This window comes from Eleutherodactylus coqui, chromosome 13 (genome assembly GCF_035609145.1).
Source record: "Eleutherodactylus coqui strain aEleCoq1 chromosome 13, aEleCoq1.hap1, whole genome shotgun sequence".
In the NCBI taxonomy this organism is placed as follows: Eukaryota; Metazoa; Chordata; class Amphibia; order Anura; family Eleutherodactylidae; genus Eleutherodactylus; species Eleutherodactylus coqui.
Window position 1 is genome coordinate 67,923,086 of NC_089849.1, and position 64,647 is coordinate 67,987,732.

At 45.8% G+C, this 64,647-nt stretch overlaps 1 protein-coding gene across 7 annotated transcripts; it reads left to right on the forward strand.

Annotated features, from left to right (window-relative positions):
* Positions 1-20,503: 20,503 nt before the first annotated feature.
* EXOC7 (exocyst complex component 7) lies at positions 20,504-53,061 on the forward strand. 7 transcript variants are annotated; one of them, XM_066586071.1, is made up of 21 exons: positions 20,504-20,646; positions 22,410-22,475; positions 23,353-23,537; positions 24,082-24,187; positions 25,726-25,948; positions 28,559-28,726; positions 29,673-29,684; positions 32,174-32,266; positions 32,970-33,038; positions 33,615-33,760; positions 33,843-33,995; positions 34,099-34,197; positions 35,045-35,107; positions 38,902-38,968; positions 46,592-46,657; positions 47,309-47,429; positions 48,321-48,416; positions 50,733-50,793; positions 50,876-50,917; positions 52,617-52,750; positions 52,865-53,061. In XM_066586071.1, exons 1-21 carry the CDS (start codon positions 20,587-20,589, stop codon positions 52,968-52,970), a joined length of 2,136 nt encoding a protein of 711 aa, XP_066442168.1. In that variant the 5' UTR covers positions 20,504-20,586; the 3' UTR covers positions 52,971-53,061. The 7 variants fall into 7 exon arrangements, with proteins under 7 accessions (XP_066442168.1, XP_066442161.1, XP_066442164.1 ...); XM_066586064.1 differs by lacking the exon at positions 32,970-33,038 and having other exon boundaries at positions 29,670-29,684; XM_066586067.1 differs by lacking the exon at positions 32,174-32,266 and having other exon boundaries at positions 29,670-29,684.
* The last annotated feature ends 11,586 nt before the right edge of the window (positions 53,062-64,647 follow it).

Sequence of the window (64,647 nt, forward strand, 5' to 3'; positions counted from 1 at the left end):
GAGTGTAGACCAGAACCTGGAGGCCATCCCATATTGTGAATAGTAATTTGACTACTTTTCTAACTAAGGAGACAATACCTAGTTCTAAGTATAGAGAACAAGCCCATGCCGATCAATGGTGACGTTGACGTAAGTGTCACTGTATGTGGGTGGTCTTTGAGCCCAATATATAGACTGAGTTCCCACCACTTTCGGAGGTTGTTGACAAAGTGAGTCATCAGCAAGCCATAGTGAGTACGAGAGTCTGAACCAAGCAGACCCCCCGTTGCTGCCTGACAGAAAAGGGTTAGTGATCTCATGGTCGTGTATTGTTAATGGGCCGATGTGATTTCCCCTACTGCTGAGGTTCAAACGAGACTGAGAAACGGTCCATGAGATGAGAAGAAGCCTGTGGCGATGCAGAGGTGGGACTTGGTAGCCAGAGAGCCGGGAGATAAAGAAGAGCAGAGACCTCTGGGCAGAATTGGTTAGGTAAGATGTATACTGTTCAGTGCTGTAACAGTAAGTTGGCTGCAAGTATCCACCATTTGTGTGACTGCCAAGTTTAACACCAGTCACTATTTTGTTGTGTCGCAACCACCAAGTAAGTGAACAGAATGTAACCAAACACTTAAAGAACATTTGTAACCAATAGCCTATTTCCTCTTGAAGTAAAAAGAAGTTGTGTTGAAATTGCCGAACTTCCCGTGTCTCATTCTGCATTATCTTAACTTTCGGGTTGTGTACCACTCCGGCATATTAGGACATCTGGCCCACATCACATGTAAAATGCACACACAACTAGTGGACCTTCCTTTATGACGTCCATAAGTCCTAACAGGCTATGATCTCTCCAACGACTGATTACATGTATCAACGAAACACTTGACCTGCAATAAGGAGTTTAGCGCTCTGAAGTATACTCCATATATGTTTGGCATTCTGGGCATTCTGTGTGGTACATGCATATTAATCCAATTCATTATTTGCAACGCGTTGTCTTCAAAGAAAGGGTTAAGGTGGAAGTGTGACCAGTTGTCAGTGAAGTGATTAGCAACATCTAATGACATGAAACTCACATAATCCAGGTATTATCTGCTAACTCAAGGTAGATCTGCATTGCTAAACAGGTGAATAGCTTGCAAACATTCCACACATTGTCCAAACAACTTGTGAAGCTTGTGCCACGCTACCCCCTGCCAGCAGGTGAATAAAAAACGTGCAAACAGCTTGTTTACCCAGCCACTTACTCTGATAATGGATGTGACATATCTCTACCGGGCAGCAGGGGTATTACTGTAAACTACTGTAGCTATCCAGCTGTAGAACTACAACCCTCAGTATTCCTTGATGCTCACTCGAATACACTCTTTGTCAAAAAAATTCAAGAACCTAGAAGTTCAGGCAGATATGTAAATGATGAGAGATGTGGTGATTAGATGAACGGTCTTGTCACCTGAGGTCCTAAAGTGGTTCCCCCCTTGGCCTATAAGAGGCTCTCGGAGGCTCCTTGTGTGTAGTGACCTCTTCTTCCGCTTGTGTAGAACTTGTTGGCCACTAGGCGCCTCTACGACACAGAGAAGACATTTCGCCTAGTTAGAGAGGAGCGCATTATTGGGATGTGAGAAGCTGGATGGTCCTACCGACGAATTGCCGCCACCTGGGCCGCTCTGACCAGGTTAGGAGGGGTTGTGATCAGTGGATGCGTGAGGGCACACAAGGTGACCGGGCTCAAGTCTGATCATTTGTCAAGCACCAGCAACTCCAACTGTTTCATTGTCTGCCATCCAGAGACTGGTGGCGCGATCGTTACAGGCCCCTGTGTCTGTTGGAACCATGTCTAGGCACTTGGCTGAAGGACATTTGGTTTCATGGCCCCCATCATTACATGTACTGCCTTTGACACCCACTGTTGCCTCTGTTTTCATTAGTGTCGTGAACAACGAATCTCGACACTACGGAATGGAACCGGGTTGTCTTTAGCAAAAAATCCAGGTTTAGTTTAGGCACTGATAAAATGTTCATGTCTGGAGTCCTCGGGGTGAGCCATCCTGCCTTTGCTGTGGAGTGGCACACTGCCCCCTGCTGGTGTGATGGTCTGGGGGGCCATTGCATATGACAGTTAGGCCACCTGCAGATGGGCGGGTCGGATCCGGCTGCGAGGATTCTCGCCACGGGACCTGACCCGAGCGCCTGCAGAGAGTGGCGCGTACTCACCCGCGCATGCAGCTCCGGCTGTTTGATGTGCCGGCTTGCCGGGTAGTCGGCGCATGCGCAGACCGGAGCCGGCACCAGGCGGTGACGTTTCTGTGCGGGGCTAGCAGAGCCCCGCACAGAAATAGAGCATGCCGCAGTTTGTTTGCCGTGCGAGATTTCGCGCGGACAAACCGCGGCTGTCTGCCTAGGATTGCGTTTGCTAACGCAATCCTATGGCAACTTCCAAGGGCGGAAATTCCGCGGGAAATCTCGCCGTGGAATTTCTGCCCGTCTGCAGGCGGCCTTAGTCACCCCTAGTAGTGGTATAAGGGACAATGACAGCTCAGTGATATGTTCAGGACATCCTGCAGCCACATGTGTTCCTCTCATGGCGGCTTCCAAGAGGCAGCAGGATAATGCTCAGCCGCACACAAGGGGGTCACAGGAATGTCCCCACAACATTGTCACACTTCTATGGCCTGTCAGTCACCAGATTTATCACCAATAGAACATGTATGGGACCATCTAGGACACCAATTTCAACAGCCTACGAGTTTGCATGATTTAGAGGTTCACTTACAGTGAATGTGGACTGATATGTCACAGGATACCATACAGAACCTGCATGCCTCCATGCCCGCATGTATCACATCTTGTATCCAGGCCAATACAAAATACAGTCCTGTCAGCGGCACAAAAATACCATTCAAGCCAAAAGGGTGAGGCTTGTGAAGCTTCATATGCCATGCCACCCAGGAATCTGAGCCCGGACTCCAGTGCAAATCCAATAATAAATAAAGAATGTGGCAGCATAAGTGGTGCAAAAAATGTTTTTCTTTTTATTCCTCCATTTCCAATATAGGTGACATCTCGACCTCTTTTGATCTTTGTCAAGCTCAATGTGGTGCAACAGGGTACTAAACCTCCATGCCCACCCTTATCACATCTTGCATTCAAGCTTAAAGGGGTTGTCTCGCGGCAAACCTCAAAATTTTACCTTACCCCATTCCCCGTCATCCTCCTGGCATAAAATAGCAAACTAAAGCGTTTTTTAAACCGCTTGCTACTCACCGATCCGATGAAATAAGGACTTTAAAAAATCTTCTCCCAAAGATGGCCGCCGGTCCTTTCCCAGGGATGCACTGCGGTTTTCTCCCATGGTGCACCGCGGGTCTTCTCCCATGGTGCACCATGGGCTCTGTGCATTCCATTGCCGATTCCAGCCTCCTGATTGGTTGGAATCGGCACACCAGACGGGGCGGAGCTACGATGACGACGCGGTGACCAGCTCTCCGGCACGAGCGGCCCCATTCACCAGGCAGAAGACCGCACAGCGCAAGCGCGTCTAAAAAAAGCAAGAAGACATCAGAATTAGACGGATCCATGGTGACGGGGACGCTAGCAACGGAGCAGGTAAGTGAATAACTTCTGTATGGCTCATATTTAATGCACGATGTACATTACAAAGTGCATTAATATGGCCATACAGAAGTGCTGAAACCCACTTGCTGCCGCGAGACAACCCCTTTAAGGCAGCCAAACAGGGCAATAGAACCTCCATGCCTGCCCGTATCACATCCCTTATCCAAGCTAGAGGTGGTACAACAGGATACTAGAGCCTCCATGCCCGCCCATATCACATCTTGTATCCAAGCTAGAGGTGGTACAACAGGGTACTAGAGCCTCCATGCCCGCCCATATCACATCTTGTATCCAAGCTAGAGGTGGTACAACAGGGTACTAGAGCCTCCATGCCTGCCCATATCACATCTTGTATCCAAGCTAGAGGTGGTACAACAGGGTACTAGAGCCTCCATGCCCGCCTGTATCACATCTTGTATCCAAGCTAGAGGCGGTACAACAGCGTACTAGAGCCTCCCTACAAGGGTTCAGTTTTCCACAATAAGTTATCCTTTTGCTCTGATATTACAATCACTTATATCAATGTTATAATCACACGTAGAAAGTTTCATAGGTTTTTTTTTGACAATGAGTGTATTAGGTGTGTCTCTAGTGAATACTTATTGCAGTGTTTCTTCACACACAGGAGCGGACTGCCAATAAAACACACCAGGTAAATTCCCGGTGGTCCGGTAGAGTCCTGTGGCTGGTGATGAGAAGGAATTTTTTGTAGGCTTTTCATGCAATGTTAAAGAAAAAATAGTTATACTCACCCATGTTGCTCCTCCCACTGTCGGCCTCTGCAGTCGATGCCAGTACAACTCATCCGATGTGTTCCAGTTAAAGTGATCAAACTCACATGATCGCTCTACCCAGAACTCAGCGGGTGAACTGCACAGGTGCCGTATGCAGAGACCGGCAGTGGGAGGAGGAATATAGGTGAGTATAACTATATTTTTCTTTATGAGGCATAATCACTGAGTGGGGGATTATTACTGAGTTGGAGCCTTTGAGGGGCGTTATTACCAAGTGGGGGCCCGTTGGGGCGTTATTACCGAGTGGGGGCCCATGAGGGGCGTTATTACCGAAGTTGGGGCCCGTGAGGGGCGTTATTACTGAGTGGGGGCCTGTGAAGGGCATTATTACTGATGGCTATATGGGGCATAAGTGGTGCATTATTGAGTGGTTGCACTTTTACTGTGTGTGGGGCAGGAAAAGTGGCACTTACTATGTGGGGTCTACAGGGTGCACAAAAAGGGTGATACTATTACTGTGTGCATCCCTCAGGTGACATTACTACTATCTGGGGCACTGTGTATGGGGAGATTATGTAGAAGTTTGGAAAATGAAGCCAGGTCCCTGGAAAATTAAGGTATCAAAAGGTGTCTGTCTAGCTGTGACCGGAAGACGTCATGACGGTCTGGGCCAGATAAAGAAAAAGGAAAAGTGAACAACTCCAGTCAGAGGGGACATCAACTGTGATCACTGGATATAACAGTAATAATAATAATAATAATCTTTATTTGTATAGCACCAACATATTCCGCAGCGCTTACAAATACGGGGAATACAGAAAGACAAAAGTACAATTACAGAACCACGGTTATATGTAGTAATCAGTTGATGGAAACAATAAGAACGAAGGTCCTGCTCCAACGAGCTTACATACTACAAATAATGGGGTGATACAGAAGGTAAAGGAGCTGGAGATGTGCACAGTATAGCACATAGACAATGGTCAGACATTTAGCCGTGTGACGGCAGAATCGGTATGACTGCAGGAGCGGTTTATGATGGCTAGCAGGGATTGCAGTCAGTAGGTCAGGGAGCATGTTATCAGGCGGAGTACAGAGGGGTTTGTTTAGGAAATGTGGTATGCCTCCCTGAAGAGGTGTGTTTTTAGAGCACGCCTGAAGTTCTGTGAGTCATGGATTGCCCGGGTATCCTTTGGTAGTGTGTTCCAGAGGACTGGTGCTGCTCTGGAGAAGTCTTGGAGGCGGGAAAGAGAAGTTTGAATTAGAGGGGCACACAGTCTAGTTTCGTTAGCAGAGCAGTGAGACCAGGCTGGGTGGTGGATTGAGATGAGGGAGGCAATGTTGGGTGGTGCTGCGCTGTGGAGGGCTTTATGGATAAAGGTAGTAAGTTTAAATTGAATTCTGTATTTGACAGTCAGCCAGTGCAGTGACTGGCACAGGGCAGAGGCGTCCGAGTAGCGGCTGGACAGGAAGAGGTGCCTGGCTGCCGCATTCAGGATGGATTGGAGAGGGTAGAGCCTGGTGCAGGGGAGGCCGATCAGCAACGAATTACAATAATCGATGCGGGATTGGATGAGGGCAACAATAAGTGTTTTTAGCGTGTCCACAGTGAGAAAAGAGCAGATTCTTGCGATGTTCTTGAGGTGCAGCTGACATGTTCGGGTCAGATATTGGATGTAGGGGGTAAAGGAGAGATCAGAGTCAAATATGACCCCAAGGCAGTGGGCCTGCTGTCTGGGAGTTATGGTGGTGCCACACACTGAGATAGAGATGTCAGGAGGAGGTCGGTTAGTGGAGGGCAGAAACACCAGTAGGTCAGTTTTAGAGAGGTTTAGTTTTAGGTAGAGAGAGGATATAGTGTTAGAGACAGCAGACAGGCAGTCGGTGATGTTTTGGAGGAAAGATGCAGAGATGTCACAGGAAGAGGTGTATAGTTGGGTGTCGTCAGCGTAGAGGTGGTATTGGAGGCGAAATCTCCTGATGGTTTGTCCAATAGGGGCTGTGTAGATGGAGAAAAGGAGGGGGCTGAGGACTGAGCCCTGGGGGACCCCAACAGCAAGAAGAAGAGGAGGGGAGCCAGCAAAGAAGACACTGAATGACCAGTCAGATAGGTAGGAGGAGAACCAGGAGAGAGCAGAGTCCTTTAGGCAGATGGAGCGAAGCATACTGAGGAGGAGTTTGTGGTCAACAGTGTTGAAAGCTGCAGAGAGGTCGAGGAGGATCAGTAGGGAGTAATCGTCCCTCGATTTTGCTGTTAGGAGGTCATTTGATACCCTTGGAAGGGCAGTTTCTGTAGAGTGTAGGGGTCGGAAGCCAGACTGTAGGGGGTCAAGGAGAGAGTTCTCTGATTGATAGCTTACAAGGCGGGAGTAAACCAGGCGTTCCAATAGTTTAGAGATGAAGGGGAGATTGAAGACGGGTCGGGAGTTGGCAGCATCAGTCACATCAAGAGTCGGCTTCTTTAGCATTGGGGATACGATGGCGTGTCTGAAAGAAGAGGGAAAGATGCCAGAGGTAAGAGAGAGGTTGAATAAAGGTGGTGAGATGGGAGATGACCACTGGGGAGAGGGATCAGAGGTGGTGTGAGGGGAGAGGGTCGCTAGCGCAGTTGGTGGGGTGAGAAGAGGAAAGCAATTTGGAGACTTCTTCTGTTGTTGGTCTGAGTGCAGGCAGTGAGCAGGAGTTAGATGCAGTGCTGACAAGACTAGGGTCAGGGCTAGTCTGGGTTTGGAAAGTTATTTCCTGACGGATGTCATCAATTTTTTTTTTAAGTAGGCAGCCAGCTCTCCAGCACTGAGATCCGTCACCGGGGGCTGCGGTTTAGGGCTAAGAAGGGAGTGAAAAGTATCAAAGAGCAGTTGAGGGTTGTGCGATAGTGAGGAAATGAGAAATATGAAGTAGACTTGTTTGGCATGGTGGAGGGCGAGGTTGTAGGTTCTGAGGATGAATTTGTAGTGGAATAAGTCTGCGGTCGTTTGTGACTTCCTTCACAGTTGTTCAACACTTCTAGAGCACCGCCAGATGAAGTATGTTTGAGGCGTGAGCCAGGGTTGCTGCGTTCTACATCAGATGGCTTGGGTCATAGGGGGTGCAGCTTCATCCAGGGCATGTTTGAGAACAGTGTTGTAGTGAGCGGCAGCCAGGTTGGTGCAGCAGAGGAGAGAGATAGGGGACAGAGAAGACTGTAGGGACTCAGCAAAGTCCTGGGTGTGAATGGCCTTAAGGTTCCTGTAGGTAGGTGGGTCTGGAGAGATGTTAGGGAGCGTGACTGAGAAAGAGAAGAGGTTATGGTCTGAGAGTGAAAGAGGGGAGTTAGTGAAGTGGGAAGCAGAGCAGAGCCGGAGGAAGACAAGATCCAGAGTATTGCCATCCATGTGAGTGGGAGAGGCTGCGAGTTGTGAGAGACCAAGGTAGGAGGTGAGCGAAAGAAGCTGAGAGGCAGATGGAGAGATGGGGTCATTAGTGGGGATGTTAAAATTACCTTGGATGAGGGTTGGAATTTCGCCGGATAGGAAGTGGGGGAGCCAGGCAGCAAAAGTGGTCCAAAAACAGGCGAGTAGCACCTGGGGGGCGGTAGATAATTGCTACCCGCATGGACAGCGGGCGGAAAAGCCATAGCGTATGTACCTAAAACGATGGGAAGGTGAGTGAGGGTACGGGGGGAATGACCTGGTAGGTACAATTCGGGGAGAGAAGAGAACTTACTCCTCCACCACGCCTGTCATCTGGTCTCGGGGTATGCGGGAACTGCAGGCCATTGTAAAACAGTGCAGCAGGGGAGGCCATCTTAGACTGTTATGGGGGGCCAATGAGGACAGAGGTTGCGCCCCCGCCCTCCGTCTAATCATCTAGATTGCTATGGTCGCTATTGACCTTGGAATCTAAGGAGCTGAATGACAGGGATCAGAGTCTTTCTGATCCTGGCCATTACAGAGAGAGCTTGGCTGTCAGTCAGCACAGGGTTCATGCGGGCACAGGACACATGACTTAAAGGTCTGTCATAGAAGCTAAAGACAAGTCAGTCTATGATGTTCATTTACATCATGGAGGCTTTATGGGTTAGAAATAGGCGACACCTTAATATGCACCTACAGTACTAATATGTTCATAGTAAATTTATGCACACCATTTAGGCTTCTCCCCTCTTATTCCCATTGTGGTTGCAGCAGGCGATTTGATGACCCCTATCTTCCCAATTTTGGTTTGGAACCAACTAAAACAAGGCACCACTTTGTAATTTTATTTCCAAGGCCACTTTGATTTCCCCAACCTCCCCAACCCCCCCACCCTGTTCACACCAGGCAGTCTCATCCTAAGGAGTGGAAAAGTATAAAGAAAAGTTTTGGTATCCTCTTCTCTCTTTAGCTCAAAGGGGTTTAACACTAAAGACATTCATTCCATACCCAACCAATGTCTGATCATTGAGGATCCGACTACTGGGACCCTCACCGATCCTAGGAACGATGCACCCAAAAAGCCCCATGTGAATGGAGCGGCTGTGCATATGCTTGACCACCATTCTATCACTTATTTTGGATGGAGTGCAATAGGGCATCAATGTTGCATGAGAAGGGCATCACGTCACGTGTGCTGCTGACAATACTGATCAATGGTCTACAGGATAGGTGATAGGAATCTTAATCAGGCAACTGGGACCCTCACTGATTATGCTACCCTCTTCTCCAAACTGCAACCGCAAAGTGAGCGGGAACATGAATGGATAAGGGTCCAATCACGTGGGCTGGTTCTGCAATAACCTCTTTAAGTTCACCACTGTTAGTTGGCAGTAAGTCCAAATTCGGATGCAGTGGGAGTTTTCCCCCGTCGAAATATCTTGAAATTGGCAGCAAAGTCCATGTTTTCCACATGCAACGCACTGTTTACATGTAGTGCCGCGCAACAAATGTCAACGTCTCAGCGGATTATTACATGTAGACTACTAGTGAGGACAATCATCTGCCATCCGCAGAAGACTTAAAGTCCAGAACATCAAGCATTTATTGCACATAGAAGACAGCTGTAGGCAACACAAGCCCCTGGCGTTACATAATAAGCATCCGCTGACAACTCCATGTATTACATGTCCCTCGGCCCGGCTCTACATGTCACATTCTCCATATACATTCCTTCACACAAAGGGATTTCCTACTGGCCTGATGCAGCCTTATTCAAGTCTGTAATTAGCGGCACTTGTGAGTGACAGATAACAGCCTGGGCCGGCTAATTATCAGCCCAACCCCTACACTGAGCTAATTCTTAGAACTATGGCTTTAATTATACATTACTGGTCATGTAACCTACTGCAGTCACGTCACATCCATGTAATATAGCAGATGAGGCAAAGAAGTGCAGAAGGTGACTTAGGGTAACCAGAGATGACTTGAGTCCAAAACGACCCATGTTATGCCCATTCAACTATGCCAATACTGCCAAATCCCTTCCTCTACCGATATGCAGAATACAGGCTGCCATGTAAAACACATTGATAATAATCTGGGTGCTTTACAGCAGCACCCAGCAGGGTATTATTGTATTTAGGCCATGGCTACATAGAGCATTTCCCATTTTCTCTGTTGGATCCTGCCGGGTCAAAGAAGATGCCAGAGCAACTAGTTATGTTGGAGGTCATGTGGGATCGGAGCAGAGCTGAAATCTCATCAATGAAGAATAAGAATTAAAAGCAGACAGTGCTCTAAGCCTGGATAAAAGCATATAAGCCAAGGTAAATATTCAGAAGCAACTCACCTAGTGTCACAGACAGTGTCACCTACCAAGATTAGCCAACCCCGTCTGTCATGGACATCCACTCCGGAGCATGCCGATTTTCTCCTCAATGTGCCAATGGCCTTGCTATGTAACAATGGGCATAAAAAGAACCCATACAGTGATGGGCTCTAAGGGGGGTATAGGACTGTATTCATGACCCCATATACTAAGTCCACCATTGTTGTGCAACCACTAATTTCTTATTGATTCCACATCAACTCAGAGCACTCAAATTCATGTGCTTTTTATGCTTATCTCATCAATGTAGCAATTGGTAAGTATGTCAACTACCCCAATATGTTCTGCATGGTACTTGCACCTATAAAAAATGATAAAAATTTCCGCTAAGTGGTCATTTAATAGAAGGGGGTTCCTCTTATGCATTAGCCAAAGGTACTGTAACACAGGCTACAAAGTGTATCCTCACAGTGCTCGGCAAGACCCGACGGGTGACGAATCTTTTCACCCAAGTAGCCAGGTACTCGAAAATAGCGATGCTCGATTGCGAAATCGCCCTTAACGAGTACGTTCAATTATCATGGAAAAAAATTGTTCAAATGAATGAAAGTGAATGATATCGTCAGTCGAAACTTAAGCCAGTGGCGAAAAATAATCGTTTGCTTTTCGCTTGTTGTTCAGTTCATGCAAGCCTAAAAATTATCGTTGGCTCGCTCACTTATCGTTCGGTTTAAACTTCGCTCATATAGTCATTCTCTGTCACTTTTACAGCGAATGTGACGACTGATCAATTTCTCGTTGGAGCGAGCAACGATGTATCTGTCTGTCTAAACAGGCTGCACGAGAGAATGCGCCAACGATGACGTCATTCGTTCGATGATGTCAAACGATAAATTGGCTTGTCTAGAAGGGCCCTTACTATTGGGTTCCCCTGGAGATTATATCTTACCGCTGGGGTCACGGAAGTGGAACACCCTGTGATTAGTGCAGACACCGTTCTAACAAAAAGGTATTGTCTAACGAAGCCAACTCGTTTAAGAAAGATTATTGGAATATTTGGGGGATGATTAAATACATCCAATGGCGAAAATGAAGTAAAGACACAGAGTCCTACCCAAATGATGAAAAGGATTGGGACTCTACGGAGGGGAGTAAGTGCTACTTAAAGGTGTTCATAAACCGAGCTTTGTAATTAAGATCTGTTCCACTGATGGATGAATGACAAGTGTTATAGTAGATCAACTACTGACTTCCAGTATTGCTTCTGTGTCAGTGATTTCCCTTTGAAAAGCCTCAGTAGGGGCGCAGAGTGCAAATGGGTTACAATGGGAAGGAAGAGGGGCTCATTCATTACAGGTGACAAGTCTCCAGCCTAATATCACTGAGTGTTCACACTAAGCCCAGCAGGTAATGGATTGCATTGATGATTGAAGTTTCATGTCACAGGGCATTGTTAATCACAAAGTAGCCCAAAACACATCATCTGGCCCTTAACATAGGAGCGAAACTGATCCTGTGTATCAGCTAATGAGCAATACACACAGCTCAGACACCTATGGCGTATAGGCAATGACTAGAGGTTTAGGGACCCACACTGTGGCTGGAGGGCACTACCAAATTGGGAATGCCAGTCCCGTGAACACATCTTGATTAGAGATGAGCGAGCGTACTCGCTAAGGCAAACTACTCGACCGAGTAGTGCCTTATGCGAGTACCTGCCCGCTCGTCTTAAAAGATTCGGGTGTCGGCGGGGGGCGGGGAAGATCTCTCTCTCACTCTCTCCCCCCTCCCCTGCTCACTCCCACAACTCACCTCTCACCCGCACCCGAATCTTTTGAGATGAGCGGGCAGGTACTCACATAGGGCACTACTCGCTCGAGTAGTTTGCCTTAGCGAGTACGCTCGCTCATCTCTAATCCTGATCCGTGACTACTCCCTTGCTCCAGTTCACCACTCCTGCTGATCATGGATGAGAGAAGGGGGAGATGAGATTGTAACCTCTTAATAATGCGGCCCTTCCCCCCCCATTTTCGTTTTTTCCTCGCCCCTTTTAAAAAAAATCGTAACTCCTTTATTCATCCATTGATGTCGCAATATGAGGGCTTATTTTTTGGGGGGACGAGTTGTATTTTTCATTGGTACTATTTAATGTGCCATATAATGTACCGAAAAACTTTAAAAAAACGACATTCCGCCATCTTTGGGTGCGTCTTGTTTCTACGGCGCACAAACTGCGACAAAAATGACCTGATAACTTTATTCTATGGGTCAGTACGATTACTACAATACCAAACTTACATAGTTTTTTTGTTGCTGTAGCACTTGTATTTTTTTTCAAAGACATTTAATTTTTTTTAATTATTTTCTGCTGCATCTTCTGCGCGCAATAACTTTTTTATTTTTCAGTCGACAGTTATGCGAGTGCATATTTTTAGTTTAGTTTCCGTTGGCACCATTTTGGAATACATACGACATTTTATTGCATTTTTTCTTGGAGATAAGGTGACCAAAAAAAGTGCATTTCTGGCATTCTTAATTTTTTTTTTGGACGGCGTACACTGTGCAGGGTAAATATTGCATTGCTATGATAGATCATACCTTTACGGACACAGCGATACCAAATATGTATTTTTATTTTATTAGATTTTATACAGATTTATTTATTATATGAGTTTTTTATTGTAAATATGGCAAAGGTTTTTTTCTTTAACTTTTATTACTTTTTTTTAACAATTAGTAAAACTCGGTAGTTCTTTTTTTTACTTTTTTTCCCTACCCCCTAGGGGACCACAAGTAGCAATGCAATGATCGCTCCTGAAGTATGATGTACTGCCACAGCGTTACATCTTACTGCGATCGGGCAGGCAGTCTATCAAGCCACCCCACGCATATTAACATCTTTATCAGCACTTCGGCCCTATTCAGCAATTCCAGCAACCTGATTGGTTCTGATTCACAATTCCAGCAACCTGATTGGTTGTTTGGGTTGTCTGTCTCACAATTCCAGCAACCTGATTGGTGAATAGGGCCGAAGTGCTGATGAAGATGTAAATACGCCCACCCCACCGGGACGGCTTGACAGGCATACTGCCAAAACAGCCCTGTGGCCATTTAGAAGGCCCCCAGCTGCCATGCCACCCACACGCCTCCTTATAAGCTCATCGCGGGGGAACCATACGGGACAATTGACAGCAGCATTTAAAGGGTTAACAGCTGTGATCGGGCGCACGGCTGATTGCAGCTGTTGCCGTCAAGTGTTGGCTGTAATAAGCAGCCTGTACCCACGATGTATGCGGGGTCAGTTTGTGCACCCGTAGCAGTGCCACCAAGTGATTACCAGCCGGGGATCCACAGCACTCCAGCTGGTAATCACTGTCATGGTGATGAGATATCCCAAAAGCGGGACAAAAGGCTGTTCTGCTTCGGGACGCTGGGGACAACAGGATACAGGGTCCCAAAGCGGGACTGTCCCGTCTAAACTAGAACATCTGGTCACCTTAAGGCCCATTTACACGCAAAGATAATCTTTCAAATGATTGAAAGTTTTAGTGATCTTTTTCCATAAAGTATTAATGGCCACTAATTGCCATTAACACCTTATCATCTTCATTTGCATGTAAATGGGCCTCCGGGAGCTGTTTGCAGAGCTCAGCATGTGATTAATCCCACGTCCAGCTGTGCACACAGCGGCATTTTTCTCATACAATTTTTCTCTTGCAATGTAATCTCCGGACGCTCACAGCATGTGGTCTATTATCTCTCTGCTGCTGAACTATGGATTTTAAGTTCACCTCAAAATCATCTATCAGACAAAAACTGCACGATGCCCGCGTTTACATGTAACGATTATCGGTCATTTTCGGTCGTTTGAACGAAATTTGAGTGTTAACCGTTGCGTGTAAATGGGCCTTTAGTCTCTGCCCTAGATGCAGAGATAACAGGAATGCTGTGGATTTGCATGTGGAAGCCGTACAGCAGCTTACAGTTTCGAATTTGTAGATGAGATTTGAACACATTTCATTAACACACTGGATTTTTTTTCTGCAAGCAAATTGTCCTGCAGTGCAGATTTTTTAATTTGCAGCATTTCAGTTTTTGCTACAAATTTTCACCTTAGATTTCACTCTTTTCAGTGGAGAGGGGGGTGGATTTGGAAGCAGGCGGTGCCGTTACTCCTTGTGGATAGCAGCAAGTTGGTGCAGGTGGTCTTAGGGTGGCTTCACACAAGCATACGCACGCACAAAAACACGTTTCTATTTGCAGCAATGCATTCCCTATGGCGTGTGCCTGCAAAGATAGGACATGCGTGCACCATAGGGAATGCACATATTGTTTTCAATGGAGCCGCGACTGCTGCCGGCAGCTCCATTGAAAACAATGCTCTGCCGGCATTCCTGCATTCTTTTTCAGGAAAGGACTTTGCATATAAGCTCTTCACTGAAAAAGAAACATTTTAGTGTAAAAAAAATAAAAATATACTTACCTGTCCGCCGCTGCCGTGACCCCCGTGGGGATGAAGAACACATCTGCTGCATGCCGCAGATGTTTCCTTCACCCCCGCTAGTTAAAAGAATTCCCTGCTGCTACAACTGCCACATCTGTGACAGATGCAGCAGAGGAATTCTTCAATTCCCTACAGCAGCTGTCACACGTCAGCTGCAGTAGAGGATTCTGCTGCCGGCAATTGATTTCAAGGAAGGGCTTTGAATATAAGTCCTTCCCTGAATAATCAAGTAAAAGTGGTTAAAAAAAAAACAAAAAAAAAACCCCAGATACTCACCTCCCTTCAGCTGCAGGGGCTCAGCCGCGTCTTCTCCTGTTGTCCCCTGCACTGTGGTGCTGATCTATCAGCAGGAGGGGATTTAAAATCCCCGCCTGCTGAAAGAGCTGAATGTGATTGGCTGAGGTCATTCATTCATTTTTGTTTTGCATGCGCACGATTTGCTAACACAAAAAGTACAGTTAAAAAAGCATTTGCCCACGCAAAAACGCAATGCCTGATGCGCAAATCCATGTGTGAATGCGCATACGCACATGTGAATACAGCTTTATAGACCATGCAGCGCTTCTCTAGAGAAAGACGAGCACAAATAAGCTATGCTTTCAAGAAGAAGGAAAACTGTCACACTAGTGCCACCTATTGGAAAGTAGTTACCCTATATGTCAATGACTGACCCTAAGACCACCTTCACGCGGATGTATTTGCGCACGTAATATGCAAAAAATAGAACCTAGTGATGTCAATGGGTTTGCTTACATTCCTGGCTGCTATGGCAAACGAAAGGCACCCTGAGATCCATGGGGACCCTGAACCTCAACCAACATAACTGTACATCATGAGTATTAAGGGGTTAAAAAGTCAGACACTGACTTCTAGGGAAGCAGCTTCCAATACCATCTCCAGTTTGCCTACCTGATTTGCATGGTTTATAGGACTCATTGAATGTCAATTCCTGCTGTAGATTTTCAATGGGGGATTTCAACCCTTTAATGACGAGGGGTTAAATCTGCAGCAAAATCCGCATGTTGTAAATAAACATTAGGGGTCAATTTTTTTTTCTCCCCATTTTGTGTGGAGGTGGAACACCGGCATCACAATTTATACAGATCCCAAGAAATGTGGAACAGGTCACTCATTACTCAGGGCCTGACAATTGAACGTATTTTGAGGCTTAACTGCACCACCTAGTGCTCATTACCAGTAAGTGCACCCTATTTATGTGGTTACTAGTCATACAGAAACTGACCTTAACCCCTTAATGACGCGGCTTATTTTTGGCCTATGGATGCAACGATTTTTTGGGGGGGATATCCATTTCCACTTTTCAAAAGCCATAACTGTTTTTAATTTTTCCGTCGACGCGGCCGTATGAGGGCTTGTTTTTTGTGCGGCAGGCTGTAGTGTTCATTGAGTGTATATAATGTCTTGTAGAACTTTTATGAATTTATTTTAAGGCATGGAGATAAAACACATCAATTCTGCCATTGTTTTTTTTTACAGCGTTAATTAGGCAGCATAAGGGCTTATTTACACAAGCGTATATCAGCCGGCAGATATACGCTACGATGTGATGCAGGGCTCTGCGTATTGCCGTCGTCCGGCTCTCTGAATGGGGAGGAGGCGGGACGGGAGCTAGTGTGCTGAGCTAGTGTGCTGAGCTCCCGCTCCCTCTCCGCCCCCTCCCATTGCAAACAGCGGCAAGGGGCGCAGAGGAGAAGAGAAGCTGGAAGGAGTTTAGAAGTCACACTGCTAAACTCCCTGCCTCCCATAGAAGTCTATGCAGCCGTCGGCATGCATCAGAGGGGCAGCGTATATCAGCCGGGCATGAAAATCTGGCCGATATGTGCCCATGTGAATAAGCCCCTAATGACATAATCATTTTTTTTCAGCGGGCTGGTATGATTATGATGATTATGACGATATAACTATATATATTTTAATTTTTACGTTTTTTCACTTGTGCTCAATAAAAAACCTTTAAAAATATATATTCTTTTCTTTTGCATCCTCGCATTGAAAAACCCATAACTTTTATTTTCCCTTGGACGGAAGGTGTAGTTTTTATTGGTACAATTTTGTGGTGTATACATAGCTGTTTTTTAATCACTTTTATTGTTTCTTTTGGGAGGCAGTATTATCAAGAAAAAAGCACTTTGGCTCAGATTTTTCCTTTAAAGGGGTTGTCCCGCGGCAGCAAGTGGGTCTATACACTTCTGTATGGCCATAATAATGCACTTTGTAATATACATTGTGCATTAATTATGAGCCATACAGAAGTTATAAAAAGTTTTATACTTACCTGCTCCGTTGCTAGCGTCCTCGTCTCCATGGTGCCGACTAATTTTCGCCCTCCGTTGGCCAAATTAGCCGCGCTTGCGCAGTCCAGGTCTTCTCCTGTTCTCTATGGGGCTCCGTGTAGCTCCGCCCCGTCACGTGCCGATTCCAGCCAATCAGGAGGCTGGAATCGGCAATGGACCGCACAGAAGAGCTGCGGTCCACGGAGGCAGAGGATCCCGGCGGCCATCTTCACAGGTAAGTATAGAAGTCACCGGAGCGCGGGGATTAAGGTAAGCGCTCCGGTGAGCTTTCTGTACGTCCCTGCATCGGGGTTGTCTCGCGCCGAACGGGGGGGGGGGTTGAAAAAAAAAAAACCCGTTTCGGCGCGGGACAACCCCTTTAAGTTGCATTTGCCGTGTAGTCTAACAAGTGTGTTCAATATATTTATGCACCATTTTAATTGTTTTTTGTTACATTTTTAGGTCCCTGTAGTCAGGGGCGTAGATAAAGGCTCATCGGCCGGGTGCAAAAGTTTATCTTGGGGGGCCCCCCAACTTCTCTGAACCCCTTAACACAGAGGCATAACTTGAAGCTCCCGGGCCCCAATGAAAAACCTGTAACAGGGCCCCCAACTATAATGCTTTACTCATAGTACTGGGTTCCCTATATGGAGAAGAGAGGCCTTATGGGCCCCCTAAGGCTCCTGGGCCAGGGTGCAACTGCATCCCCTATAGCACGTGTCAAACACAAGGCCCGCGGGCCGAATCCAGCCTGCTGCTTCATGTTATATGGCCCGCGGCGTGCCGACGCCACTCACCACTGCAGCGATTACTAGCTGGAGTGCTGCAGCTCCCCACTGGTAATTGCGCTGCTACCGCTGATCCCGGCGCACACTAACGTCAGTGTGCAGCCAGGATCCTCCTCCCCTGAGTCCCCCGCTCTTCAGTTCCGCAGGAGAGGACTCTGGGAGGAAGCGTGCCGGGCGCACACACTGACGTCAGTGTGCATCCGGGCTCATCATGGGCAGAGGGGAAGTGGCGCTGACAGCAAGGAGGAGGCAAGTATATGGGTTGGGAGGAAACTATTAATACTGCTGAGGGGGGGCTTATTATTATTAGTGAAGGGGCTTATTACGGTAGTATTACTGAGGGGGGGCTTACTATTGAGAGGGAACTTATTATTACTGAGGGGGGCTTATTATTATTACTGAGGGTGTGTTAATGTTGCTATGGTGGTACTACTACTGAGGGGGTTAATATCACTAATTGGGCCACTGTGGGGGTCATTATTTTTACTGGGGCCACTATCAGGGTCACTATTAGAATTTTCGCCTGTGGAAGCTGCCATAGGATTGCGTTAGAAAATGCAATCCTATGCAGACGGCTGCAATTTGTCCACGCGGAAAACAAAGAGCGGCAATCTCTATTTCTGCAAGCCCCGCACAGAAATGTCACCCCCCGGCCGCTGGCTGCGCCCTGCGCATGCGCTGGCAGCCGGCACATCACAGAGCCAGAGCCACGGGAGCAGATGAGTGCCACGCTGGTCCCTGCAGGGGCTCGGGTCTGGATCCTACCCGGCCGTTTGCAGGCGGCCTTACAATCGACCCTTTGAAGGTCACCATAAGCCTGATGTGGCCCTTGGTGAAAATGAGTTTGACACCCCTGCCCTATAGTTACGCCAGTGCCTGTAGTTGATTTTAACCTGTGATCCTATGATCACATAGATAATACATTGCAGTACTTCTGTACTGCAATGCATTATCTGTATTGATAGTGATCACAGGTCGTGGTAGACCCCGACGCCATTATCTGGCCATTGGCCTTCCACAATAACATGGCAGAGGGCCAATGACTTCAGAGGGAGCACCCTTCCTCTGTGAGCCGTTTATATGCCGCAATAAACACGGACTGCAGCATGTAAGGAGTTAACAGCAGGGAGCGGTGTGCTCACTGATCCCCGCTGTTGCAGCAGAAGGTCAGCTATCAGCTTCTGAGCCAATGCCATCCGCAGGATGTAAATATACACCTATTCGTTGGAATTGCTTCTCACCCAGCATTTACATTTCTGCCTTGGGGCAGGAAGAGGTTAAAGAAGAACATAATCACCTTTATTTATATACCGCATACATAATACACAGCACTTCACATCACTTGATATTACAGTTCTGTCCCCACTGGGGCTCACAGTCTAAGTTCACCTATTAGTACGTTTTTGATGTGTGGGAAGAAAGCAGAGCGCTCACAAACAAGGGGAGAACATACAAACTCCATGCAGTTGTTGTCCTTGGTTGGTTTTGAGCCTAGGTAGACAGCAGTGCTAACCCCTGAGCCACCGGGAAAGAAAAAATTGGAGTAAATATTGCAGTAAATAAGTAGAAAAAGTTCCAAAAATGGCGCGTATATGTGCTTTATATAATCCAGAGCAATGGGGGGTCTTCAGTGAAGAGTTGTGTACTTGGAGACGAGGGGCGCCACGCATCTCTCAGGAAAAGGATTTACTTCATCAGACAACAGGACAGGCTCAGTAAAGAAAGCTAGACACTAGAGCCTCATGTCCACGGGCAGGTCGGATTCCGACCCTGGCAGGAGCGGCACCACACATACCTGCCACTCTGTTTCTTCATCTGGCTCGCCGTCGGATATGTGCAGTACAGATTGTTTTTTTAAATTCCTGCTTTTCCCATAGAATCCGCAGCCATCTTTTGAGCGATAATCGTTGCGTGTAAATGTGCCCATCTTTCACTTTTCTGCCAAACGATGATTTTATGTTCAGCATAAAATCCATCGTTTGGAAGAGCTAATAGCAGGGACTTCATGCCATCCTCCACGGGGAGCACTGATAACATTGTCTCAGCTGTCAGCCCCGTGGCAGAACAAAGGGAATGTATTCAGAGAACAGACCACCCGCTGTTCTCTGAATATAGCTCCCGGCAGCTCACACGCATTATTAAGCTACTAATAGGCATTAGTACCAATTAGTATTTATGCAAAATGATTGCTCAAAAGCCATCTTTTGAGCGATCATCTTTGTGTGTAAAAGGGCCTTATTCCCTCTGCAAGAAAACACAAACTGTACTTCTACTTTCTGTGAAAGTACAGCTTGTAATCCAGTATTGCACACCACCAATGCAGGGCTCATTCATACGGGCATACAGAATTTCAGTTTGTGGAAAATGGACAGATGTCACTGTGTATGTTGCATACGTGTGCAGCTTGTTTACATATGTGTGCCATCTGTATCCTGCTCCTGGCTCTTCCAGCCTCCCCCCCCCCTGCAGAGAGGGACGCCGTATATCGGCCAGCGTGAATACGCCTCCTATATACGGTCGTCTGAATAAGCCCCGAGGCTCATTTTTTGTGAATTGCCCGGTAGTTTCTATTGGTACCATTTTAAAGTACATACAACTTTTTCTTTTATTTTTTGCAGGGAGACAGGGTGAGCAAAAAAAGAGCAAAGTACAGTCTGGAAAACACGGACCAACACGGAGTTAACAAAATACACTCATCTGAAAGCGGCCTCACCCACGGCACTTAGCATTGTATTACTGCAGACACCATCCAGCGCCATCAAGGTCGCGCATGCGTGCTGCCGCTCCATTCGTTCGACACGAGCGGACGGCCCACTGGGCGGTCACATGATGCGGCCGTCACTATCATGTGACCGTGACGTCAGGAAGGTCCTTGCAGGCGATTCCTGTGTGTTTCAGGAAGGGCGGAGGAGTCAGTGTTCATCTCGGCGATTAATCTATCCGTTATGATTCCCAGCGAGGACGCGTCTTCCCGGAAGAGGGAGATAGAGGAGAAGCTGAAGCAGGTTGTGTGCAGTGTGCGGCCTGTTTACTGCTGCGTTACCGGCGCCTTTCGTGTGGATGGGAAATCTGCAGTGTATCCGCCCTGCATGGACGGAGCCTGATACGTTACTGCTTGCTAAAAATCCCCCCCCAGCTGTTCCGACCCTCTGTTGTTCCTCCTGTCAGTGATGTAGGCTCCTGCACAGTGTGATCAGCCAGCGCTGACACTGCCCCAGTGTACAGGGACACCCCCCCCCCCCCCATTGTCAACAGATGAGGGAAAAAAAGCATTTTGTGCTCCATTTTCTTTCTTTAAATAGTGTTCTATAATATTTTTTTACTTTTCTCCCATCTTTTGTTATGTCCCATTGAGGGGATTTAAGCCTCCGATCTCAATCTGATAATACCCCGCAGTACAGAAGTACTGCAGGGTATTATAACTAGTATTTTACATTAGAGGCCACCAATAGCCCTCCCGACCCATCAGCCCTCTGTGATTTTATGGCGGAGGGCTGACACCGCAGAGGGAGCGTCCATCTGTTAACTCCATACATGCCACAAGGAACATTGATCGCTGCATGTAAAGGTGTTCTCACCGATCCGTGCTGGGACGATGGGAGGCCAGTTCCCGCTGCAGATGGCACGGACATGGCTCCTGACCCCATGCCAGCTATGTCAAGTAAATATGTTATTTTGAGAGCACTCCATTCCACCCATGAAATATATATATACGTCCTGGGGCCTGAAGGGGTTAACGCGATCCTGAGACTGATGGGGGGGATGTTACCGGCGGCTGTTGTCTGCCGATGTCCCTCTGATCTGCCGGTGCGAGATCCCATTTTCAATCATCCAATATTGTTGCCACAGTTTCCCAGCTACCTACACAGCATTTTGTGCGCTGCTCTCTAATTCGCCAGTGCTAATCATGTGAGCAGTGTTGGCCAATCAGCGAGCAGCTCCAGTGCACTGTGGGGAATTGGGTAGTAAAGCTGGACACAAAACTGGCAGATCAGAGTGGCATCAGAGACCAACAGCAGGTAATATAACTGCCCCTCTGGTCCCGGGGCAAAGGTTACTCCTGAAACTGGAGGGTCGCTCTACAGTGGTTTAGTATGACAGGTCAGTTAGGCTGCCTGTCCGCGGGCGAGTTTGAATTGCGTTCCCCGCGGCGATAATCCGGCCGCAGTGGACGCTCTCCATAGCATTGCTATGAAGAGCGCTCCCCCCCCCACCTGTCCATGAGCGGAGAATCATTGCGATTCTCCACTTGCGGGTGTCATATCACAGCATGCTGCGATTTGCCGCCATTCTCCGCGGTCAGCCTATCTGTAAGATACGGCTGACTGCGGAGATCCGCCTGCAGGCTCCTGCTTCCGGGCCGCGGGCTATCGGGCCGCCCGTGGACAGGCAGCCTAACACTCAAAACAATCCCTCCCCTGGAAGGAGTTGTCGGAGTGGAATGTAACTGTCTGTGTGATTGTAACACCGATATAATGAAAGTGATTACAATATCAGAGCAGAGGGGGAATTTATTGTACCACTCGAAAGGAGGCTCTAGGACCCTGTTGTACCGCCTCTAGCTTGGATAGATGATGTGATACAGCCAGGCATGGAGGCTCTAGAACCCTGTTGGGCCGCCTCTAGCTTGGATACAAGATGTGATACGGATGGGCATGGAGGCTCTTGATACAAGATGTGATACTAGTGAAACGGAAGTGAGCAGACAAGAATATTAAACTGATGATAACTGTATCACTAACATGTCATCCAACCTTACTTCTTACAGGAAGAGGAAATGCTGACCTTCATTAAGGAGAGTCTGGATAAGAGCGATCAGCTGACCAACAATATGGTGAGTGGTTGCTTTGACCGATGGCCAATATGGCCACTCAGCGCTCAACCCTATAAGAGTTATCAACATCCTCTTTGCCTCAGACCCTCTGCCTCCATTGACACCACGAGTATCAAGAGACTGCAGTCCATTGAGACATTAGATGATATGGAGGAATCTCACATAGAGATGAATGGAGCAGCAGTGTGCTTGTGTGACCGCTGCCATATTCACGTGGGGGCACTTGGGACCCCTGTTCTCATTATTGGTGTGGGTTCCAGTGATGGGACTCACACTAATTAGACTCCTAGTACCTATAAAAGATGCAATCGCCCAACAAATGAGCATTTTTTTAAACTGATCACTAGCACCTTTAAATGGGCAACACTTGTTTACTGAATCATCTGCCCGTGTAGAAGGGGGTATTGCAAAACATTTTTAACTTTTTCTATTGATGACCTGTCAGTCATCAATAGAAGATCTAACGCCCGGGACCGCTGTCACTAGGTCAGCATTGGGAGCAGAAAGCGCCGACCATAGTGTATCAGCCCTGGTTGGTATTGCAAGCGCAGCTCTCGTTCAGTTCGGTGGGAGCTGCGCTGCAGTACCAACCCGGGCCACTGTGCTGTGCCCAGAGCTCTCTGCTTCCTGCGCTGACTTAATGACAGTGGCCCCGGGAATCAGCTGATCTGCAGGGGTCCGAGCTCTGGATCCCCACTAATCAACTATTAATGACTTGTCAGTCATCAATAGAGAAAGTTAAGTCCCGGAATACCCCTTTAAGAAATGCGCTGAGCTGACATCAGAAACCCATTTGTAGAGATGCTGCAAAGTAATTTATTCTGAAATGGGACATAAGCCGGCTTCTCAGCCGCTTTCTTTCCTTTTTTCCATGCAGGTGTCCATCCTTTCTTCCTTCGAAAGTCGACTTATGAAGTTAGAAAATTCCATCATCCCTGTCCACAAGCAGACAGAGACATTGCAGCGACTGCAGGAAAATGTGGAAAGTACCCTGTCCTGTCTAGATCATGTGATCAGTTATTACCATGTGGCCACAGAGACGGAAAAGGTCATCAAAGATGGGTAAGAAGTGGACCAGAGTCCTATACGGCCTTCTTATAGGATATAGTAACATAGTATGTAAGGCTGAATAAAGACAATGTCCATCTAGTCCAGCCTGTTTATCCTCCTGTGTTGTTGATCCAGAGGAAGGCAAAAAACCCCAAGGGCAGCAGCCAATTAGCCCATTTGGGGGAAAAATTCCTTCCTGACTCCCTAATGGCAATCAGACTGTTCCCTGGATCAACCCCTAATAGTTCCTACCTGCCTGTATACCAGGATTAACAATTAACCTAAGATTTATATCCTGTAATATCCTTCTTCTCCAGAAAGACATCAAGTCCCCTTTTAAACTCCTCTATGGATTTTGCCATCACCACGTCCTCAGGCAGAGAGTTCCACAGTCTAACTGCTCTTACAGTTAAGAACCCTTTTCTGTGATGGAATACCTAAAATACAGCAAATCCAAGTCCTTGATTTTCTTTCTTCTGTGAGGATGTTAAAAGTTGCTCATTCATTTACCTTCTTCATGTTTATAAACGTCATTTATTCCTTTTTTTTTCTCTAGCCCATCGGGACGCCTGGAGGAATACCTGAACTGTATTGCCAAAATTCAGAAAGCAGTCGAATACTTTCAAGACAACAATCCAGACAGCCCAGAGTTAAACAGAGTGGTACGTGCCCCATGGGAGTATACTTGCAGAGCTCTGTTCTGTTCTTGGGTTATTAGGGTCTATACACCCCCAAAGAGGGTACAATAAGGATGCCAGGTCCAGGCGTGGTGGAATTCCAGCCGATTGGCGGTGTGGACTCTACTCCATAGATCTGCTACACTTGACAGTACATGTGGATGAGCTTTCCAGAAGTCAATTCACACATGGCAGGAGAAATCTGTACAGGCACATAAGCATGTCACGGATGTTCAAATCCTCAGCAAGCTCAATATGTCGTGGACACGGATTCCACCTTTCCACGGTATATGGGGAAATCGGTCACAAAATCTGCATATAAGGCATGTGGTTTTTGTTACAGATCTGCCACAGATAATATCTAAACTTACCCTAAAACTGCCCATACATTTGATCAGCCACAATGCAAAGCCAGTCAGTTGTTTGTGGGGCCATTCATACAAATGGGAGTTGGTTTTAAAAAATTTGATGGGGCTTGAATTGAATGGCAATAATTGGCCAGATTAAGCCGATCATGCCATACACTTGCAATTTCGGGTGCAATTTTCCAATACCTCAACAATCGATGGTGATCTGAAATGGTCAAAATTGGCCATTTTTGAGCACCATTCTGTCATGCACGTGGCCACCTTTTTAGATTTATCCCAATCAGTTAAAAATCCTTTGAAACAGTGGCACTCCTTTTAGAAGGACAACTACAGTGATTCCCACTTAAGGCATTTTTCAGGGGACCAAGCAAATTAAACTTCTTAAGAGGGAAAACTTATTAGGCAGAGTCCCTCTTAAGACATTTTTAATGGTAATACATAAAATAAACTTCCTAGGTGGGAAATGCCAAAAAATTACCATTAAAGGCGACAATAATATTCGATTTGGTTTAACCCTTTCCAATCCACTGTCTGACGTCTGAAGACATTCTGATTGAAGGCTGTACAGCTTCCGATGTCGGAAGACGTCCGTCAGGGTATTCTTACTGTATATTACTGGCCGCTCTGTCGGGGGGCCTCTCCAGCATGTCCCATACCGCAGTACTGGCTTTAGCCAGCAGATGGCGCAATTGTATAATGGCAGAAAGAGAAAGCTGCCTAGGAAACCCTGAATCCAAAATTGGATTGCAAAGGGTTAAGTGCCTTTGAGAGTTAATTAGGAGATGTGGCCAGAGTAGAGTTAAATCTGTGTAATCGCGGCACTCCAGGGCAAAAGTTTGATACTCACAAACAGGACCTTCTGCTCCCATTGGTTCACCTGACCTAGAAGGTGAAAGAAGCTCCCGGATTGGTCAAGGGGCTTTGATTGGAGAAAACTCAGGAAACTCCCTTAGTGCATGTGCAGTCGAGACCTATGTCGCACTTTGTAAATATAAAACATAACAACACTATAAGAAATGCATTATGGATTGCATTGGTTAAAAAAAATGGTATCTGTGGTGAGAACCCCCCTCTAAACTAGACCGAAGCAGCTGACTTTGGTAGTAGTGACATCACAGGTCGTTCATAGAGTGAATTATGTGCTAATGTTTGCAGAAATCACTATTTGAAAGGGGTAAAGAATCCCTGGACGCCGAGTTCCGGAACCTTCTGCAGAGACACAGTAAACCGGTTCCTCCTATTCTGATCTTGGATCTGATTGGTAACGATGAAGACATAGAAGGACAGGAGGAAGCGGTGCTGGAGCACCTCCCAGAGGGAATGCTGCAGGACATTATACGCATCTCTCAGTGGTTGGTGGAGTACGGGAGGAACCAAGGTTAGAAAATGCTGACCTGCTTTATATGTATCTTTAATCTTTATAATATTATGTCTTGGGATATATATGGCCTTTAACCCCTTAAGGACCAGACTGTTTTGTACCTTAAGGACCAGACACTTTTTAGGGATTTTACCCATGTGGCGGTTTTACTGCTCTATTTTTTTTCCTTTAGCTACCAAAATAATTTTTGCTGCGTTTTTTCCCCCGTGACATATAGGACTATTTTATTTAGATCTTCTTCACTGACTCCCCCCCCCCCCCCCCCCCCCGTTTTTTAGTTTTATTGGGGGTAAGAAGCTAAAAAAATCATATTTTTAACATTTATAACTTTTTTGCAATTTTTATATTTACACTAAAAGCATGGAAATGGCTTCCTCTATTTGTTTCGAACATTTTGATATATAGTATGTATGGTTTTGGTTTACAGGGCGCATACGGCGACGGTTTTTGTTGGCGTCTGCTTTGTGTTATTCTCTTTCTTATGTATGTATTGTTCTTTTATTCTGTAATTTTGTTTTACTTATGTATGTAATTATGTTTACTATCCATGTCCTCCATGACGTCATATAAGACCTCTGGGGAACACTCACATGTTTTTTTTTTTCTTTATTTGGCACTTTCCCACTGTAGCTGGGGCGTCCATAGGAGCCCTAGTTACAGGGAAAAGTAACCCCTCTGGTGACATTAGTCACTTGCAGAGCTATCCAGGGTCTAGTCTGACACTCCAGCTCTGCAGTAGCAGGGAATCCCGGGGGGTCACATGACCCCCCGAGGCTCCCGTAGTGAAAGTACATGTTACTTTCAGTTTCCCCATACAGTGCTCATTGAGCACTGTATATAGGGGAAGCAGAAGGCAGGAAGGGTTAAAGGGGTTCTGACATGAATAATGTTTTTATGCTTTAGCAGCCATTGTTCCCTGGTCTGCCTAATGGACACAGGGAACCCACGGTTTAATGGCTGGTAAAACATGATACTTACCTTGTCTCCTGTTGTTGTTGACATCAGGGGGGTCATCTCCCAGCAGGCGCTGCTCTTCCTCTTCTTCCTCCACGAGCTGCGCTCCTCCGGGATCGCACGCATGCGCAGTGGAGAGGTGCCCTCTGACAGGAGTCAGGACGGGCCACGTCTCCACTGCACACGTGCAGAATCTCGGCGTTCAGCCAGGACGGACGGGCCGCCCACAGCAAACACTGCTTGTGATGAGCTTGCTGTGAGCGGCCCGTCCGTTCACCTCGGAAGTGACGGACGGAGCAGAGCCGGAAGCGGTCATTTTGACCGCTCCTGCTCTGCTTCTACAAGCCACAGAAGAAGATGCCGGCTGGAGGGGACATGCCTGATGATTGGACCTGGCCAGGCAAGGTAAGTAAAAATTATTTTTTTTTAATGTCAGAACCCCTTTAAAAACCCCTCCTGCCTTCTGCTCCGGGTTATCAGCTGTCACCAACAGCTGATAACCCGTTCCTGCCTCTGACTGATTGCAGGAGACTTGAAGAATCGCCGGTATTATGGCAGTGCTCTGAGCTCAGGACCAGCTGCCGTAAATTTACTGTGGCTGGTCCTAAACGGGTTAAAGTGTAGATTCAAGTATTAAAGGCTAAGGCTCTGTTCACATTGGTGTCACCGCTCCTGCAGCGCCTACTTTGGATATTGGCACCTACTTTGAGAATGTCCAACTTGTGGTGTTACACGTACTACATCACCCACACTTGCTTTAGAGTGCACCCCGGTACTGTATGTACCGGGGCGCTTGACAAAGTCCCAGAGTAGCTTGACAAAGACCCAGTTGTTGCTGTGTGTCGAAATGTTGCTGCTTGATTTTGCTGACGTTGTATACAATAAAGTAACTCTTCCAGATATGGTTGAGTTTTAACCTGCACCACTTTCTGATGCCGCTGGTACCTACATTTCCGGTAGTGTATGTTGGTGCTAGTTGAGTATGATGTTATTTAACAGCTTCATGACTGAAATACGTAAATTAATGTCATGAAGGGTGTATGGAGCAGGCCCACCAGTCGCATCTTCTCCATAATCGGTGGCTATTAGCTGTTTTTCACAGCTAGCTCTGATCATGGCAGTTAACTGTTTGGATGCTGCGGCCAAAACTGACCATGGGTCTAAAAAGTCAGATAGAAATCAAGGGGGGGCTCCCTCTGGTGCTGCATCGGCACCCCTCTTAACGCGGGATGCCAGTGGGCTGGCATATTAGCCTGAAGCCTAGTAAAAGGTTTAATGGACAACCTCAAAAATCACTATACACGGCAAAACTGCATTATTACAGTATACAGTACAAGTGAGCAAATGATGTATACTGTACAGTGTCTAAGCAGCGGGATTGTATAGCAGCTGTATGAAGGTTCCTGGCTACCATATAACTTTTGGGCATTGTACAGTTATTTTCACACCATAGAGCAGCTCACCAGAGTACCAGACCTGACACCATAAAGTGTAATGCTGCCCCTACGTCCTGTGGTTCTGGGATGTGGCAGAATGAATTACTGTCACATCTACACATTCCACTTTTGATTCCACTTCTGTTATTTTGAGCTTGTCTTGTATTTTTCTACATTACTTTAACTTACCAGCTTTATTCTTTCATTCTTCTTCTAGACTTTATGAATGTATATTGCCAGATTCGCTCTAGTCAGCTGGACCGATCTATTAAGGGTCTCAAAGAACATTTCCGGAAGAACATGTCATCTTCTGGAGTTCCTTATTCTCCTGCCGTTCAAAACAAGAGGAAGGATACTCCAACCAAGAAGCCGGCCAAAAGACCAGGTCAGACAGGAAGTACAGGGCGGTTATTGACTGAACACTTCTGTGCAGGGCTCCAGTCAGAAGCACCGAAATCCTTAAACCTAGAGCAATTTGGGCAGACACTCCTATCACATTACTACTGATGGTTAAAGGTTCCTGTCACACAGTTATAGCAAAGATTATGAAGAATCCTCCTCCTGTCTGTATACTTATGATCTGTAGCTTATTTAGGTGTTAATTATGTTTACACTGTCCACCCAGCAGGCAGAAATGGTATAGCCACTAGCTAATACATCATGGGATGCATGTGAAAAGTGACGTGAAAGTGAAACAGGCATCAAGATGGTGCCTGATAAGCATCAGACAGAGGCTTTACTGCAACAATATGACACCACTCCTCACAGAACATGGAGAAAAAAAAATTGACACATATTGAGCTTTTATGGCGTAGCGTATTCATCAGCCCCACCTCTCGGAATTTCACCTGTTGGAAGAATGGGGTCCTGCAACCCTCCCATTCTACAATTCACATAGTGTGTCCGCATTTTATTGTCCCATTGAATTCTACAGGGTTGTGGCTTCACTTTATGGGAGCTAGGGAAAGGGCCCAGAGTCGCCTGTACAACTCTTTATGTAACTTCCATAGACTTCAGTAGCATTTTGATGAGAAAAGCAGAACTTGCCATAAGATCCCCTTTCTTCTGATAGGTGAGGGTGCTGTATGTAGCACATATATGAGGTGTTTATGCCATAACCTGTGGATTTGCCATAAGTCTTTAGGATTTGTATACTCTTTATAATGAACTCTGTGCAGGAATAACCTTGTTTTGCTTCCTGAAACGTTCTCATTTACAGGCTTTATATAGACCTAAATTAGCCATAAATCCGAAATATTTCCCTTTTTACTTTCCTCCTGGGGTATAATGACTTGATTATTTCCTCTCTTGTATGTCCTGATGACAAGCAGTCTTCATACCAGGTAAAAAGAAAGCAGTTTTCTGCAGCGTGCAATGCCAACATTAACAAGAAACATGCATCACAAATGAGTGAAGGTGTTTGCAGTCTCTTAAAGGGAACCTGTCACCTCCCATAGCACCATAAACTAAGTTAGGGGATGTGATAGCGAGTCGGGTGATGTATCTTATTTTTTAAACTCGCCCTCTCCCTGGATCCAGCGGTGTCCCCCTCTAAAGATTGCACGGCGCTCAAAAATTTGACTTTTCAAAGTTGCGTGCGCGCGCTGTCCTATAAACATGTATGGGAGAGCACGTACATGGGACTCTCAAAAGAACCAGATTTTCGTCTGGCGCTCAGACTTCAGTGGGTGACACCACAGGATCGTGTGTGGATAACACATCACCCGACTCCTGGTCATGTCCCCGATCAGCACCATAACTAAAGACCCATTTAGACGCAGCGATTATTGCTCAAAATTCGCTCAATTGCCATCTTTTGCGCAATAATCATTGTGTTTAAATGTGCCCATCTTTCATTTTTCTGCCGAAAGAGGGATTTCATTTCGGCATGAAATCCATCATTAGGCAGAACAGCTGATAAGAAGGACCGCATGCTGTGTTCTGCCCAGGGAGCGCTGATTAGATTGCCTCAGCTGTCAACCCCATGGCAGAACAAAGGGAATGTATTCAGAGAACAGCGGATAGTTTGATTACAGCTACCGGCGGCTCACATGCTACTAATTGGTACTAATAGGCATTAGTACCAAGTAGTAGTTTATGCAGAAATGATCTTTGTGTCTAAATGCACCTTTAATTTATGGTGTTCTGGGGACACGACTGGTTCCCTTTAATGTGCTAAGAGACAAATAGCTCTGCTTTCAGCCAGCTTCTCTGTCTAAATAATTCGAGGGGTGCTGTTGCATATATGTTGTTGCATACCATGGTGGGCAGCCATGGGTACAAAGCTTTTATGGGCATCAGATGGCATCCAGCTAACTGGATGGGATGGAAAAAGGTACCATACAAGGGCTATTGTACGCTGACGTGTCATGTTGCTCCAGATAGAATAGTGCTGTTACCTCACTGCAATGCCTCATGTTTATTGTCATTAATGTTACCTCTTGTTTTGTCAGCCTGCAGCCATCCCAGAGTAAAGGCCACTCCGTGTGTCCGGGGTAGTGGGTGGGCCACAAGCATTCCCTCTTCCTATCTTGCTCTCCATAACTTATGATGATTGGTGGGGGATCTGCTGCAAACCTAATAAACTCTGGGAATATTCTCTTTGCAAAGCATGCTGTTAATCTACTGCAAGACTCCGGCAAGTGTTGCCTGTTCTTAACGTAGTTCAACTTCATTTCTTGTGCTCTTAGATTTTAAATCCAGTCTAAGCAAATAACCACCTTGATAATAATGTCGCCATTAAGGTAAAATACAGAGTTTTGTCAAAAATAAGACCTACCCCAATTTTCAGAGCGGACTTGAAATATAAGCCCTCCCCCGAAAATAAGCCCTAGCTACACTAGGAAAAAAAAAAGAAACAAAACGCAATTCTTCCCTCGCAGCCGGCGTCTGTGTCACCAGCTGCGGCAGGCTGCTGTGTCCTCCCCGCCGTCAGAGGATCCTCTCTTGTAAAGAGGGCTTTGAATTTCTCCAGCTTCAGCAAGTGAGCGCTGTGATTGGATCGTGTGCCAGCAAATCGGAGCCGGCGCTCGATCATTCACAGCCATTCAGTGAAGGACATCACTGAATGGCTGTGATTGGTTCATCGAGTGCCGGCTGTGATTGGTTGGTATTTGATCAGTCACAGGGCTCACTTGCTGGAGGCGGGGGAATTCAAAGCTCCGTTTACCAGAGAGAGAATGCTCTGACAGTGGGGAGGATTACACAGCTGTCTATCATTGCGGGGGACACAGACCCCAGCTACAAGGTGAGTATCCTCACCCCGTGCCCGAAAATAAGACACTGCTTCTTTTGGAGCAAAATTTAACACTTTGCAATCCAATTTTGGATTCAGGGTTTCCTAGGGGGCTTTCTCTTTCTGCCAATATACCATGGCGCCATCTGCTGACTAGAGACAGTACTGCAGTATGGGACATGCTGGAGAGGCCCCCAACAACAGAGCGGCCAGTAATATACAGTAAGAATACCCTGCCAGACGTCTTCCGACATCGGAGCTGTACAGCCTTCGATCAGAATGTCTTCAGACGGCAGACAGTGGATTGGAAAGGATTAATATAAGACCGTGTCTTATTTTTGGGGAAACACGGTATGTAGAATTTTGGAGTATATGTAGATTTAACAGCATGCTGTGGGGTGTGGTGAAATGTTGCTATAACACTATTGTACAATGATCTTTACTCACATGGTAGCTTTCACTTTCTGATTCCCTCCTGGTGCTCCTTTTAGATCTGTATTTTGGTGTTTGGATATCTTCCTGCTCCTTCAAGAGTTTATTTCTCCCTTGTCGCTTTTCTCTCCCCCCCCTCCCTTCCCGCTCTCCTCTTGGTGATAGGCACTATCCGAAAGGCGCAGAATCTTCTCAAACAGTACTCTCAGCACGGGCTGGATGGGAAAAAGGGAGGGTCCAGCCTCAGCGTCCTCGAAGGTAAAAGCATTCATCTTTTGCAGATGACTAGAATCTTGCATACTCTTCTTGGTTTAATTACTTGCTGTGGAGCTGATGGCAGGAACCAGAACTGCTTCTGTCTACAAAGGGGCTTTATAAAAAGGACTTGTCGGCTCTCCTTACTTGTTATTTATAGAGAATGCAAGTATTTACTAAAACGGGCAATTTTAGAGCTTTCTTAGAACTCTACTCTGTCGTTTCTCTCTCCATCAATTTATCCATACATTTCAAGGAGGAATGATGTATACACTGTCCACCCAGCAGGCAGAAATGGTATAGCCACTAGCTAATGCATCATGGGATGCATGCGAAAAGTGATGTGGAAAGTGAAACTGACATCAAGATGGTGCCTGATAAGCATCAGACAGGAGGTTGTACTGCAACAATATGACACCGCACAGCCTTTTCCTTATCATGTAAAGAGTCTTTTCTTAGACTCTTTACGTGGGTCTTTACATGCACAATGCAGAGTTCAAAGAAAAGACTTTTTACATGATGGAATACGAGTATTTAGTAAAACAGACGTGTAAGGAGAGTTGACAGGTCCTCTTTAAAAGTGGGCTATAGATCGTCCCCTCTGGTGGACCATTTTTCCCGTTTTGGACACCGGATAACCACTCTGTGTGGCACAGGCTTCGATGTCAAGTACTGGATAACGCTCTCCCCCCTAAATACTGATTAGGTCTTGAACAAGATGTACGTGGCAGATACCACGGAGATGCCGTGGGGGAGAAACACAGTACAGCGGTAGGTGAGTACTGGTTCACTTGGTGACGGGTATTCCTATTAACGCTTAGGCTACCTTCTCATGGGTGTCAAAATCGTGCGAGATTTGTGTGTTGCGAGACGCACAAATCTCGCACAATTATGAACCCCATTCTTTTGAATGGGGTCATGCACATGAGCAATGTTTGCCTGCATGGCACCGCGATGCAGGAAACAAATTGCAGCATGTCCTATCTCCCTGCATGCTCTCGCCTTGTGCCGCCCATAATTTTCAATGGGGCTGGCAGCAGCAGTGCACCACATTCTAGGTGTACGCGATGCAATGCGAAGTCTCCGGCGGCGGCAGAGGATTGCTTCTTACCCGAAGTGATGTGAGGCTGTTGTGACATGAAACCGCCTCATATCCTATGGGAATTCATATGGTGGGGAGTGCAATATGGGGGTGGAATTCATGGTCCCACATCGCTCTTGCCACTGTGAAGTAAGCCTTAGAGATGGAACGAGGCTCACTTTGCTGGTTGAGGTCGTCATACGTTTGACATACGGTAGATCCAAAATAATTGAATTACTATTTTTATGCCTGATTTCTTTACTTTTCCAGGGAAGGAAGATGTGCTGGATCTTGAGATAGATACTTATGTTTATTGTATCAGTGCCTTTGTGCGACTGGCACAGAGCGAGTACCAGCTTCTTCTAGATATCATTCCTGAGCACCACCAGAAGAAGACCTTTGATTCTCTCATTCAGGTCAGCCGTTAGTGATTTGATGCGCTCAGAGCAGTTTTGGAACTCTTCTACCGTTACCAATCCATTTCATTTATTTACTTAGGAGACGCTGGATAATCTTATTCTAGAAGGGGAAAATATTGTGTTGGCCGCCAAGAAAGCCAATTCCAGGCACGATTTCACCTCTGTTCTAAGTATCTTCCCCATATTACGGCACCTCAAGCTCACCAAGCCCGAGTTTGACAAGGTTCTTCAGGTGTGTGCTAGCAGAAGCCATCTATTCCTCTATCGCTTCATTAACTCCACAATCTACAATTTTGTATCATCGTCTGCACTTATTTTTACTGCTCCGTTTCTAGGGTACCGCTGCCAGCACCAAGAACAAACTACCAAACCTTATCACTTCGATAGAGACGACTGGAGCCAAAGCACTAGAAGATTTTGCTGACAGTATTAAGGTAAGTTGTGTTGCGGCTCAACTTCTAGGAACTAGTCATAGAGTACAGCAGGCCATATACTTGAAATAAAAGCCAAACTGACTACTTTCAGCAGGATCGGATCAGGTATTCATGTACATGGGAAAGTATTGACTTTCTACTGACTGTACATTAAGGGGGATCGAACATGTTGGATTTTGAAGATGTCTGGCTGTAGCTTACTCCGCTATCCCCATGGGATACACATATGCACTTGCCTGAGTTTGCTTATTTGTGACGGAGTCAGAGAATGTGAAGCCAACAGCTGTCTTTAGTGTAGGAACAACTTAAAGATGTAGTCCAATCTTGGCTTTTCATGGTTGAGATGGGGAAAACCTGGCCCTCTGTTCCTGACCACATGTTGGAAACAGCCGAGTGCTTCGATTCAGCACTGTTCCCATAGCTCTTATTAAAGGGAATGAAAGCTATGGAAACAGTGTAGCACAGCTGGCTACCCTGTGTCTGTAAGTTGGGCAGTTATGGAAATCGTGTAGCAATCTATGGTGTTTCGGTAGCTCCCAATCTCGTCAAGGAGAGCTACGAAAAAGGCACCAGGCTGAAGTGCTCAGCTGTTTTCATAGTTACCAGCCGGGTGGCCAGTAATAATTATATCAGCGGTTGCCCATCCCAGCTATGAAAAGCATACCCCATTCATTTCATTGTTGAGCATAGTTAATTTGCTTGACAATTAACACTGCCAATCGAAGCCCATTAGCGTCTACATTTTGCCCTTCTTATAAAGGCTTGTAGTAGTTTTTATACACTTGTTAACTTGGCTGTTATGTGGTTTAGAAATGTAATAAAATCTTTTTTTTTTTTTGATTCTTAGAATGATCCTGATAAGGAGAACAGCATGTCCAAGGATGGTACAGTGCATGAACTTACCAGCAATGTGAGTACAGGCCATTGTATATGTACCTACATGTGCATCATGAAGGACAATTATTGTTTTTAACTGATGCTTTATTAAAATTTTGAAGGCCAAAGTTTGTAATTTGAAAGGTATAAGGCTGCTTTCACACCTGTGTTAGGACTTTGTTCAGGGTTTCTATCTCTCTGTTCCATTTTTGGAGGAAAGAAACTGACCTAAAAACTGAAAAAAACGGATCAGTTGTTTTTTTTTCCTCTATTAATGTTAGTGGAGTTTTTAAAAAAAACAAAACCCCGTAAAGCAAACAGGTTTCCGTTTGCTTCCATTCCATCATGTTTCCGTTTTATGGACTGAAAAATAGCAAACTTTGCAGCACTGATCTCTCTCATGTGCAGAAGCTTAGTTCCCCTTTCCCATCCTCTTTCAGAAGCTATGTAGCAAGAAAATGCCCACTCAATACTACACTGCTATCTCTCATCCTCTCTGAGTATCATTTGGTCTGGTGGTTCCCCATCATTGCTGACAAGAACAGCAAATTCACAAGGCGTGAATTACAGTCCTCTGTAAATGCGGCTTTCTCTGCTCTGTCCTTCTGATCTCCTCCACCATCCCTGACACTGTCATATAGTCCTCTGTAATAGTAACTTTCTCTACTCTCTGTCCTGCTGATCTTCTCCACCATCCCTTGGCACTGTCATACAGTCCTCTGTAATAGTAACTTCTCTGCTCTCTGTCCTCCTGATCTCCTCCACCATCCCTTGGCACTGTCATACAGTCCTCTGTAATAGTAACTTCTCCTCTCTCTGTCCTCCTGATCACCTCCACCATCCCTTTGCACTGTCATACAGCCCTCTGTAATAGTAGCTTCCCCAGTCGTCTCCACGACAGCACCAATTGAGATTGCCTCCTCCTAATAGGACAGGAACACACTGAGAGGTTAAAAGCTCCCCCCCTTCCCCACTTTCCTCAGTGTCTTCCTGTCCTGCCAGGAGGAAGGATCTCTCAGAGGAGCTGGTGGAGAAGCCAGCCAGGATTACTTACAGGTGGATCGGAGGGCAGTGGCTCACCCTGTCCTCCCTTCCAAGCCAGACGACTCCCGGGACGCCACATGGGGTGGTAACCCCCGGGCCAGGTTCCTCCCACGGCGGCCCATGGGGGGTACAAAGCGGGAGCCTCAGTCCCCCTCGTCCTCCCTGACGTCATCGCGTCTGCATCAGGAGCGGAGGGGGCGGGGCTTAGCGCAGGAGCGCGAAAATTTTTAAAAAATGAGAAGCCAGAACAAACCAGCGCTACAGGTCGCAGGGTGTCTGCAGCATCGGTATAGTAATGAGTGCTCCAGCCCCAGAGACAGCTGAAACCTCAGCCTCAGCGGCCGTAAGTAGCCAGTGCGGCAAAAAATACAATGCAAATATCCAGTGTATTGTGTACGGAAAAATTGCATATTTACCCGCAAAAATGCTTTATTTGTTAGGGGGATAAAAAAGACACCCCCCCCCCCCCCTCCCCCCAGAACAAAACTCAGAAAATGCGTGGAATGCGGGATAAAACTGCCAGCTACGTACCAGAGGCCTCTATGCAAGGCATGCGTAGCTAGGCTAATTAAAGAGGAATCGGGAGGACGTTAGGAAGCTGGTGAAAGAAGAGGTTAGATCAGCCCTAACGTCGCCAGCGAAACGCCAGAAAAGGGCGTATGTTCCTGACGAGCCTTCCGACTCCGAGAGTTCTATCGGGTCGGAGCAAGAGAAACAGGCGGCCAAAGTAGCCAGGAAAACGACCCTGCCCTTTGAGGACGCCGCACAGTTAAAAGATCACATGGATCGCAAAGCTGAGGGCCTTCTAAAGAAATCATGGGAGGCAGCGGCAAACATACTTAGGCCAGGGATCGCAGCCACTTGTGTGGCGCGAACTCTGGGGGTATGGCTAGAACAGCTACACCTAACCAATAAGACGCCGAGGGAACAGATCCTAAATTCCCTTCCGATCCTTCGTATGGCAACAAATTTCCTAGCGGACGCCGCGGCCGAAACTGTCAAACTCTCGGCGAAAGCTACAGCCCGGTCTAACTCAGCCAGAAGAGTGTTATGGCTGAAATCGTGGTCAGGCGACCTAGCCTCAAAAAATAAGCTATGTGCCCTCCCGTTCTATGGCCAGTTTTTGTTCGGACCGGACCTTGACAAGATTCTAGAGAAGGCGGCCGACAAAAAGAAGGGATTCCCGGGAAGAAAAGCCACAGAGAGGGAAGACCTTCTTCCGGGCCCCAGTGCAACAGCCAGAGGCCTACCGAGGCAAGGGCAAGACAGGCCGCTGGAGTTACCCCAAGGGGGGCAGAGGAAGGAACATCCTCTTTAACCCCCACCAGGGGGAGCCCAAGCAGAGACCCTGACGCCATCCCCGTAGGGGCAAGGCTGGGGAGCTTTGTGGATCAATGGGCCGCGATTTCCGAAGACCCATGGATCCCAAAGATCTTACAGCAGGGATACCGGATAGAGCTGGTGTCCCTCCCCAGAAGAAAATTCGTTATCACGGGAGGCTCCAAACAGTTACACCTACTAAGGCAAAGCGTTCGGGACCTGCAACAACTAAATGCAATATCCCCTGTACCGCAGAACGAGGAAACCCAGGGCCATTATTCCAGGCTCTTCCTAGTAAGGAAACCCTGTGGGAAACAGCGGATGATGGTGAACCTGAAACCTCTGAACACCTGCATCAGATACAGAAAATTCAAGATGGAGTCCATCTCCTCAACGATAAAGTTGATTCCCAAAGGAGCCTACATGGCATCCATCGATTTAAAGGATGCTTATTTCCACGTACCGATCCACGAGGGGTCCCGGAAATACCTAAGGTTCGCAGTGTATATGGGCAAAGGAATAGAGCACCATCAATTCAGATGCCTGCCCTTCGGGATCTCCTCAGCACCCAGAATCTTCACCAAAATTATGGCAGAGGTAGCCGCCTACCTGAGGAAGAAGTCGGTCCTAATAGTACCCTACCTGGATGATACTTTAATAATAGCAGAGTCCAGAGAACTCCTAACGAAACACCTGAGGATAGTGCTAGAACTTCTCCAATCCTTAGGATGGATCATAAACTGGGAAAAATCCAGCCTAGATCCCGACAAACAGAAAACGTTTCTGGGTATAACGCTCGACTCAGAATCGCAATGCTCCTGCCTACCCGAGGAGAAAATATCTGTCCTCTTGATCTCCTCCACCATCCCCTGACACTGTCATACAGTCCTCTGTAATAGTAGCTTTCTTTACTCTCTGTCCTCTTGATCTCCTCCACCATCCCCTGACACTGTCATACAGTCCTCTGTAATAGTAGCTTTCTCTACTCTCCGTCCTCCTGATCTCCACCATCCCCTGGCACTGTCATACAGTCCTCTGTAATAGTAACTTTATCTGCTCTCTGTCCTGCTGATCTCCTCCACCATCCCCTGGCACTGTCATACAGTCCTCTGTAATAGTAACTTTCTCTGCCCTCTGTCCTCCTGATCTCCTGGCACTGGCATCCAGCCCTCTATAATGGCCAAGTGGAAATAGCTGTACATAATCCTTGGTTTTCCACAAATTGCTTCTGGATTTTGGCCTGGTTTTTGTTATATAATGATACTGTGTAATTTGTTGTGGTGTTTATCTGAGGTTGTATATACCTAATTTTAAGGCCTTTTTAGCACCAGATGTTTTCAATGTCCTGATATGTAAAACCATAAAATTCAAAGCGGGTGTACTTAGTTTCTCTCGTGGGTGTACTTTTTTTTTTTTTTAATTACCGGGTAGTCAAGCTCTTACTTATTGTCTTTTTCTCTCCAGGCCATTCTCTTCCTACAACAGCTACTGGAGTTCCAGGAGACTGCGGGAGCCATGCTTGCATCACAAGGTAACAGAGCTCCGTGTCCGGGGGCCACATCCATGATGGTTCCACAAGCTCCTTCATATAATAGCCGACATTGTTTTACATTTTGTTCTTTTACCCCACCTTGACTGTAAAACAAACATACTCATGTTTGACTCACATTTGCCCCATTTTACTCCTTGCGTTTGCATTTCTGTATATTTCTTTGTTAAAACGTGAACGTCGGTGGCACACACAATGCCTCGTGCCTTGGACTGGACTCGGCATGTCTACTTAAACTGTGTATACTTGATGGATACACTTTAAGTCTGCCACATTGAATGCTTACCTATCATCACGATCACCAATTCTGTCCATCACTTTATTCTTTATTCCCCTTTTTATTTCTATGTCCATCCGTCGTTCTTTTCACCCCAGTTTAGTAGATATTTATACTATTACTTTATTCATCTCTTGTCATTTACCTGTCTGTTGTTGCCTCCATCTTTCTTAGTTGCTCACGTGAGTCTTCCTACATTATTCCACTTTTACAAGAGTTTCTCATTCTTGTCTTATTCGAATTTGTAAACTCCATTTTGGCAATATCCGTCATTTTTACTTGGTGATTTATTCTTCTCTTTTTAGTGCACTAAACTGATATTCTGTTCCCTCCTGTTCTTTGGCCCCTCTCTCCTTCTTGCTTCTTTTTCCTCCTTTCCTCCCCTCCCTTGCCAATAGTTCTTGGGGACACTTACAATATTCCTATCGATCCCAGAGGTAAGCAGTGTAAGACTTCTGGGGGTTCCACCGTTCATCCTTGTCAACACCCATGCCTGTAATTTCTCGCTGCATGACTGTCAAATTCATTCCCAATTTCTCAAGAACTGTGGTATACATGGTTATTAACATTTCTGTGTCGGGTTAGGGTTCTTATCACATGGGCGTATTGTTACTGTGTATTACGCATGCCTATATCCCATACGTAATATGCGGTGAATGGAGAAGAACAGAGCGGGAAATTAAGAAAAAAAAAAAAATTACACTGCGCACATCATTCACAGGCATTCGCAGCCGATACGCGGTCTCTGATGGCATGCGTACGGGAAGACCGGTAGCATTGTACACATACGCCCATGTGAACGAGCCACCTAGGGTCATATGTTGGGTTTTTTTGCATTGTTTTAGTGTTTTTGAACTGAGGACCATATTATTGAGTTGACTTTCAGACCATAATTGGCTTTTAAAACCCACTAAGGTACTGCAGTAGGTTATTTCATCAAGATAAAGCATCTGATCATTACTGTAACATTTATGTTGATAATAACCAGGGGCGTACTCAGAAATCGTAGGGCTCCATAATAAAACCTAGTGTGGGCCCCTACTGAGTATTTCGGCAAATTTAACTTTTTTTTTTTTTTTTAATTTCTTTACAAACATGCACCGTACTTGTACGTCACCTGGCTTTGGGCTTTATACTAATTATAAATCAAAAAAAGAAAACTATGATTGCCAATGAACCATGACATAATAGACAAACCCAAACGACAGCGCGAATGCCAACAGAACAAACAGTTGATGCCCCCCATAAAAAGGCATCCCACATTCCAAGACAGGATAACTTAATCTGTTACACTTAATATAGTATTTGGGGGAGTCAACCCAATGACCCCACACCTTAGCAAATTTATCAGAACAGCCTTGAGCCACGTATGTCAATTTGTACATAGATGCAACATTATTGATTTCACGTATCCAGACAGCTCTAGAATCTTTTTTTTTTTTTTTTTAGTTTTTTTTTTAAGGATACTACCAATTAAGCAATATTACCTTTTATTAGCATAAAAAGCAACCATTTATATAAAGTAGTAGCTGCTACATTAACTGGGATGTCTTGCACAAGGCCAAAGAGGCGCACCTTGGGATATAAAATGTGTGAACGTCCCAGGTGTGACTCCATGAATTCAAGGAGATCACGCAAGTAGTCCTGCAGGACATGGCACTCCCAGAACATGTGTATGACCCACACCCATGAAACATCTCGGACAATCCACATTTGGGGACAAACACATAGTATACAATCGAGAAGGAGTGTAATAAATCTTATGTAGAAACTTAACCAGCAGGTCTCTCTGATCATCGGAGTCTATGTCTAGTATATCAGGCTCCCAAAACCCAAGAGCTCTTTTCCTCAGCGGGGCAAAGCGTTGTCCCAAGTATCTATGGAAGCTAGATGGTGACCTCAAATGTTTGCCCATCTCAGCCAGTCCCTCCAGTGAAGTCAAGGTGAGGGGAATGGCCAGACCAGCAAATTGTGCCCTAAGTTGAAGGTATCTAAAAAGCGAATCACCAGGAAGCTTCGTGAGAAGGTACAGAAATCCCTTTCTTCCACGATATCTGCGAGGGTGGTAATTACATAATGTCTCCAGGGTACCAAGTCTGGTAATTGTTGTAAGTGTGGGGGATATTGGATGCCCCATAAGGGGCGTGAGGGGACCATATAGTTGCCTCAACAGGTATCAAATGGAGGGAAATATTCAAGATTTTTACAGTGGCCCTCATGGGCACGAGCAAAACAATTACACGGGAAGTAGAACCTCTCAGTAAGAGACCTCCTAGACTTTGCTCCGGGCCCACTACTCTACATTCCAGGCCACCACTGGATTATAATCTGAAGAACACAGCCAGCACCTTGCATATACCAACTGGCTAGCCAAATAGTAACTGTAAAAGTAGGGAAGGGTTATCCCTCTTCCCCCTCCATGGGGAAGCAAAGAATTTCTAATTTATAGAGCCCCACCACAATATACAGAGGATTATTTTGCAGAGAGCAGTAAAAAAAAAAAAGTTTATGGATTAAAATGGGAGTATTATGAAATCTGAATAAATTCATCTTAATTACATTTATACGGCCTACTAGCGTCAGTAGGAGAAAGGTCCAACAGGTCTCATTGGGGCAAGGTTATCCTCATAAAAATAATCAGTAGACTTGTGTACCACTCTCCCTAAATAGGTCACCTTATCTGACCACCACAAGGCAACAGGTAGGGCCAGGGGTGTCGCAAACGAATTTACCGCTAACTAGCGGGTCTCATCCCAATTAACCTTTATTCCAGAATATATTCCAAATACATCAAAAATAGAGTGTACTGAAGTCAAAGAAGACTCTGGATCTTGTAAAAACACAGTATCCTCCGCATATAAAGCTGTAAGCTCCTCATAGGTCCGCTACTGAAGCCCTATGACTAACGTGTATATGTATGGATATGAATCGCAAGTGTCTAAATCTCAATGGCAAATAAGGCTGGAGACAGAGGGCAGCCTGGACGCGTGCCTCTAGTAATACAAAACTGCGTAGATACATAAGTATTAGTCCTGACCCGAGCTGCTGAAAAATAAGTGTTTGCACCCACCTAACAAAAAATGACTCAAACCCAAAATGAGTCCTCAGCGCCCATAGATATCTCTACTCCGAGTCGCCTTAGCTGGTCTATAAATACAAGAGTACTTTCCCCCAAGTTAGTGTGTAGGGTTAGTAAAAAGTTGCTTAATATTCAAAGCCGGAGCCCCTCAATACCTGGAGACTTCTTGTTTGGGAAAGATTGAATAGCCTCTATAGTTTCCTCTTGCTCCAAGTTCACATCTAAAATAGTCATACTGCTCTGGGAAGGGAAGGTCTGGAGGAATACAAGGTCCTATAAAAGGTGGCAGATACTTGATTGATAAGCTCAGGATCAATAACAGCTCCAAACATGTCCTGGACAGCCACAATTGGGGGTATAGTGATATCCTCACTAGCAAGTTAAGCCAATAAATGACCATGTTTATCACCCTGATAAAAACGTGTTCTCGAGAACTCAATCCGCAGCAATTTATACTCTCTCTGCAGATTATGATAGATAGGGTGATTCGCTGCGGTAGGATCTGTAACAGCAGGCTTCCACCTCCGAAAGACGGCGCTCCAGACCAAGTCGAAATAGCTGAAGTAAAGCATCCTCTAAAGAAGGCCTTAAAGACCTCCCAGTCCACAGACTCCGATCCCGAATTAATATTAACCTCCCAACAGACTTCTGTTTCCTGACTATATTCATAAACTTCTGGTTGATCTAGGCAAAGGAGACTAAATTTTTCACCTTCCCTACCCAATCAAGGACTAACTGAATTGGCAAGTGATTTGAGACACCCCATGGCAAATAAGAGACAACATACACCAAGAGAAGACACTCTAGGGACCCAAATCATTATCCAGTGGGGAACATATATATGTTAAACATATTACAAAAAAAGGGTTTAGAAACTACAAATGGAGAAGAAAAACTCCAACTACATGAACCCAAACGCTCATCATGGCCACCCTGTGATATACATTGTATATCCAGGCCAACGAAACAAATTTGGAGACCTGTTCTTGTACCCTGTGTGCATATAAAAGTGTATTTTTCACTCTATAAGACCCCCTCCTCTCCCCAACGTGCCAAAATTGAAGCTAGCCGATACTATTACAGGTTCACATGTCCTATGTACTGCTGCCCGTATGCTGCTGCGACTCCCCAGCCTCCACCAATCTGCTTCCTCCCGCCGTACCACAAGCGCCGCTGTTACAGAGCTCCTGCTGTGGAAGAGAAAGGAGAGGAGTTATAGTGGCCCTTCGTCGCCCTGTACTATCACCCTGGGCGAGTTCAAAATTTTATTTTCCTCTTCTAAAACCTAGATGCATCTTATCATCCGGTGCGTCTTATAGAGTGAGAAATTAGATAGCTAGATAAAAAGGTAAAAAATGAGTTCTCTAAAAATAGTATGAAATGTGCGCCAGAAAACAACGCAGCAAAGATTTATTTTGGCGGCACGAGAAAAAAAAATGTTTAGGGGCATGTAAAACACCAAATGTGCAAAATTTCTAAAAAAAAAAATGTTTTGTCATTTCGGACTGAAACACTGTAGCCGTTAAGGGGTTAAGTTAGTATTTTTATAAGTCACGCCCTGTTAATACTGATGCATCGGGTGCCAGTATTTCTCCCCATGTGGCACATTAATCTACAGGACGCACGTCTTGTGGATGAATCTGGTTTAGATTAAAAAATGATTATATATATATATATTTTATTTTTTTTTTTAATACGCTAGTTCTACTCCGCACACCTCTACCCTATCGGAACTGTATCGGTAAACCTGCGTCAGGCTCCGACCCTCAGCCATGTGTTCCAATGGATTTACTGCAGCAGTTTGTGTGATTTAATACTGTTCCCAGATCATTTAGTAGAAGAATTTTTGTTTATACTGTCAACTTTTCCTCCACCGTATTTGGTTCGGCTTTGTCCTTGTGTACAAGACAGGTGGTCCGAGACTTTGGGTAATAGCCTATTTGTAGGGTATTTATCTGGCTCGGGGGTAACCTAATATGTTGGCGGCATTCATATTTGTCCAATTTCCTACCGTATATTGCTTCATATCTCGAGTGGGGTTAGTCAGCACTCCTGATGTGAATGCATCCACCAAGATTCAGACTCCTACGGCTCTTCATAATATCCGTCAGTCTGGTTGTCACAGCGACGCCATTAAAGAATATAAATCAAGAACCAGTGAGTCTTCGATTTACCCCAGACAGCTGCTCTATTAATTACCCGACGAGCCTGGAGTGCTCTAGAGAGGAGTTCAATGCCCAGTAGACGGAAATGGAAACCGATACTGGATTTTGTTGACATGTGGAACTTGTACATGGTGTCTATAAGGAGGCGTATGCTGCCTGTTCTTGTGTCATCCTCTCTCTATCCCAAGTCACAGGGCTTCATTTAAAAAAAAATAAAAATAAAAAAATTATATAATTTTTCAAATTTATTTTGAACCGTGAACATTATCAATTACTTCACAATATGAAATCAGAGTAGTTCCTGTGTAGTAGACCAGTCTCCATAAGTAGTACTAGGCATGGTTCTCATGTAGTGATGGCTACCACTAAGTTACCTGCAGCGCCACCAACATCTAGTCTCTACAGCAGTGGTTCCCAGCCGGGGGGCTGTGACATGCCCAGCTGGTGAATCAGAATTAGCAACATTGGGGATTAAATGGCTAATTGGCAGTTTATATTTTGTCCTAGTCATGGGTTGAGTTTTGTATACTGCACTTTCTATCATCCCATAATTGGCACTATGGGAAGTGAGAGGAGGGAAAGTGTCGTTGGCAGGCTCCACCCACAATGCACTGCAATGCCAGATAGGAGCGCACCCACTCGGGAACATGCATGTGCATGTCTAGGTCTACAGACTTCTACAAAAGTGTAAGATTACACTCAAACCTTTCTTCTTGGGTGTTGAAGAGGTTTCAGCAAATGTATATTGTGGGGTGGAGAGAAGTTTTGGCACATGTATACTGCTGAGGAGGGAGTAGAGAGGTTTGGTCATATGTATACTGCTGGGAAGGGGGTAGAGAGGTTTAACTGCACCTATACTGCTGGAGAGGAGGGGGTAGAGAGGTTTGGCCACACGTATACGCTAGGGAGGAGGGAAAGCGGTTTGATTACACGTTTAGTGCTGAAGAGGAGGGGGAGAGAGGTTTGACCACACGTATACTGCTTGGAGAGGAGGGAGGAGAGAAGTTATACCACACGTATATTGCTGGAGAGGAGGGGGGAAAGAGGTTTGACACTACACGTATATTGCCGGAGAGGAGGGGGGAAAGAGGTTTGACACTACGCGTATATTGCCGGAGAGGAGGGGGGAAAGAGGTTTGACACTACGCGTATATTGCCGGAGAGGAGGGGGGAAAGAGGTTTGACACTACGCGTATATTGCCGGAGAGGAGGGGGGAAAGAGGTTTGACACTACGCGTATATTGCCGGAGAGGAGGGGGGAAAGAGGTTTGACACTACGCGTATATTGCCGGAGAGGGGGGGGGGGGGGGGGGAAGAGGTTGTCCGCACATATACTGTTAGGGTAGACAGTGCATTGGTGAGAATTGGTGGGCTCTTGTTCATCTGGTAGGTGAGGGTTCTACAGGTGGCATTTATGGCATATGCTGTGAAGGGCAAGCTCTCTCCCTATATTGCTGACATGTGGTTTCACTGCAAAATGGCGCAGTCATTAACAATCAATTTGAAAAACTGCCAATTTGCAGTAAAACCGAATGTCAACATTGAGCTGCATTGAAAAAACCTGGTATGAAAGGGGATACTCTGTTTTTAGTAATAGTTTATTACAGGCTCTTGCCTTGGATTAGGGGTCCCCTTATCTCTGTCAGCTTGGTAGAGTTGGCCCCCATGGTGGTGATGAGAAGATGGGGGCACTGCGCCTAGAAACGGACACCCAGGTCGGCCGAGCTATTGTATGCTGCCGATCTGTGTGCACTGAGTGAACTTACCATACGCCATTCTTATGAAGGGTGCTGGGGAACCAATCCTGACTCAGTGGGGGTGGATTCTGTTGCCCCCTTGTGGTCAGACCAAGCCTGAGTGTCTACGATCAGCTTGTAGTTTTAGTTTAATTTTAGTAAATCCAGTATTTTACTAGTTGCGTACCTGCAGAATCTATCTCCATTTTGTCTTCCGTCCTACCAAGCCTCCATCATTATATCTCCACGCTGCGCCATGTTTTACGTGTCATTATTTGCTGATTCGCCTGCAGCCAGATCACTGGGTTTGATAATTATGATGTAATGATATACTATTCTCTGTTGTAGAGACCAGCTCCGCTGCCAGTAACTACAGCTCTGAATTCAGCCGCCGTCTTCTCAGTACATATATCTGTGAGTACGGGCACCTTCTGGGGTACATGATTAGGTGGCATTATTATATTGATTCATTATTTATCCAGTTATATGTTTAAAGGGTTTACTAAGAAGATGGAAACATGTTAGTGGTGGGCTAGAGGTTGGCATTTAAAAAGCTGGTCATGTTGGTCTCTGTTGGTAATGCCAACTTAAAGGGGTTGTCCGGTTAGCGGACAAGATTGCTGCAATAACTACAGCTGTCTTAAAATAACAGAGCAGTACTTACCTGTCCCTTGCCCTGCGGATCCACCGCAGTTGCCCTGCCGTCCTCCCGGTGATTGCTGTGGAAGATGGTGTCAGCAGAAGTGAACTGAACACTCCAGTGTCACCATTCTGAACTCCTGGCATCATGGCACTCAGGATGTGAACGCTGATGCCAGGGAAAATGGGCAGTGATCCTGCAGCCTCTGATTGGCTGCAGCTTTCAGGTGATTTCCGCTGATGACCTCTTCCACAACCATCACCAGGAGGACGGCAGGGCAACATCGCTGGATCCCCGTGGCAGGGGATGAGTAAGTACTGCTCTGTTTGCAATAGCTACAACTGTCCTACAATAACAATATTGTCCGATAACCGGACCACCCCTTTGATACCAGATGTAATGGACCAGGCATTACTCTCTTCCAGGTAAAGTCCTTGGAAATTTGCAGTTGAAGCTCCTGTCTAAATCAAAGATGTACGAAGACCTGGCGCTGGGGGCTATTTTTCTGCACAACAATTATAACTATATCCTCAAGTCACTGGAAAAGTAAGGAGGAGATGTCTTTGCTAAAGTATTAGGGTAGCAAAAATACACTTTAATTGTATGCTTTCTGTTTTGGCGTTTTAAGCAGTATTCTCCATTCCTTGGGGTTTCTGATTAACCAAGTGATCTATTTTAAAATAAAGCGGTAATAGAGTATTGATGGTGGACAGTAACTCGCATCCCTACAGACGGCATAGGCTTCATTTAGGCAGCAGTGTTGAGGCCCATTTACACGTCATGATTATTGCTCAAAATTCGTTCAAATGAGCGATAATCCTTATATGTAAATTCGTTTGAACAATAATTTTAAGGGGATCTTAAAATCCCTCCTTCATCCACTGAGAGGTAAACTAAACGCATTTATCTCTCAGCAGACCGCAAGCTGTTATCTCCATGGCTGCAAGCAAATAACATTGAAATCTGCCATCAGCCACAAGCAGAACAATGCAGCTGTATGCACAGCTGGGCGGGTGATTAATCACAAGCTGGGCTCTGCAAACAGCTCCTGGAGGCCCTTTTACATGCAAATATGGATGATAAAGTGTTAACGGTCATTAACACTTTATACAAATAGTTTACAAAAATCTTTCAGTGGTTTGAAAGATTATTTTTGCGTGTAAATGGGCTTTAATCATATTATCAGATGAGGAGACAGTATGCTCCATACGTGGTTGTCCTGGGCAAGGTGTTCCCACCATCTTCTGTGACTCTACTATTTTCATTATTCCTATCCTAGTGTTAGCTTGTGATGTGCTGGATAATGCGGGGGGGGGGGGGGGGGGGGAAGAAGCAAAAACAATATAGAAAGATTACAAGATGACGTTTAAGAAGACCTTGGCTCTGATTTTGCATTGGGCCTTATCTAACACGGTAGGAATTGTTATTTCCGCACAGGTCGGAGCTCATGCAGTTGGTTTCGGTGACCCAAAAGGATCCTGACAGTCTGTATCGTGAACACATAGAACAGCAGATCCAAATCTACCAACGAAGGTTTCTGTCCCTTTTATTAAAGTATTCTTGCAATATATTGTGCTGAGCAAATTTGCATTTGAAAATGGGAGCATATATCCAATGACTACAAGTGACTGCAGGCCCCTTTACACGGAGGGATTAGCATTCAAAAAAATGTTCAAATGTGCAAAAATGAAGGAATCATTCAGTGTAAATGCAGCCAAACGATCGAGTGATATATTCGCTTTTTGTTCTTTGTTCATTTTATGCAGGCGTGAAAATCATCACTGGCGCGTTCCGTTTAAATACCGATCGTTTAGTCGTTCTTATTCACTTACACAGCAAATAAGAATGACTGAACGATTTGTTGTTTGATTGAACGAGCCAACAATGTATCTGCCTGTATAAACGGGCTGCTCAAGCGAATGAGCGAACTCCGATATTGTTCGCTTGTTCAAACGATACATGGTTTGGTGTAAATGGACCCCGAGGCTGGGCTCGGAATGACGTGTAGTAGCAGGCCTTGTGCTGCGACGGGTACGACAGTGAAGGGGACATGGCACTCCAGTGAACTCCTCAACCCCTTATGCTTAGCAGTGGGGACCTCCAGCGATTATACGTGTAGCCTATTGTAGGGTTATCAATGTCCTGGAAAACCCCAATTTTAAGTTATAGCTGCGTCATCACAGCCTGTTGATGTTCGCCTTTTCAAGCATGAATGATGTGGAATATATAGAAATTGCATGGAGAACGCGAATTACACTTATATATTCAAATCCTTTCGTGCATACGAAGTACATTCATACCTTTTCGTCGGCCTCGTCTTTCGACGGTTTTCAGTTTCGCCAATTCTTCAGTGCAGAATCTTGCCTGTTCTTTCGTCGCTTGCTTCTAGTTTCGCCACCGACCCATGTGATCTTGCTGCTGACATCACAGCCATTCATGGATTGCTCCAATCATAACCATTCGTGGATTGCTCCAATCACAGCCATTCATGGATGAATGGCTGTGATTGGAGCATCCAGCGCTGCCTGCGATTGGCTGAGCGGGCTATCACTCAGCCAATCAGAGCAATCTCTTGCTTGAGGAGAGGGATTTCAATCCCCCGTCACTAGCAAGATGCTGTGCCGGCTTGACAAGCCTGCACGGAGCTCCGGAGAGGCGCCCTCGGGACACCGACGGCATCTGCAAGGTGAGTATACGCAGAAACAAGTTGTGCCACGTTTTTGGCAGTGCTTAAACCGCTGCCCATTCATTTCAATGGGCAACGCAGGGCCGAAAACGCTTGTGTGAAGAGCCCAATTGAAGTGAAAGGGAGTGTTTAGAGCTGCGCTGAAAAAGCAATGCTAAACGCTGTACAAAAATGGGGTTTGGTGTGTTTTTGAAGAATTAATTGGATTTACATTGATTTAATTGCCTCTAGTTTCGTTGGTTTCAGGTTTAGCCAATTGCTTTCAGACAGATTACAAACAAAGCTAAAGGTTTCACTGTTTTATAGCTTATGTGGAAATAATTCAGCCGTAGGGACAAGCTGCCATCTTTTCTGCTTTATGTCTATGTGCAGTAGTGCTGGTGGCACATATTTACATGCCAAGTAAGCAATGCCCATGCACATTAGAGATAGTTACTGTCTGACCAACAGCTATTGCCTCTGACAGTAACAAAAAAAAGCAGCACATTAGCTTGTAGAACTTGTGTTCTTGTTCGTAGTCGGGGGGGGAAAAACCTGTTACCAGACACTTCTAGCAGCGGCTTATCTGCTTGGGGGAAGGTGGGGAGGTGAAGGATCAGGCAGTTGTAATTCAACTACCTGATCCTTGTCTTCCCTTACATCTGCCATCGGGAGAGAAATGACATGTGCATTAGATGATGAGCTGGACAAGCCAATGTGCATTTTCAGGAGGTAGATAATGTGGATACACGTTTGTGGCATAAGAAATTCTCTGTACGGCGGTGTCCGCCACAGCCAAGCTGGATCAGTAGAGGAGATGCAGCGGCTGCCCTTTGTAACGAGAAAGGTTAAACCGCACATGCACAGGGAGAGAAATAGAGGCGCTATACAGATAATGAGTTGTACACGCTCACCCGTGAAAAGGATCTACTGGAGGACGTATCCACTAGCAACAAAGTAAGAACAGCAAGCTACTAATAGGGTTTTCTAGGGGGCATTGTAGATAAATGATTTGTGAAAATTGATTATATTTGCAAATATTTATTATTTTTCAGAAAGTCCTCTGAACCATGAGTGACATACAGGGAATACCCCTTTAAGTTGAAGTATAGCTTCTCTGTTAACCCTCTCTTCTCTGCTGAAGCTTACTTGTGCAATACTAATGCTATTTGTTTTCATTCTAGCTGGCTGAAGGTGATTGACTACGTCAATGATAGGAACATGCCGCCTCTTCAAGGAGCGAAGGTGATTTGTAATGGTTTGAGGACATCGGTGTGTTTTAATGTACATGTGCATTTTCTCAACCTTCTACTCTTATTTATCACAGCTGAAGGACAAAGAGAGACAGATGATTAAGGAACGGTTTAAGGTACGTTAATGTGATTTTGTGTTCTGGACTTGTATGGAATCTGATTTGATACATGTCTTTATTTAACAAGTTACCATATTAATCATCAATAAAGTTGGCATCTGTCAGCCAATGTGTTGCTAGGGTGTAAAGAAATCGGGGGCACAATCCCCAAGACTTGTGTTCTTATACACAGTAATAATTCCTCTTTGTGCCCCCCCACAGTGTTAGATCTCTCTCGTCTGGTATTGTACTATAGAAAATACTGCAAGAAACTCCTCCAACTACAAAGCCTGGAGTCTGACTGATCCTACTCATGTCTGATCACAAGCTAAAGACATCATCAAAGGGCCTTCCGATTTTCCAGCAACCCTCCTATATGTGTGACTTGTCACCTGATAATACCATCAAAAGTCCTTTAGCCCTATAGGTAGCTCTTGCTCTGCTTTCCTTTAGGCTGCACCCGGGACACATGCCCCTCCTGCTGTACTCTAAGGGCCCTTTTTCATCAGACGATAAATCATTCAGATTTCTCCATCCAATGGGAATCTGAACAATTATTGTTCTGTCTAAATGCATGCCCCAAATGCATTCACTTTTCGTTCATCATTCAGTTTATGCAGGCATAAAACTGAACCACGGATTGAACCATGTGAACAGGCAGTCGTTCATTTTTGCACGACTATTTGGTTTACTGTTGTTATGGGAATCAATCATATTCTAGAATATTTCACTTGTTTGCTCCAGATTGGTTATAATGAGAAGCTTCATGCATGTATATATGTATTTGAACTCACGGATGCTCTCAGTCAGCCCCCATACCCTTCTGGTTTATTGAAAGTAAATACAATACAGCTATACTGAATATGATGCTCCAATTTCATGCATGCCCCTCCCAACATCATAACAACTCATGAATGACCTAGTATGTAAGGACGCTGATGATTAACATATTTTTACACCCCAGGTGTATGTCGCTATGTGAATATGTAATTCCTATTACAAGTAGCATAGACTTTATTAATATTCCAATCTGGACCAAGGAATCCGAGGGAGGAAATGAGGAGCAGCCCCTCCTCTTATGAGTGGTGGGCATCGCAGGTCTTTCTTACAAGAAACACATCTCAGGACTTAAAACTGTCTACAGAACTGTGTGTAGGAGTGTGTTGGAGATACCGCAGAGGAATGCAACACACACGCATTATACAGTACTGAACCAGTGAACCATCCCACTGCTAGCTATTTTCCATGAAGGTGTGTGTGTGTGTTTAAACTGTATAGGAGCTGTACACACAAAACGATAAAATGCCTTTAATCAAGACTATTTGTTTATCTGCTTTACTATTTTTATTCTAGATACATTAGAACAGTATGAAAACTGTCATAAAGGTATACACTAGTTTAAAATAAAGTAGGGGTGCAGAGCGAGAGCTGACGTGAGCAGGGCATTGTTGGTCAATAGCTGCATCCTTGTTAACAGATATAAGGATGAACCTGCTTACACTGAGTTTAATGTAAGGAGTCTTATCCTTCCTACTTGGTCATAGCCTTAGACTGTCTGCTCCTTTCTTCCACCTGCTTCTGTGTAGTCACAGAATGTAAACGGCATACCTAAATGACAAGTTATGAGTAAATGTAACAATTTGAAAGATTTTTATCTGTGTTAATGTTCTAATCCCACATAATGTAACATTACTTTCCAATTCTCCAAACAAATCAGGGTTTTAACGAAGGCTTGGACGAGATCTGCAAGATCCAGAAGTCATGGGCTATTCCAGACAAAAGGCAGCGTGAGCGAATCCGTCAGTCACAGAAGAAAATCGTGCAGGAGGCATATGGGGCTTTCTTACACAAGTAAGTATTCAGTATACCGGCTGCTGATTTTCAGTTATTAGGCTAGTATGATGTGCATATTCTCGCCCACACCCCATCATGTCATACCCTCTAATATCCCCTTTTTTCTTCTAGGTATGGAACTGGTGTGAATTTTACTAAGAATCCAGATAAATACATAAAATACTCTGTGGAACATGTTGGTGAAATGATTGAGAGACTCTTTGATACATCTGCATGAAGAATACGTCTTACTCAAGCTTGTATATATTTTGTGTTACACTATTGTACATAATTGAGAAACTAACGTAATAAACGCTAATACTGGTGTACATAGTATATTTTATTCAGACTTTTCAGTGAAATTACTCTGTGGGATGTTTTCATAAAGCTCAGAGCAGCACGTTCTTAGCAGTCCCACCTTATCATAGAGATGTGACTTACCGTGTTTCCCCGAAAATAAGACCCGCTCGAAAATAAGCCCTGGCTACACTACATAGGGGGAAAAAAACAATACTCACCTAGCAGGCGCCGTCCGAGTCTCTCCTAATGCTCTCCAGCAGGCTTACGTGCAGTCCTCAGCACCAACAGAGCATCGTTTGCTGGTAATGAGGTTTGTATCCCCACCTCCAGCAAGCGATTGCTAAGATTGGCTGAGCGACGGCACTCAAGAACCAATCACAGCATCGCATTCATTGATCCCTTTTAAAAATGTTCTTGAGTCGATGGAGTAAGTCGTTCCTGCCGGAGCTCCTGCCTGACCCGTCGCTTCAGCAAGCCGATCCGCCGCCGCCGAAAGAAACAGCCTCCATGGGGAAGAAGAGGACATCTGAAGCCCCCAGGCAGCCGCTGAAGTCCCCGGTCCCGAGCATGGAGTGTTTCCTCCGCTCTCCAGGAGCCCTGACGCAGAGCGGCAGAACAAAGATGGCGCGGGAAGCCGCCAGAAATGAAGAGGAGCAGCCGCGGGCGCAGGAAGAAGAGGAGTCCCGGGCCGGAGGACTACAAACAACTGAGGAGGAAGCCCGACCGGAGGAGACAGCGGGAGACAGCAGTGAGGAGGAGGTATGGCCCCGGGCAGAAGACGGAGGAGCAGATGGCCCGGTGGAGGGGGGGAAGGGGGAGCCAGCGCTCCGGACACAGCAGAGGACTCCCCAGGCATGCACAAAACCAGCACTCCCCAGACAATAAGCCCTGCAGGGCAAATTATAACCCCACAAGTACCCCCTAGAAGCCCAAAAGACCAAGGGCCCCAAACAAGGAGAGGGGGAAGGGGGAATGAAGAGAAGGGGAAAGACAAGGGGGAGTCAGGAAGCCATCAAGCACCAGACCCTGACGCTGCCCCCCCCCCCCCCCCCCCAGCAAAGCCCCACACAAGCGGTGAAGGGAACATCGACCCACAATAAGTCCTGGGAGACAGGGAGGGGGGAAAAAAACAAACAAGGACAAAGCACCTGAAAGCCCCCCTGCACAGTCAAACAAGAGATCCGCAATACCACGGGCCCCAGGCAACCCCGAAGCCCACCACATAAGCCACAAAGGGCCCCAGGCCCCACAAACAAACGACGAAGAATGGGACTGGAGAGCCCACCTGAAGGCAATCCCCACAAAAGGGGAGATGAATGAACTTCTACAGAAACTGGATGCAGCCCACAAGCAAGATATAGCGGTCCTACAGAAAGATATCAAAGAAGTGGGACAGAGAGTGGCAGAAGTTGAAGAAGTGCAAGACAAGTTCCAAAACACTATAGTAGAACACGCGCACATCCTGGAAGCACAAGCGCACCAGATAGAAGAATTGACCAATCATATCGACGACTTGGAAAATCGTCACAGACGCAACAACCTTAGGGTTAGAGGTCTGTCCGGAGAGATAAATAACGACCAGCTGGAAGACTGGATCACCGAGTTTTTCAACCACCTGCTGCAGAGACCCACGGATTCCGCCCTAGAACTGGACAGAGTCCACCGAGCCTTGGGCCTGAAGCCAACAGATCCCACCAGACCCAGGGACGTTCTCTGCAGAGTCCATTTTTTACAGAGAAAAGGAGCAAATATTACAGCGAACACGCACGCTGGATACTCTGCAGTTCAGGGGCCGCTCGGTTAGTGTATACCCGGACTTATCCAAACGTACATTACAGCTACGCAGGGCCCTCAGGCCCCTCCTAAATTCTCTGAGAGAAAGAGACATTCCATATAGATGGGGGTTCCCCCTACAGCTCCACGCGAGAAAAGGAGGGAAATCGGCTGTATTTAGACACCTGGGAGACCTACCCAAATTCCTTGGGACCCTGGAGCTACCACAGATTGAAATACCGAACTGGCCCAAAATCGGCGAGATGCCGGTTCCCCCACCCAGATTGGAGTGGCAGAAAGCTGGAAATCCGCGAAGGGAACCGAGGAATAAATCCCCAAGAAACCAAGACAAAGGCTGAAAGAGGAGACACAGAAACCCCGAGGACCTTCCCACATGAAGACCGGTGTAACAGACTGACCAGACCAACCCATTTCGGTCCCTTCATGTGTCAAGACCAACTCCTAACGAAAACCTGTTGCTTTCCATATCCTCACCTACCTGTTTTTCTCTCATTTCTCCTGTTATATGCTGTGATGACAGACCCGGCGGCAGGCGAGATCAGTGCCATCAGCTTTGCAAATTAATCTCTTTATCTGTTCTGTTTCAATTTTCCTTTTCTTTTCTTCACCAAGCGACGGCGAAGGCGGGGGAAGGCCTCCATTGGTGGTCTCCCCTCCCCCACCTAGAGTAGGCAGCTCTTAAGCTGCGCTTGAAGCTAGTCTATAGCGACTAATAGTGATCAGTGCCGAAGAGTGAGGCCTAGTGAGAGGCCTGTAGATGCTTTGTTTTTTACCCCCCCCCCCCCCCCCCCGTCCCCCTAACCCCATGTGTTATCCTTTCCCCGCTATCCCTGACCCCACCCACCCTAAACCTCGCCTGAAGAATGCGATAAGCGTCCTAACCAGTATGGTTCATGGCTAACCTGACGATTGCCTCGTACAACGCCAAGGGGTTGAATATTCCCTCCAAGAGGGGTCAGATCCTGTACCACATGCAAAAAAAAGGTAGGAAGGTGTTTCTCCTCCAGGAGACCCACTTTAAAACAGACGAGATTCCCTCATGCTCCACAAAATCATTCCCTACCTGGTTCCATAGCCCGAACCGGAAGGCGGGAGGGGTTTCTATTGCATTCCATAACTCGTTACAGATGCAACCCCTTGGCGTTCTACAGGACCCAGAAGGTAGATATCTATTTGTCAAAACAGAAGTTTTTGGAAGGGTGATCACTTTCGCAAATTTATATTTCCCGAACCAGGGACAGGTATCCTTTGGTGTGGCCACCCTGAGAGAGTTGGCGAAGTTCGCGGACGGCTCTACCATTGCCCTGGGAGGCGACTTTAACCTGTCCATAGATCCGGAACAAGATACATCGTCAGGTAAGTCCTCTGTCTCACGGGCAGCAACAAGAACCCTGTTGAGGGAACTAGGGGACATGCACTTAGTGGGCATATGGCGTCTGCTACACCCGGGCGTCAGGGACTACACGTTCCACTCAATCCCCCATAATAGCTATGGCAGACTAGATTACTTATGGGTCTCACACGCCCTCCTAGATTACAGGCTCGTATGCGAATTCGGACCATTTATTTGGTCTGATCACGCCCCGGTATACGCTGACTTTGACGGATTTCAAAAAGATCTACGAGTTAGAACATGGAAACTTAATGACAACATACTAAAAGACCCCCAATGTGTCCAAGAGATTAAAATGACCATAGCCAATTTTGTAAACGACCATCAAAACGATAGCATGCGGGCCCCTGTTAAATGGGAAGCACTAAAATGTGTGCTGAGAGGTACCATGATCTCCCAGGGGGCAAGATTGAAAAAAGAGCGAGCAAGGGAACTGGGAGTCCTGCTGACGACATTACAAGAAAAAGAGACAGCCAACAAAAAAACCCCAAACGATGTCATCCGGGCAGAAATATCAACACTACGCCAGAAGATCTTGTCAATATTCGATCAGAGGACGCTGGCTCTGAGAGACAAGATCCGTAGGGAAGCTTATGAGGCAGGGGACAAATGTGAAAGAAAGTTGGCACGAGCGCTACACCCTAGAACCCCGGTGACATTCGTACCCAAAATACAGAGAGCAGGGAAGACACCAGCGATTTCCACAAGGGATATCCTGGAGGAATTCTGCCTATATTATGAAAGACTGTATAATATAGAGCAACCCTCACGGGCAGGAGATAGAGAAGGGGAGGAGGAAAGGACATGTCTAGAAGAACATGGCCCGGGCCCGTTAAAGATAGAGGAGGATTTCACATGTGAAGAGGTCGGGGAAATAGTCAAAAACCTAAAGACAGGTAAAGCACCAGGCCCGGATGGGTTCTCGGCCAGATTTTACAAACTCTTTGGAGAGGAATTATCCCCCATGTTAACTCAGATGTTTAATGAGATTTCTCAGGGGAGCCCCATTCCACCTCATGCCCTCCAGGCGCATATAGTAGTAATCCCGAAACCGGGGAAAGACACTACCTCCTGCGCAAACTATAGACCGATATCCCTGATAAACTTAGACGTTAAGATGCTAGCCAAACTTATAGCAAACAGACTCAACAAGCACATCCCTGACTTGATACATAGAGAGCAGGTGGGATTTGTCTCTGGGAGGGAAGCCAGAGACAATACAATTAAAACGATCTCATTAATATCCAGGGCAAGAGCAGCAAACAAACCATTGTGCTTGCTGACAGTGGATGCAGAAAAGGCGTTCGACAGGGTCAGGTGGAGGTTCTTGGAGGGGACCCTCCGTCAGATAGGCCTCGGCCAGAGAATGAGGGAATGGATCATGGCCCTATACAAGGGACCATCAGCCAGAATTCAGGTGAATGGTTCCCTTTCAGATTCCATCTCGATTAACAATGGAACTCGGCAGGGGTGTCCCCTGTCACTCCTGCTGTACGTCCTGTCTATGGAATCTCTGGCCAACGCCATTAGAAAAAACAGGTCAGTCAGAAGACAGACGGAGGGCCCCTTCGAACATAAGTTGGCGCTTTTTGCGGACGACCTCCTCCTGTTCCTGTTGAACCCGAGAGTAGGGCTGCCAGTGGTAATGAAGGAGTTCGATAGATATGGGAGAGTAAGTAATTTTAAAGTCAATTTACAAAAATCGGAAATCCTAAACGTAACACTGGCCCAGACGGAGGTAGAGGTCCTTTCGGAGTCTTTCCCCTTCAAGTCGAGACTTTCGGCCATTAAGTATCTGGGGGTACAGATTCCAGCAGACCCTTCACAGATATTCGAACTAAACTTCCTCCCATACCTGGAGGGCCTGAGGGCGGAATTGAGCAAATGGAGCCCGCTCTATGTATCGTGGACAGGGTGGATAAATGCAGTCAAGATGGACTCCCTCCCAAAGTTTTTGTACTTATGCCAGACCCTCCCGGTGGCCCTGAACCGGCAATACCTTTTAAATATCCGGTCTTTAATCATTAAGTTTGTATGGATGAACCGCAAATCTAGACTTAGTCACAGGCTACTAACAAGAACCAAAGAAGAGGGGGGACTGGGGCTCCCAGACTTTTCACTCTACTACAAGGCTTGTATTGCTAACTTCGTCCTCTCGCTGTTACAAGCGAAAGCAACTAAACTATGGGTAGAAATGGAACATGCAGCCGACTCCAGGATAGTCCAGGGGGCCCCCTGGATCCCTAGACTGTACCTCGAGGAGGTAGAGAGCCTCCCACCATACCTCATAAAGGTCCTCAAGAAATGGGTGGCATGGGCCACAAGAGCGAGACTGATATCAATACCAGGCCCGCTTACACCACTGGTAGCCAACCCACAGTTCCCACCAGCGAGAGACAAGAACACAATCCTGGCCATACCAGACACTCCAATCCCTAGAATTGTAAACGTAGTAAATCAAGACGGGATGAAACCCCTGAGAGAGTTTTATGGCAACTCGCTTCCCCCCCTAGGAGCCTGGTTAAGCTACCTTCAGGTGAGGGGCTTTGTGGGGTCCCTGACGCCCGGGGAGTGTGTTAATAGACAGCTGACGCCATTCGAAGAGATGTGCATGTCGCCGGGGTCTACGGAGCACGGCATATCAGTAATATATAAACTGTTGCTGGACGGTGAGACGGGGGACTCCCTTCCAAATTACACGGGTCAGTGGGAGAATGAGTTAGGCGGTAACCGCTCTGCATCAGACTGGCTGAAGGCCTTCCTCATGTGCCACAAAAGCACCAGGTACGGCAGACTACAGGAGCAGAATTTTAAGATCCTCTCACGATGGTATCGGACACCGTCAAGACTACACCAAATTGACAATAGAATACCTCCGATATGTTGGAGGTGCCAAAATGGTCCAGGGACAATGACCAACATATGGTGGTACTGCCCCCCAATCAGGGCCTTGTGGAGTAACGTAGAATTATTATATAATGACATGACCAGGTCTAAAGTGTCCATAACAGCGGAGATGGCCCTGCTCCTGATACTGCCTGGATCTATGGCTAGAATTAGAGCTGACTTGTTGAGGCTGGTTATCCTAGCTGTAAGAATGTCGGTACCTGAATTATGGAAATCAGGATCTCCACCCACAGTTATAGTTAGTTATAGTTTGAAATACACTTATTTGTGTTGTAGTATTTATATGTGATGCAGAGAAAGTCGGTCTAATTATCCCCACTGCACAAGAAGATGCGAAGCAAAGACAAAATGTTAAGATGGACCCAGCGAAAGATTACTGTTTATTGTAATGCATCATTTTGCTTTAACATGTAAAATCAATAAAATTTAATTGAATCTAAAAATGTTCTTGATAATGGGGGATATTTTTACCCTTTAATTGAATATATACTGTAATAAGAAAGACCTGATTCATGATAACATTCATACTCCTGCAAAACGAAGGGTTGACGGCATCCAGCTGCATGTAGAATAATCCCAAAAATTCAGTTTTGTCACGTGTTATTGTTCATCAGAGATAGATAGATAGATAGATTGATTCAGTGTCCTGATACGTAAAACCATAGAATTCAAAGAGGGTCTACTTAGTTGTTTTTTTTTTTCATGAGTATATGGAACTTGGGTCACAGAGATAAAATAACAATGTAAATTACAGTCTTACAATAATATTACTGCTCTGCTACTTGTTTTCAACTTTTACATCTCCTTTAAATATTAGGCAATGCCGACACACAACATCATACCAGTCCTTAACCATGTGCCAAATATTCAGAGACCTGACATTGACATTCAGAACATAATAAGACCCAATTTACACGGAAAGAGGATCACTCAAACGGTAGTTTTGAGCGATCATCTTTGCATAGTCTATAGTAGTTAAGTAGCTACTAAAGAGCTATGCAGGTGGAGTGGGACACCGCCGCCGTCACTCGGCAAACAATACAGCTGTTCTGCATAAGCAAACAGCTGCATTGTTCTCTGCGCTTACAGCTCGCGTCCTGCTGTGAACTGCCAGTGGGACATGAGCTGAAAGAATCTTATCAGGGCTGCCGACTGTGATAACAGCCTGCACCGCTAATGAGAGTTCATCGCTTAATTCTAGAAAACTAGAATTGAGCGAGGAACGAATCGTGCACGAAAACTGCACGATGTCCGTGCATTTAGATGCAAGGGTTATCGCTCAAAAGATGGCTTTGAGCGAGAATCGTTGTTTAAATGGGCCTTAAGACACATGCATGTTCTTGGTTTATAGTCGCTAAATTAATCAGTGCAATATATAATAGAAACCCTAGATGGCATCAGAGGTTCTATAAATAACCTTGGTACTGTGCGATATTAAGGTAGCAAACAGATTCGAACTGCTTGACACATCAGAAAAGCATCCGGAGAAGCTCTGGCATGATATACAGTCCATGGTTATGTAAATGGCCAGTAAGCATCTCGCCTATAAGAAGCAGGAAAAATGACTCTATTGGTTGTCGGAGCAAACCCTCAGACTAGTGGATAAAAGAAGAGTAACAAAGGCGGCCGGCAACAAAGACGAAGTTCAGCAACTAAATGGCGATTTTCAGCAAACGGCAAGGAAAGACAAAGAAATGGACTGGAATGAGCGTTGCAAACAACTCAAAGCAGAAGCCATGAAAGGCCATATGCAAGGCTTATTCTCACAGGTCAAGATGGCCTGAAAACCTTTTCTTGGCACGCAGCGGGACAATCAAATGCAAAAATGGGAAGGAACTAAATGAACAACAGAATATCAAGGATAGGTGGAGGGAATACTCAGAGGAACTATATGCCTGCAATCACATACATTGACCATTGGGTGATGTGGAGCCTATAGACTTGGAGCCTCCATTATGGAGTTAGAACTGGCCAAAAGTAAAGCGCCAGGTATAGATAATATACAGGCGGAGCTATTGCTGGCAGTACCAGTGAAAACCATCAGTGCTTTGCCTGGCAGTATGGGCATCCACACAATGGCCACAGGAGTGGAAAAGATCTGTCTTCATCCCTCAACCAAAGAAGGGCGACTCCCAGAATTGCTCCAACTACCGAAGAATAGCCCTCATTACGCATGCAAGCAAGAGCCTTCTCAAAATTATACAGGAAAGACTGAGATCAGTAGTTGATGCGCAGACAGGATTCCAACGAGGACGCAGCATCCGCCACCATATTGTAAACCTGCGATGAACCATGGAAAAAGCTCGAGAATTCCAAAAGAATATCTACTTTGACTGCATCGACCATGACAAGCTATGGCAGGCCCTACAAGAGCTGGGCGTATCGTCACATCTAGTCAAGCTGACAAAATCACTTTATGCCGATCAAGAAGCCAGTGTGAGAACACAGCATGGGGACACAGATTGGTTTGGGATCGGCAAAGGCGTCCGACACGGCTGCATCCTTTCACCCTTCTTGTTTAACCTATATGCGGAAAATGGTCCTTGACAAATTGGAAATTGGGGTAAATAGGGGGAATAAACAAAAAAATGGCCAAATTCAAATCAAAATCGACAATGAGGTCATAGAATCCGTGCAAGACTTCATCTTCCTTGGCTCAAATATTGACCAGGCTGGAGAATCTATGCTAGAGATAAAACGTATGATAGCATTGGGGCGAAGTGCAATGCTAAACATGAACAAAATCTGGAAAAGTAGGGATATCAGCAAAGCAACTAAACGCAGGATCGTGCAAACCCCTGTTTTCCCCAAAGCCATGTATGGATGTGAAAGCTGGACTGCGAAAAAAGCTGATAGAAGGAGGATTGATGCATTGGAGCTGTGGCGCTGGCAAAAGCTGCTGCGTATGTCCTGGACGGCGAGAGTAACAAAGAGAAGTTCTGAATCGTATAAGGCCTGATATATCACTGGAGGGCAAGATGACCGGACTCAGACTCACCGGGCCCAGACTCGCGTATCACATAACTGAAAGAAGCAGTGCAAAACCCAAAAACCTGGAGGGAACTCGCCTTTAGGGTCACCGAGGGCCGTGAACAACTAAGCAGCCAACAACAACTGTGTGATGGCACCTAGCAGCTTTGCCATGTCTTTTGGTACAAGGTGTTCAACAAATACACATCCGGAGGCCACCACTTACAACAGTTAATAACCAACTAATAAATAAAACACTATTGTCATTTGTGAAAATTTAATTTTTCTAGGTTTGCTGTGTGTTTTTTTTTTTTTTGTTTTTTTTCTATAGGGTTGATCACCAATTCCAGACACAGTCCATGGCAACAGTGATTCTGTTCTTGGAGAAAAGAAATGCGTGTATTTTGTAACCTGGACCAACTCTGGGATATTTAGGTTCTCCTTTAACCCCTTAAGGATTAGGGTGTTTTGGTTCTAAACGTTTTAGGGATTTTACCCATGTGGCGGTTTTACTGCCCAATTCTTTTCTTTCCTCAGCTACCAAAATCATTTTTGCTGCTTACCCCCTCCCCCCCCCCCCCCCATTGTTTATAGCGGCTATTTTTTAAAATATATACATATATACTGTATGTGTGTATATATAAATATATATCTTTTATAAATGTTTTTTTTAAGCTTTTATATTTTAGCTAATATATTTATATTTTATTTATACAAAATAGTGTATTTAAGCTAAAATAGAGTACAGAAATTGGTTCTTCATTTTGTTTTGGCTGTTTTGACATATAATTTGTATAGTTTTTGGATTACACGGCGCATATGGCGACTGCTTTCTTTGGTGTTGGTGGTGCGTTATTTTCTTCTTTATGTGTATGTTTTTATCTTATTCTGTAACTTTTTTGAAACTTTTTTTTTTTTTTACCATTTATGTCTCCCATTATGTCATATAAGACCTCTGGGGGTCATTCACATTGTCTTTCATTTTTTTATTTTATACTTTTTGACTGCAGCTGGGCCATCTGTAGCTGATCAGGGTCTGCTAGGACCCTGCAGCTCTGCTGTAACAGGGAACACCTGGCGGTCATGTGATCCCGGATCGCACAGTGGAAGTAATACTTTCACTCTTTAGTATATAGCGCTCAATGAGCGCTATATAGCCTGGGAAGAAAAAATCAGAAGCGGTTAAACACTTCTACTTTCTCCTCTGGGTCCTAGGCGGTGTCTGACAGCTGAAGACCTGCCCTGACCCAACCTGCTCCTGCTTCATTGCAGGAGCAGAGTCTTTAATCCCGCAATATATATATATTTTTTGCTATCGGCTGGGATTAAAGCCCAGGACCAAGCACCGTAAATTTATCGCACTTGGTCCTTAAGGGGCTAAGGAGTCTATAATTATATCACATTCGTCTAGGGGACCCTAAATCAGCCAGACCTCCTACACATTGCAGCAAGGAGGACAAATCAATTTAAAAAGCATTGCTAGTACCCATACTTACGGTATACTGATACAGAAATACAAGGGCAGGTATAATTACCACTTCTTAACAGCATGATGGCAAGAAAAATACTCTTTGGTGGAACTTGTACAGGTGCAAAATATGTATTGATTGGGAGGGGGGGGGGGGGGGATTGGCTGCTTTATATTCTACTTGCACATTGATAAGGCATAGAAAGGGTTCCGGTACCACTAATGTGTTATGCACCATGCAGACCTACAGCCCATCAATTACCCTATACGATACAATCCAGAGGACTATCCTGCGTCTCACAAGGAAACCATGCTAGTACTGACACCCTGGGCTCCCGGCAATTTAAAGCCATACTGCGACATGCAAAAGGTATTGGTTATTTTTTTCACCAGAATGCGCAAGCTCACAACCAACGTCAAGGGTCCTCGTTATCTAGTGAGCCGCCTACACCTATATTACAAGCGAATCACAGAAAAAGGACATCAATTCCAAAATCACAGAAGGCTACCATACAGGTCATTGTCCCTGAGGCCCTGTTCCAGTAGGCAAACAGCAGGGATCGTCATAGTGATCAGTGCATCATTCCGGCACATACGTATTTGATTTGCAGACACTCCATAGGTGTCAAATGACCGACCTCCATCCAACGTCTGCTAACGGCAAACACCATCTGGTACTCTTTGAGGGCTCTCAAAAGCTGGCTTAGCCTCTGCCACATGTGCAATGTGGAATTCCACTGAATAGGCACGTCACAGATGAGACGGTTGGATGGTAGCCTGAACTGTTGCTGCACATCTGCCAGACAAAAGGCTGCTGGATGTGAACGCCGAAAGTGTGAAAACGGTTTACTGGCCTTTTCCAGTAGTGGATATAAACCTGGGTAATTGTTTAGGAAGTGTTGCACCACCAGGTTCATCACATGGGTCAGCAAGGTCCGTGTCTGAGATTGCACACTGCCACTGACAGCATTCAGGGAAACAGCACTCACATGGCAAGGCAGGGACAGCTTTTGTGTAAAGAAATGGCAGCTGGGCACCTGGTACTGTGTGTTAGCACGGAGCATTTCCATTGCAAGCATCTGT

What these genes read in the sequence shown, in the direction of transcription:
- EXOC7 (XM_066586071.1), top strand. Translation starts at nt 20,587, where the DNA reads ATGATTCCCAGCGAGGACGCGTCTTCCCGGAAGAGGGAGATAGAGGAG. An exon ending in CAGCCTCAGCGTCCTCGAAG is followed by an intron (nt 32,267 to 32,969) that starts GTAAAAGCATTC and finishes AATACTGATTAG; the next exon opens with GTCTTGAACAAGATGTACGT. An exon ending in GAAACACAGTACAGCGGTAG is followed by an intron (nt 33,039 to 33,614) that starts GTGAGTACTGGT and finishes TTACTTTTCCAG; the next exon opens with GGAAGGAAGATGTGCTGGAT.